Source organism: Tenrec ecaudatus, chromosome 10 (assembly GCF_050624435.1).
Source record: "Tenrec ecaudatus isolate mTenEca1 chromosome 10, mTenEca1.hap1, whole genome shotgun sequence".
NCBI classification, from domain to species: Eukaryota; Metazoa; Chordata; class Mammalia; order Afrosoricida; family Tenrecidae; genus Tenrec; species Tenrec ecaudatus.
The window spans coordinates 125,299,375-125,370,413 of NC_134539.1; the positions used below are offsets into that span (position 1 = coordinate 125,299,375).

The 71,039-nt window shown below is 52.1% G+C and overlaps 1 protein-coding gene across 2 annotated transcripts; it reads right to left on the bottom strand.

Moving 5' to 3' along the window:
• Nucleotides 1-8,149: 8,149 nt before the first annotated feature.
• Nucleotides 8,150-38,645, bottom strand: AKAP1 (A-kinase anchoring protein 1). 2 transcript variants are annotated; one of them, XM_075561557.1, is made up of 11 exons: nucleotides 38,523-38,645; nucleotides 20,293-21,843; nucleotides 17,747-17,880; nucleotides 15,627-15,753; nucleotides 15,135-15,262; nucleotides 13,290-13,467; nucleotides 12,241-12,391; nucleotides 11,897-11,964; nucleotides 10,111-10,184; nucleotides 9,953-10,015; nucleotides 8,150-9,119 (listed from the first exon to the last, which is right to left on the bottom strand). In XM_075561557.1, exons 2-11 carry the CDS (start codon nucleotides 21,818-21,820, stop codon nucleotides 9,045-9,047), a joined length of 2,526 nt encoding a protein of 841 aa, XP_075417672.1. In that variant the 5' UTR covers nucleotides 21,821-21,843; nucleotides 38,523-38,645; the 3' UTR covers nucleotides 8,150-9,044. The 2 variants fall into 2 exon arrangements, with proteins under 2 accessions (XP_075417672.1, XP_075417671.1); XM_075561556.1 differs by lacking the exon at nucleotides 38,523-38,645 and adding an exon at nucleotides 38,315-38,444.
• Nucleotides 38,646-71,039: the final 32,394 nt, after the last annotated feature.

Sequence of the window (71,039 nt, forward strand, 5' to 3'; positions counted from 1 at the left end):
CTGCCGGGTGGCTGCCGGGTGGCTGCCGGGTGGCTGCCGGGTGGCTGCCGGGTGGCTGCCGGGTGGCTGCCGGGTGGCTGCCGGGTGGCTGCCGGGTGGCTGCCGGGTGGCTGCCGGGTGGCTGCCGGGTGGCAGTGTAGAACTCCCTGGGGGGCTTTCTGGGCTGTCATTCTTACAGTAGCAGGCTGCTGGACCTTGCTTCCAAAGAGTGGCTGAATGAGTTTGAACAGCCAACCTTTTGATCAGCAGCTTAGTGCTTCACCACGACACCACCATGGCACCTTTACCTAGAGGCGTGCACATGTGGGAACGCCCTCCATCATCCATTCAAGCTCTGAGCACTTAGGCGCCGGTGAAGGTCAACCTGCCCAGGTCAACATCACAGGTGCCACTGAACTTCGCCACTGGGAGTGGCACTACCCTCAACAACGCCCCCTCAAATGGGGGAAGGGGATGAAAGCCGGGCCCAAGAGCAGGCAGCCTCTCTAGGCTCCGCATGGGCTCTGGTTCCACACTCGTGTGGCCACCTGCAGTCGAGAACTCTTGTTGGCAGCCCCAGTGCGGCCTTGCCCGAGGTCCGGAGATAGCATGCACTTCCTAAGACTCCCTGCTGATGCCTCACCTTTACATATCTTTGGAATTTTGTCCTGTGTGCTTACAATTTAAAATCTTAAACTCTAAAAAAAAAAATCAATTTAAAAAGAAAAAAATCATGAGAGACGGCACCTGTCGAAATGCTGCGAAGGTGTGCCTGCTCTCATTTCTAATCGCTTCCTGCAGGTGTCCGTGAGCCAGAACCGGGGGCCGGGCCAGGTGGAAATGACAGGCAGATTAGGGATAGAGGGGGTTGTCTCCACCGAATGCCTACCCTAAATGGAAATGAGCTGGCCGTGCCACAGTAAAGGGATTGGAGAGGAATCAGGCGCACATTGGACACCTGGGGAAGATCCAGAACCGAGCATGCGCGGACCACCACCACCGCTGCACCTCCCCTGCTAAGAAGCAGCCCCTCCTCAACCCAGAACCTGCCAACTCAAACCACACTCACTGCGACTGAGAGGAGTCGGTGCTGACTCAGAGCGACCCTATAGGACAGGGGAGGACTCGCATGAGTGTCCCAGACTCGTCTGGCTCCCTCGGAGCACCTGGTGGCTTTGAACGACGGACCTTGCAGTGGGCATCCCAACTTGTGACCACTGTGCCACGAGGGCTCCAGTCTGAGCCTGCGGCTGAACCCACAGCCCAGCAGAGCCTGCTGCAGTCTCTCCGGGCTGGAGAGGCAGGTCCCAGCAGGCGGGCACCCGGAACAAGATGGGTTGGGACGCAGAGCAAGGCGCGTGGCAATGAGATCAGGAAAATGGGTGTAGTCCTAGAGGCGGAGGCAGCCTGAGGTGCCAGTGCTGTGGTGTCAGGAGAGGCCAGGCCCCGGAGGGGGCAGCATGGAGGGCAGCGGAAGGGAGGGAGACCCTCAAGGAGATGGCTTGACCCCTAGCTGTGTCCCTGGGCTAAAACATAACCATTGTGAAGACTGTGCAGGACCGTTTTGTTCTGTTGTACCAGGGTCGCTATGCGTCAGAACCCAAGGAAAGGTGGGTGGGTAAAGGCTGAAGTGGGGGTCTCACAGCAGGCTTATTCTCGCAGCCCAGAGCCATAGGGACCGACTGCAGCGCATGACCTCTGAGCTCTCTGCATGCCATGCCCCAGGTGGATGGACCAGTCTCTGGCCAGAAGGTGGCTGGCACTAAGGCAATGAGAAGCCCTGGCTTCCTGGGGCAGTGGTGCCTGCCGGACTTCGGGGAGGGGAACAGAACTTGGGGCAAGAAGAGTGCCTGCCATAGATGGCCAGGCACTACGGCTGCGTGTCAGGTGAAAGAGACAGGGGTACCCGTATGGGCCAGTTGACTCATGGTGGTCTGAAAACAAACCAAACCACTAAAGCTCAAAGCGATGCTCCAGATGACAGAGAGTGGGGGCAAGGTGCTCTCAGGAGCAGGTGTGTTGAGCAGGATTTTGACCAGGTGACTGAAGTTGAACATCCCCGTTCAAAACAGACTCGAGACGGAGGCATATGTGTTAAGAGATCTAGAATTCTGAAGGATGCTCTGTATTACTTCCCCCAGCACAGGAGACAGAAAATGTTGTGCAGGTACACACTCACACATGTGTGCCTTTGCTGAGATTCCACTCCCCCCCCCCAAAAAAAATGAAACCCCTTGAAGTTGATTCTGATGCACAGTCTGAGGCTCTTAAATCTTTTTGGAAGCAGATAGCCTCTTCTGTCTCCTGAACAACGACTGCCGGGCTCGAACCTCTGACCTTTTGTCTAGCAGCTCATGCGTGACTCACTACACCACCAAGGTGCCTAGCTTTGCAGAAAAGGGACAGGAAGAAGACTGTGCTCGCTTTCGCCTTATTTAGAGAGAAAGGCCTTAGAAACACGAGATTCATTTTTTTTAAAAGACATGAAATTGAGAGAAACATAAATTCGAATGAATTTAAAACATCCCCTGATAACATGGAAACAAGATGTTGGATGTTAAATTTACTCTGAGGGAAAAAAATTGATCAAGCAAATAATAAAGGGGGAAAAATAACAACCAGAAAGCATAACTAATACAAAAATGAACCACAATGGCAAATAACACCGTACCAGGGACCACAATACCCAAACCTACTGCCACCAAGGGGATCCTGACTGGCAGCGACCCTATAGGGCAGAGTGGAACTGCCCCAGAGGGTTCACTGAACTAAATCTTTATGGAGACAAACAGCCTCCTGTTTCTTCTTTGGGGCGGCTGGTGGGTGTGAACTGCCAACGTTGTGGTTAGCACTCCAATGCTTAACCCACTTGTTAAATCTGACTGTTAAGATGTTTTCACTGAAAAAGAACGCTCTGCACACAAGTCAACCTTCACAAGTCAAGTGACAAAAAACAGAAACTTCAAAACAAAAAACCCTAAACAGGATACAAAGACATTTACATTGATGGAAAAATAACAGCATTCGTGACCTTGTTGAAACAAAGCAACATAACTGAACTTATTATTAAAGAGAAACTATTAAGGAAAAACATGACATACAATCATTTCATGCACTGTGGTAGTTACATAACCTGTTGTCAATTTGAGACTATTAAGAGTGAAGGGGTGGAGCTTAGTCTGTCAATCAGATAGCAGCTTGATGAGCTCATTTGGAGGCGCTAAGGAAATAAATAGCTCACTGGAGGCGGGACACACACTAACTCCCTGTGAGACATTCCTGTTCAAAAGACACATGGAGCTATGCTGATTGTAGCCAGAGCCTTGGAGCTGGAGGAACCACATGGAGACCCACGCCAGAGCTGAGATGTTTCCACCACCACTGGATCCACAAGACTTTCCACCCACTGGCCTGTGATCTTCCTCCATTTGGCATTGTTGCCTGGCTGCATGCGTTTAAGGAGGAATTTATGGACTAGTATCAACATATGGTGTAATATCAGACTTCTGGACTTGATCTGGACCAGGTTGGGCTGTTTTCTTAATGTACAATTGCTCTTTGATATAAAGTTCTCTCTTACACACGAGTGTCTATGAATTTGTTTCTCTAGTCGACCCGGACTAACACGTGCACTTTTCTTAGCAACAGACGGGCAGTGCAGATGAAACAGAGGGGGAAGAGAGGAAGGGTTGCAAGAAATAACCCCAAACTCAAGAAGAGAGCATATGACCCATAATGATGTGGGCTATTTTCCGATGTCCACTTGGCCCAGCCCCTTCCCCTAAATCCATTCTAGTGTTTACTTGGGAAAATAAATCGACAAAAGACCTTAGAACTTTTCCGAGTCACAACACCTCCCGGCTGTTAGTCCAGGTGCGACAACAATCGATGAAATTGCCAGAGCTGCACAGCCTCCTGGGACCACAGGGTCCTTTCCTCTGGCAATGTGGGCAGTGGGAATGGAAAAGCGCCGTCAGCGTCAGAGGCCAGCTTTCAATGCCTTCGTTGGAAAAGACTGTATAACGAGGCAGAGTCCCAAAGCACTGCCGCTAGCGTTCCCTTCTGAAGGGTGGCCTTAGATACACTGCCTTTTAAACTTTCCAGTCTATTCTACGGCGTGGGTGTTCCTAGGGTTACTGTTCCCATTACTGAACTAAGGACCCCTGATGGCAGCGTGGTTATGCTTTGGGCTGCTGTCTGTAAGATCCGCAGTTCAAACCCACCAAGCTGCTCCACTGGAGAAAGACGGGCCTTCTACTCCCTACGGAGTGACAGTTTGGACACTCATGGGCAACTCTGCTCTGTCCTGTAAGGTCGACATCAGCTCGATGGCAATGAGTTTGGTTTGGGATTTATGTGTGGATGAAAATTGAATCCTGGAGGGTGAATTCCATCCCAGGGGTCTCAGGGGTTACACCAGTCTCGCATCAAGCCTGGCCTCTCTTATGATTGTGAATTGTGTTCTATAATTTCCCCCCACTCTATCCAAGATAAGGCTCCCTGGTGACCTAGTGGGTTGTACATTGGGCTGCTAACCACAAGGTGAGTGGTTCAAACCCACCACCCCCTTTGGGAGGAAGAGGCAGCTTTCTGCTCCAGTCCAGGTGGACGGGCTCAGATTCCCACAGGCACAATTGTACTGGGCGCTATAGTGTCACTATGAGTAGGAATCCATCCGACAGCAATGCAGCCTTGTCCATGACCTTGTAGTGTGACCCTTTTCAGAGCAGCTGGCGGTGGCAGCTAGTTTTCCTGGTGCTACAGGCTGTGGACTGGTGGCCACATGGTTCCACTAGTCCACATGTCTTCCACGTTCATCACGCATCTTCCTCCCACCAGGGAGACCAAGATGCACCCTAGATGGCTTGCTCATGTGCTTTCCGGACCATCGTCACAAGCCTTGCGACACTAGTACTCAGGACACACCACCTGTCCTAACACCGCCCTTCGGCCCAGTGACTCCTTCCCTCAAGGTGTTTGGTAGGTGGGACGGAGTTTCAATCATTCAGGGCCCTGGGCAGCGTTGTGCTTCCAAAAGAACCTGGTGCACGGAACCCTCTAAGAGCCACTTGGAAGTTCAGCCAGGAAATTCCTGGAGACCTGGGAAGAGGCCAGAATGAGCACACGATTCGAAAGGTGCAGCCAGGGCCACTGTGCAGTAGTACTCAGTACTCGGTGCGCTGCCATCGAGTCCGCCCCCACCCACAGTGACCCTGCAGTTCAGGGCAGAAGGCGAGAACAGCCATTGTGGGCTTCCGAGACAGAAACAAACTTCATGAGTAGACAGCCTCATCTCTCTCCCACAGAGCAGCTGGGGGCTCGAACAGCTGGCCTTGTGGTTAGAAGCCCAATGGGCCATACAACACCCCGGGCTCCTGAAGTCGGTGCGCATGCTGTGCACGTTCCCGACAACGAAACCCTGGAGAGTCCCTCCCCTGCTGGGTTGTATGGAGGAGTAACAAATTGGGCTGTGTGCGGCAACATCAGGGGTTCAAAACCACCAGCTGCTCCAAGGCTCCTGGGGAGAAAGCGACTCCATGGCAAAGCATTTGAGGTTTTTCCGGACGCCTGGGTAGTGGCATAAATGAGGTGGTACCAGGTATAGCTTGAATCCCAGGTGTTGCCTGACAATGACCCTGGGCTTCCTCTCACATTGGCAGGGTCCACAAGGACACACCCACCTCCCCTGGATCTCCAAATCTCACCCACCCCACCCCCGTGCAGGCCTTCTCTTCAGATGGTTCCTGATGGCCCACAGGGAATTCAATGATGATGTCCAAGATGTAGTTGCTTGTAGGGCCAGCTTCCACAGTGACTGCCCCACCAGACCCTTCATGAAAGCAAAACACTTACTGTAAAGAGGTCCAGAGTGACTTTTTCAGCAGGCTGGCAATTCAAGGGTTTGCAACCATTTAAGTGCTTACTCAAAAGGTACTCTCCCTTCCCCAACCTCCAGCTCCTCCCTGTTCCTCCCACGTCCATTCCACAGCAGGTGCACATGAACTGCTCACACACTAAGCCGAACAGCGCCCTACTGCCTGCCTCCTCTGGAAGTCTTTGGTGGTGGTCTGCCATGTGACCTGCAGTCACCAGCTTTGGATTCATCAGCACCCCTGCCCGCTACAAAAGTCTCCAGTCTGACTTCCAACCCACTGACTGGGTACCTGCCCAGACTTGGACTTGACTGCTTCTACCAGCTTGTGAGCCATTTCCCTGAGATGCACTTCTCCCCCCACCCTCATCCCAACGGGCTCAAGTAAGCATGGCCCAGGACGGGGCGGCATTTCCTTGTTGTGCACGGTGTCATTATGGGTCCGAGGTGACTGCAGGGCACCTAGCCACCCCCCCCCCACCCCCTGTAATGCATCACTAGTTCCCCTTCTCTGTAGAATCCAGCCTGAGACATGCCCTCAAGTCCGCTCCACCTCACAGCTGCCCCCTCCTCACCAGAAAAGCAGTCCTCTGAGTCCACTGTGGCAGCAGTGTCACTCCACCGTCGAGGGTCTTCCTCGGTGAGGAATGTGGTCTACGTCCACGGAATGAACTACTACTCCGCCATGAAAAAGCTGGGTGAACCAGCCTTGACACTACTGTGCTACAGGCACAAGAGGGCGAACACAGGGGGGACCCTGTTCACAGGGAGCATTTCACGTGTCAAAGGCAGAGTGGAACAGAGGTTCCCCGGGCTGTCATTGCTCAGTAGGCACAGTCCCTTAGGGGTAATGACATCAGACATTCTGAGTAGAGAGCACAACACAACACTGTGAAGATAGTCCACACCATGAATCAGGCACGTAGAGTGGTTTTAAATGACAACTTGTGTGTTGGATGTATTTTGGCACAAAAACATTGTGAAAACCTTCAGCAACTCCCTAGAAATAAGGCCACATCCAAGCTCTCCCCCGAACAACTCGGCAAAGCTTGCCGGCCCCATGCTGTCCCAGCAACACTGAGCTAAAAATAACCAGGGGGGGGGGCAACATAAACAGCTCAGTCACCCCCCAATCCCTACCGACAGTGCTCATGGCAGCTGAGACCACACGAGCATGCGCTGTGCCAAGCTCGGCACACCCGGGACAGCTCTGGTGGTCGCTGAACCCTTCCCCTACAAGGTAGGATGATTGTCTGACCCCACAGGAGGAAACGGAAGCTGCCAACCTTTAACCACAGGGTCCCAGGGGAAGAGGCCCCCGCCTCCCCCAGAAGGAACCAGGGAGAAGCCTGCAACTTGAAGCAGAGTGGTAAGGCTCCCACAGATCAGAGGGTGCCGGGCTGGGACTGGGTGAAACCCCAGAGGGGGGACTCACAGGTCACCACGGCACCTAAGCTTCTCAAAGACACCTTGAGGCCTGGACCTAAAGCAAGGGAGATGCTGGGGGAAGGACCACCTGAGGGGGCTGGGCCAGACTTTAACAGGCCATTAACTCGAGTCTGACCGCCGGTTCTCATTTCAGTGAACAGTTACGCCCTCCGGGTCACTACAGTACAGGAGTCCTAGTAGCACGGCGGTTACACGTTGGCCTGCTAACAAGGTCTGCAGTTCAAAACTACCAGCCGCTCCTTAGGACAAAGAGAGGGGCATTCTACTCCCACCACCTGTTAGTCCTGGGAGTTCACAAGGGCAGTTCTACCCTGTGCTGTAGGGTCACTGCATCGGCATCAACTTCAAAGGGCGTCTTATGGTAAAAAGTCACACAGTTGATTAAATAGCATCGACTATGAAGGCACCAGGCCTCGGGGAGCCAGGCTGGCTGGAGACGCCGAGATCAGAGGAGCCTCCACTGCCACCTGGCGGAGAACAGGGAGAAGGGCCAAGTGGAAATGTCTGCCCAGGCTGCCTCAAACACAGCCCTGGTGCAGTTTGCTTGGGGGGCCTGTGGGTGGCGTGTCCAGTCTGCTCAACAAATGATAGCCCACCATCGGAAACGTGGACCCAGCCTCATGCAAGCCCACTGCCGTCAGGTTGAAAATGACTGCAGGGCAGAGTAGAGCGGCCCTTTGGGTTTCCGAGGCGGGCAATCTTTATAGGAGCAGACAGCCTCATCTTTCTCCCAAGGTGGTTTTGAACTGCTGATGGATGGTGTGGTCAGCAGCCCGACGCTTAATCCACTGTCCCATCAAGGCTCCTAAGACTCCACCACAGCGTATACAATCCCAGACTGATAACCAGTTTGAGCTATAAAGGGAATTAGTTTTTATTGCATAACGCTGAAGGCCAATTAAAAGAAAAAAGAACACACACACCACCACGAGGTCAATTCAATGAGTTGTGGGTTGTTTTTTTTTGTTTGTTTTTTTACAAATTTGTACAGCAGAAAACCCCTTGGCCACGGTTCCCTGTCACATGGCCGGAGTGCCAGGAGCCGGCCGGCTGCCCCTTTGCCGAGTGCTTGCAGGAAACCCGGGGTTGGCAGTCTCCGTTCCCTTTGTTCTTCCAGTGGATCGTGTACAAAATATTACATTTTCAAACATATTTACAGTTTGCACAAATAGAAAATGATTACAAATTACACCCGGCTTGGCAGGGTCACAGGCTCCACCCCACCCCCACCCCAGGCCAGAGGTGTGTGCCGACCACCACCCTTCACCCCATTAAAAAAGTGTGGGTCGGCAGAGGCCTGACGAAGCCCATAAAAATGCCTACATGCCATCGATCACGTATGTAAAGCTATGAGCAATTGACATCCCTTAGTCAGTTCCTGTCTTCCTCCCTGAAGGTAGAAGAGAGGGTCTGAAGTCAGAGACCCTTCCAACCCTGCTCTGTGCTGAAACCCCACTGGGGGGGGGGGGGGGGGCGAAGGGCGGTGGGGGGTGGGATGGCAGGGGGGCACAGGACAATCTAGTTGAGGTTGTTTCCTCTCTGTTCACAAGCCTGTGAAGTACCATCCTATGGCTTTGAAAAGAACACAGAGGCCTGCCCTTCCCTTTCATTGCAACAGGAGAGAGAAGCCGACGTTCTGGGAGGACAACGTTTTGTTATTCTGATGTCAGGTCTTTGCCCTGAGTGCCAAGCTCAATTTTAACAGCAAAAAGACTGGCGCAGCGGCTGTGTTGAGGGGTGAGGGTCAAAGGTTCGGGTAGCAGCTGTCCACCCACTGGGCAAGTCCTCGCTCCACCAGCCACCGGTTTATCAACACCACCTAGAATAGAGAGTCCCCTGAGAGCTGTCTCCAGCACCTGGGCAGAGGCTCCAGCCAACTGGAGGTTGCAACCCAACATGCCCAGGCCAGCACCCCAGGAGCATGGGAAGGGGCCAGGCTTGCTGTTCCTGGGTCCATGAGAGTTACCCCCTGCCAGCTGGTGGGTTCTGACTCACCGCGATGCTACAGGACAGAATAGAATGGTTTTCTGAGACTGTAAATCTTTACTTAGGGGAGCAGACAGCCTCCTCTTTCTCCCCCATAACAGCTGGTGGATTTGAACCCCCAACCTTGCAGGTAAAGTCCAATGCCTAACCAAGGTTCCTCTGACATGGGATGTGCTTTAAGATATGCTGAGGATATCTGGCTTCCAGTCTTGTAAAAACAGGACAGGAGACCCTTATGGTGGGAAGGGACAGAGGGGAAGGTCTGGGATCGGAGTCTCACCCCCCACCACTGACATCAGGGCTTGGTTGGGGAGCGGGCTGTCCTCCCAAATTCAGAGAGTATCTTAGCATCCCTGGCTGATGCATCCCGACAGTGCCCACCCAAAAGGTCTCTCCAACTCACTGCCATCGAGTCGATTCTGACTCGGCTACCCCGCCAGGTAGAAAAGAACCGGCCCAGGAAAGTCTGTCTTTATAGGAGCAGACAACCTCCTCTTTCTCCCTGGGGGCAACTGGGGGTTTCGAGCTGCTGACCTTGCGGTTAGAAGCCCAGCATCTGGGGCGTGTGGGGAGAGTCTAACCTGCTGGGTTAGCTGAGAGGCATTGGGAGAGCAGCTCCCTGCACCCTTGGTGGTCGAGGAGGGAGAGGGGAAGAGGAGCACTTACGTCATCGCCAACCACGCTCCACAGCTGGATCAGGGGGAGGCCGGTCTGACTGTAACTCGTCACCTACAACACACCAGCACGCATATGCCCATTGAAAGTGGGAGAGGGCAGTGTACCCACCTCCCTAGCCCCGCCCCCGGACAGACCCGGGCACCCACCTGGGCAAGCAAGGCTGCATTTCCGGTCATCTCGCTCATGGCTGCATCTGCCTCCGGGGAAAAGTGCTCATCATCTGTGGGCGAGAGGAGGAGCTGTTAGACCCTCCCCGCCTCCCCGGGACAGGGCGCTCCCATCACCCACTCTGCTCCATCGGGGGACTGGGGGTCTTCACCTGGGAGAGTCAGCCACCTGTCGGGTACACCTGTGACTCCAGATGGCTGAGCTCGGGGTCCCTGTTGCCTGCTTATAGACACTCAAAGGGGCAGAAGCCCAGCCCTCTGGGAGCGAATGCACGAGTGCCAGGAACATCACCGTCACAGCCTGGTGACGCCTCTGACAGTCAGATGCCCTCAACTTTACAGGTGAGAACACCTGAGAGCAAGGTGGACTGCCCAAGGCCAAGCAGCTCCCAGAGCAGTGACAGGAAAAGCTGAGCTCAAGCAATGAGCACCCAGCTCCATCAAGGCGGGGGCCAGGGTGCAGAGGGGCCCAGCTTGGAGGCAGCCGGGCTGAATGAGTATGCCCAAGAACCCACTCAAGGGGGGGGTGAGGTGGGCAGGTGAAGCCACAGGCTGAGGGCTGGCGGGGGGGTTCATGTGGATGGAGAAACCACAGGATGGGGTCAGGGGACAGCGTCAACAACTGGAGGGTCTGATTTGTAGTGTCAACTGTTAAATAACACAACTGATGACCTGAAATGAAACCGTCGCCACCTAATCCACTGTGCTCTGGCTCACAGGTACCTGCAGGGCAGGGGAAGGACTAACTACTGCCCCTGCGGGTTTCCAAGACAGACGGGATCTCGCTACAGAGCAGAAGGCTGGCTTTCCCTGCGGGCGGCGGTGGTTTCAAACTGCTGACCCTGTGCTTACCAGTCTAACGTGCCACCCACTACACCACCAGGGCTCCTAGGAGTCGGAATCGACTCAATGGCAGTGAGGTCTTTTGTTTGTAGCTTAATTCCCGATGTGAACGGTCTGCACCCAGATCCAAAGCAACTCTAGAGGCAGGCCTCTGCTGGGTGCTACAGATGAAGCCGGGGCGGACTCAGACTAGCCGCCCATCTTGCAGGGTCTCCCGAGCTGGGTGGGTTGTATGTAGACCTTCTGGCGCAGAGCTTGGCATATGGCAAACGCTCGGTCAGTTATGAATGGAATTGCAATGAAAGAAACACGCCCACCCGCCGCACAAGGTGGGGCACCTGAGAGAGCCTGGCATTGAAGGTGGCCAGGAAAGTCTTAGAGAGCACTTGCTTTAGCAGGGCCTGACGGACGGAAGAGTGAGGGTTGGGAGGGTGCCCACGTCTCCCATAGGCGGCGACTGCTCTGCTGCATGGGTCAGTGGCACCAACAGGACTGGGCAGGGTGGGCCTGGGACAGGGACAGTGGGACCCCAAGAATGACCGAGGGCCACACTGCCAGGCCTCTTTCCTCTCTGTCACTGCTGCCCAGTCTAGGGCCGCTGGCCACGGCGCTGGTGTGATAGCACCGCTGTCCCAAGGGAGCCATGCCCCAGCAGGCTCTGTCCACAGCTGTCCTGAGCACAGCCACTGAGACAGCGGGCTGGACTAAACTGCCAAGTGCCTCCATCAGAAGCACCTCAGGGCTGGGGACCCAGGTGGAGACAGGGCAAAACGGGGGCCGCCGGGACACCCGTCAGAAATGCCTTGACCGGCTCTCAATCAGAAACTCGGAGAGTGGGCCACCGGTGTCCGAATGGGCCCAGCGGCACTCTGAAAGAGCAAGGCCCCTCCTATGCAGCCCCTGCCAGAGCCCCACCTGTTACCTGACAGGGGCATCACGCCGTCCAGGAGGACTTCTGCTCCCTGGAATGGCAGCGTCACGAAGTCTGACCTGTGAAGGTAACAAGGAGCGACTGAAGACTGGATCCACAGCAAGCAGGACAGCCCAGCCGCTCACACCGGCACACACGCCTCACACGTGGGCCTGTGTCCGAGGCCACAGCCCAGGGGCCGGGGAGACCAGCTTGCTGCCTTGTTTAGCCTTGCTGAGGGCAGCCTTCGGCTTCCTACCAGACCCCGCTCCCCTGGGCTTGGGAACAGGGCATATGTTCCACTGCCCATTCGCCCACAGGTCTGTTCACCTGTCTGTCCGGGAGTGTCCACTCACCTGATCTGCCGGAGCGCATCCACCTTCACCCTCTTGTATCCACCATAGTCCACATAGCGAATCTCCACTTCTTCGGTCTCCTCGTAGGAGGCGACCACCTGTGCACGCCACCAGGCCCCGTCTGCACCAGGGGCAGCGCAGATGACGGCAACTGCAGGGTGGGAAGGGGGCATGTGCATACGGCTGTCCACCCACCTGCACCCCCCACTGCCCCACACCAGGAGGGGGAATGAATCCCCAGTCCAGTCTGGCCAGGCCCAGGACTCAGACATGGGGCCTGTGGCCTGGCGTGTGTCCCACCCCAAGCAACCCAGAACTAAGAGCACTTCCCTTTGCCTCTGGACAGGCAGCAAGGCCAGAGACACTGACACCACAGGTCACCCACAAAAACAGGGTGGAGGCCACCCTAGGGCAACCTTGGGGCAGTCACATCTTAGTACTCCGGTCCTGCCCTTACTGCTGGGTGGAGGTGGGCTTCGAGAATCTGTGGGAATAGAGTCCTCATGCCTCTGTGAGCAAATGTACACAAACTGTTCCACACACCAAGGGACTTCCTGATGCCCAAAGCTCTTCCAGGGGGGTCCTGGGCTAGGTAGAAGCCAAGACCCCTGATGGGGGTGGGTGGAAAGATGGTCTACCACTCAGTCCTTGCTGTCAAGGGCATCAAAGGGTGGACTCGGAGCCCGGCATCTGCACAGGTGTCACCTGGGCCAACGTTTGGTTTCAGAGACTCGGGCTTTCTCACCTGTGCCCTGGAGATGAGCCGCACAGGTAGGGCCTGAACGCCCTTTTAGGGGAAGGGGAAGGGCATGGCCACCGGCGTCCACACAGATACTTTCCCTTCCTCCCCCACCTTCCCCTCCCTGGACACTCAGCTGCTTTCTGAATGCCTGTGTCAACAAGCCAGAACCACCGCCAGTGCTGGCTCTCTGTGCCTGGCCAGCCAGGGTGGGGGGGAGCTGTGTGTGGTCCAGACCAAGGGCAGAGCAGGCACCTGCTGAGCAACCTTCCTAGCCCGGCCCCAGCGCACCACCCCCTGCAACACGTACTTTCCACAGGGGTCGGCAAGATGGGGATGTCGGGCTGCGAGTAGCAGAGGTACATCTGCTGGTCCAGGCTGCGCAGGGCGTGGAAGGTGGGGTGGGTGTGCTGCTGCACAAACAGGTGCCCGGCGTTGACCTGGCTGACCACGATCACCTCCACAGTGACGCCACTGGGCAGCAAGAGCTGTGGACAGGAAGGAGAGATGCTGCCGAGGTCACCGTGGCCCCTCCTCTTCCTGGGGGTGGGGGAAGACCTGAGGCCCAGGCACAGCTCTGAGCACCCACATGCTCAAGGGGCCATGGTGACCCCCAAACAGCATGCACCAGGTGACAAGGGCTGAAGGACACCTCCTGGAACCAGGAAGGGTAGGTGGGGGTTGACACCGCTGTGCTGCCCTTGTCCTGCAATTCCACAAGTGACCCGCTAGAGGCGCCCTCACCTCGGGGACGGGCAGGGAGGCGCCCAGCAGACTGCGAGCACTCAGGAGCCAGGGGTGGAGGTAGTGTTGAGCCTCATGCTGGCCTGGCCAGGGTCCGTCCAGAGCTGCCCCTCCCTCCCACCAATCTGGATGAGTCTGTAAGACCCAGGGTAGGGCAGACGTGTGAGTGAGCTGATTTCCGGGTGCCTGGGAACAGGGTTGGAAGAGGCTGTGGGCAGGTCCTCCTATCTGAACCAGTTCCCCTGAGTAGGACGCTGATGACTCCGGGGTCTTCAGACTCTAGAATGCCCCTCTACTCTGCCTTCATAGCAGCAGGCGGGGGCTGCCAGCAGGCCCAGGGGCAAGCTGTGATGGTCTGCATGGTATCTGCTATTTGCCCTTCTTCCTGCTGCCTCCCCTCGGCCCCTCCGGCTTACTCCTCCCCTCAGCTGCAGGCATCGCCACCTGCTCCTTCTGGGGTTTGAAGACAGGCAGGCTCGGTGGCCAGGCTCTGGGAGGATGCCAGCACTAGCCTTCCTGCTGCCAGGCCCCAGCAACCCCTAGGAGCTCCGGGCAGGGTAGAGGCCCTGGCAGAGCCTCCCTCCAGCTCTGCCTGCTGACAGGCACCTGGGTCACCTCCCCAGCCCCGTGGAGCCAAGCAGAACACAAGGGCAGGAGGCCACACGCTACTCACTTCTGAAAATAAACAAGAGGAGCATCTTCCACCCTCTGTCAGGAGGGGTAGCGGAGTGGGGTCCAGTGTCCTCCCTCCTACGTACCCCCAAGAAGCGGATGCCCCAGCCCTTCCCCAAACACAAGGGTCCATTTGGAGGGTGGGGTGAAGCCATAGAAATGAAATGATAAATGAAGCCCAGGAGAGCAGTCCTTGGGGCAGTGGCCTTGGGCCTGGAGCCCTGCACTGCATTCTCTGTGATGGGCCAGGCAGCGCCGAGGCACGCTACAGGCGCTGAAGGGCCACCACCACCAAAACACAGGCCTGGTGGCAGCTGCTCTCCTGCCAACGCCTCACCTCCTAACCAGGGCAGCCTCCAGGGCGCCTGCTCCCAAGAGGGCAAGGGGGAAGGGACTGCTTCACCAGGGCCATTCATACCCATGGTGGTGACCCTGAACCAGCAGCACCAACTTCAAGGAGCCCCCGCTGCCAGGACAGAATATCTCCCGGCAGGACTAGATTCCTTTTAGGCAAATGCCTAGAAAGCCCAAAGGGGGCACGGCAGTAGAGCTGGGGACATGGGGTCCCTTCCAGTGACCTGCGCTGCTGGCTCCCTGCCCAGCCCTGAGCCCCAGTCCACCCCGAGCTCACAGGTCAGCCTCAGGTGGCTGATGGAGGCCAGAGGTGAGTGTCTCGGGCCCCGGTCTCGGAAGGCTGTTGCTTAGGGTGATTTGGGTGGTAGATGGGGGATATGCTCACCCAGGTGGTCATGGGCAGAGAAGGCAGAGCCAGCGAGGGTAATGGGGGAGCATAGATATTGGTGAGGTTGAGCTCCTTGAACTTCTTCCCGATCAAGTTCAGCGCTTTGTCCACATGATGCTTAGAACCTACATGGGGAGTGGGGGGAGGGGTAAAAGCAGAGCTGATTGTCACTGTCGGTGAGACCAACACCACAGACCCTACGCCACAGCTCAAGAGCAGCTACCAGGGACCAATGGCTGGGTCAGCTTAGGAAAAGCCTCTTCTGAGACCCCTCCTGGAGGGCCTGTTGGGAAGGACCTGGTCCTTGCTGGGGAAGGGGTGGCGGCAAACCTGGCTCTCCCGGCCAGATCTGGTGGGGAGAGCCACACGGGTCCCTCCAGCTCTTGGACAGGGAAGGGCTGCCACCTGGAGGTGTAGCTCCCTGTGTGGGCGGCTCGGGCTTGGGCACAGGACGGGAACAGAGCCCGGTGGGCACAGAAGGCCACTGACCTTCGATGTGGCAGACCTGCACGTTCTGGGTGTAGGGCAGGGTGGAAATGTAGATCTTGGCACCAGATGTTTGCTTCAGAAAACTCACGTACCGTCCCTGCTTGCCAATGAGCCGGCCCACCAAGTGCTTCCGGAGAGAAGAGATGGGAGAGAGGAGGTCATAGCCACAGGCAAGTTCAAGCACGTTGCGAACATGACATTTCAGACCTCAGTGGGCAGAGCCTGTTCTCAGCGCCTACATTTTGTGGCCGAAAAAGACAAAGTGGTTCAATTCGGCCCTGGCTTGGGATGACCCTGTAGTGGCTTTGTTTGGGCTGCTGGCTGCAAGGTCAGCAGTTGGACACCACCAGGGGCTCCCTTGAGAAAGACGAGGCTTTCTAAGGCCATGAAGAGTTCCACCCACAGGCCCCCCACCCTGTCCTACAGGGTGCTGACTGCCCCGGCCAGGTTTCCAACAGAGGATGTCAATATGAGGTTAGGGCATGCCTTTTGTTGATGCACTTCTATTTCCTCAACGACACATGCTGACTTTTATCCATTAGCGGTGACAAATAAACATCCAATTCATTTTCTCTAAAGCCTTCTCATCTTGAAATTCTGTGTCAATTTGGCACACATATGAATTGAGTATTAATCCCAGTAAATTGGTGTCACTCATGAAAGCACTACTTCAGTAATAAATATACACGCAGTGGAGTTCTTAGAAAGGAAACATCAAATGTAAAGACAAAGCTGACCCACCTGAGACTCTATTTACTCGACAACACCTGTCAGCCTGGCACAGTGAGCACCACTCTACTGTTGGGAAGCAAGCCTGGGGAGGCTAGGTCACTTGTGCAAGGCTGCACGTGACCTGGGCTGGCAGGCTCCCACACTTGATTCTAACCTGGGCCCAGAAAGCTCCAAAGGCAGCAGGCTCCTGAACTCCCAAACCTATACCATCTGCGCAGGTCCAAACAGAAAACCTGACACCCACCCCACCCCTGCCGTGGCTTTAACTCTCACTAACAGAGACCTCCCCCCCAACCAGGGGAGGGCAGAGCTGCCCCCATAGGGTGCCCACGATGGCGACCTTGACAGCACACCATCACACCGTTCCCCCTCAGAGCAGCCGAGAGCTTTAACCTCTGTGCCACCTGGGTTCCTTGTAAAGTTAAGGGGGCTCATTTGAAGATCAAGGACCAAGACCCTCCCCCCCAGTGGGGCTCCGGCTGCCAACTAACTCCCAGGCCTGAGCAAACCCCACCAGGGAGGCAGGCAGAAATGCCAAGGACAGGGCCACAGGCCAAGGCCGTCAGAGGAAGCCAAACTTGGTTATGAAGTAAGACACGCTCTGAAACGGCCTGTGGGGCTCCCAGGAACACACCCCCTCTTCACCCGGAGCACAGAGGTGAGGAGGGCAGCAGGGGTGACCAACAGGGGTGCAGGGGAGGTGGCAGCAACCCGGGCCCTGGACCTCGGCAGAGGGCTGAGTGCCAGGGAGACGGCCGCCTGCCAATTACTCCCAAGTCCCAGAGACAAACCTCAAGATCAAACTAATAAATTGTACGCTGGAACAGCAAGGAGCCAGAAGCCACTTAAGCAATTGGAATTGGGGGCTGGTGAAGAAAACTGACATTCACACAATGAATAATGCAGTCAGTTACCCTTTTCAGAGAATAACACAGGAATATTAAATTGTTAAGTATTTAAAAGCATTAATTAAAGCGACATAAGCTCAGTTTTGTTTAAAAACTACAGGGTGCAAGACGGGCAGGAAATCAAAGTCTTAGCAGTGGCTCTCAGGGGTCAGCTCAACGCGGGGCTTCGGTTTCCTTGCACAATTGCTGTACTTTCACCACATACCCCAAGGTGAGATCTGAATGTGGCCCACAGCCCTACCTTCAGGAGAGCCCTTGGGGATCAGGGCAGGCCTGGAGGTTGGGAAGGCCACAAGGAGAAGACTCCTGGGGGGCAGCAGGCCACGTGGGAAACAGCTCTCAGATCCTCAGCCCGGTGCAGCCTGCCTGTCCCTCGAGTGACTCAGGGCTTCTTGCCCGGGCCACCTCCCCTAGAGTCTGATGGCCAGGAGCCCACTGGCGCTTGGAGTCGGCCCCTAGGCTGGCTGACGGGACCCGTACCTTTGGCACCTCGATCTCCCAGATGATGAGGTCCACCTTCTTGGGGTCGGAGACTGCGGGGGCACTCTGGAAAGCCTCGCTCTTCTGGAGGCTGCAGCAGCTGTCCGCAGAGTCCATGCTGTTCCCGTCGGAGCCTGCCGAGAGGCGCGCACAGACTCAGCGTACGGGCCAGCTCACTCTTCCGAGAACCCCCGCCCCACGCCCCCTCCTCACGGCGGGCAGGTAACTGCCAGCTCAGTTGAGAAAGCTCAGAACCACCCCAATGAAAGGGGCTGGGGGTGTAGATACACCTAATTTTAGCCAGTCACTTAAAGTCCCACTTGCTTATTGGAGCCGCGCCCAGCCACAGCTGCTGGAGCAGACAGGTGGTGACCTCCTGCCCGGGGAAGGGGAGCCCACGGAGCAGGGAGAGGGGGGACGGGCCACAACGGGCTGGCAGCAGGGCCTCCAGAGCCATTACAACTGCTTCCACAGCCTCCCAACCGCCCCAGGCACAGGCCTGGCATCTTCTAGCCAGAGCTCTGGGACTGAGCTCAGAGGAGTGGCCTACAGCCAAGCAGAGGCTGAGGGAGAGGCCTGAGGCTCACCCCCACCAGCAGTGGGCAGGGAAGGAAGGCCTCCATCCCCTCTACTTAGGCCTGGTGGGTATCAGAGGTCATCCAAAAGGGGCAGACTAGCCATCTGCCGTGACACCAGGTCCGAGCCATGGTGTTGCCATGCATGAGAGGAACTGTGCCCTTCTCCTGACAGGCAGCTCTGGGGGGTGGGGTGGGGGTGGGGGGGTGTCTCGAACCACCCAGCTTCCTTGCCACCCAAGGGGTGGGAAAGGGGAGGACAGAATCTGCATGCAACATTTTGGGACCAAGGGGGTTAGCTACTCCATTCAATGTGCATTCCAAAGGGGCAACAGAGGCTGGCCTGCACTACCTGGAGCTGCTCCCCAAGCCAAGCCAAGGGGCCGATGCAGAGACCCTGAGGCCACTCAGTCGGAAACAGATTGCCCTGAGGGCCCACTAATTGTGCCATCTGCCAAGTGTTCTCCCCAAACCTGGGCAAAACCTTTGGGTGCAGAGCAGTAGCTCTGTAAGACTGCTGCCAGCTAGAGTGACCTTCAAAGGCCACCCTTCTCCCTCCACACCAGGGGCGCAAGTCTGAGCTTCACTGCAGGGAAACCTCCCCACCAGGGGAAGTCGCCTTGCCCAACTGCTGCCAGATGCTGAAGCAGCCCAGTGGGGGCTCCAGGCCTTTGAAGGACACCAGATGGGACCCAGGTGGCCGAGAGTAGGCTGCACCTAGGGCCAGCAGCCAGCAACCTGTGGTCCACGTGCGGGCCTCCTGCACACAGCGCCTGAGCCTGGCCTCTGACACACGGGAGCGCTCTCAGATGCTGTGGCAAGGCCGCCTGCTCTGCTAAGCTTCCACTCTGGGGCCTTATACACAGACAGCAGCAGCTACTCCATAGTCGAGAGCAGGCCCAACAAGCCGGAAAACTCAGCCATCGAGTCAGTGCAGTCTCGCAGTGACCTTGTAGGGCAGATTAGAACTGCCCCTCTGTGGGTTTCCAGACTATAAATCTTTATGGGAACAGGGAGTTCATCTTTCTCCCAAGGAGCGGCTCGTGGGTTTGAACTGCTGGTCTTTTGGTGAGCGACCTAACACATAACCTTTCCACCAGCAGGCCTCACTGACAAAGCTCAGGGGCTTGTTCATTAAGTGGAGAGGAGGTAGGCAAAGAAGGGGGGGAATCACCTTTTTAAGATGCCCCCTTTGGGGTATAGTTGGGCATCCCTAAGGTGAATGTGGTGTCAGCGTCTGGTCTTTCGCTCTCACACCTCTTTCCTCCCCGGGGCACACAGGATGGCCGTGTCTCACTGGAGGTGGGGAAGTGCCTTGTGTGCCCCTACCCCCGATGCTGCTGAGGACCGGTATCTCTGCGAAAGATGCTCCACCTTTGCCAGGCTGTGCCACCAGAGAAGGCAGGGCTCTGGGGATACCTGCCTGCCCCAAGGGGCTGTCCACAAGAAGCAGCAAAGTGCCCCAGGGTGGCTGCAAAGGTAGGGTCCAGAGCTGCTGACCTGTGTGTTAGCAGACTGAACTCTCTATGTGGGCACTTGGTTAGGGAAGTGCCCGCTTCCCGGGAGTGGAGGTACTCTGTAATGGAGTGGGTGGTGGCAGCTGGCAGGGAAGCTCAGGCCTCCCACAGCTCAACAAAGTTGTGGCCATTCTCTGGGCACTTACCCTGGGGGCGGGAGGGCTCTGGAGAGCAGGTGGAAATAATAAACCACTGGACAAACCTGCCCTCTTGCCCCTCACGCGCCGGGCACTCAGGGCAGAGAGGCATGCCCGCACTGAACTGTGACCCCAGCTCTAGATGCCCCATCAGAAGGGCTGGAGGGTCTCTGGCTGCCATACCAAGGGGCAGTGCCCGTGGCTCTGAGTCACCAGACTCCTCAGCTGGACGGGACACAGAGTCGCAGAGCCTCGCTTCCATGGTGAGCGGAGGGAGACCCACCCACCCCTCTGTGTGGACCCCGAGCCCCTCCTACCTCCCGAATGGTCTGTTTCTGCGTCCAGGCTCCATCCGTCCTCAGCCCCCAGGTCTGACAACTCCCCCCTCAGCACCCCGTTGCTGAAGGCCACAGTCCTCTCTGGCAGCGGCAGGATGGCCTTGTCCCTGGGGCTCGGGCCGGTGTCTGGGCAGGAGTCTCTGAGCCCCGACATGCAGGTAGAATCCGAGCACTGGCCTGAGGAGCACATGGAGGGGGTGCCCTGGCTGCTGTCAGACACGCAGGAGGCGTAGCCGGCGTCTTCCGCCTGGACGCTTGCCTTGTCTGGGGGTGCGGCAGAGGCTGGCGAGCAGGGGACCAGAGAGACATGGTGCACAGAGTTCCTTCTTGGCTTGCTGTCCCTGCTGGGGCTGGACAGGGAGCTGCTCAGGCAGCTGATATAGGTCTTTGGTGGGGATGGGTCCTCTGCTGCGGGGTCTGTCAAAGGCAGCGTAGCAGCCACAGTGCCCGCAGCTGCTTCTGCTGTGGCTGGAGTGGGCTCTCGGGCGTCGGGTCCCGGGTCAGCTTCCTGACTGACCACAGCACAGCCCTCACCCCGTGACCCTTGGAGCTCACTGCCTGTAACCTGGTCCCCTGTGGTGGCCTGCACTTCTTCCGTGGCTCTAAGAATCACTCTGTGGATGATCTGGGAGGCAGCTTGCTCCAGCATCGCACTTCCACCTGCTACGTTCTCCTGGCTCACCTCTCCTGCCAGGTCTCCACCCTGGGGCTCGTCACCTCCAACCGTGGGTGCCGGCACCTCTGCGTCCTTCAGCAGATCGATGAAGTTACCCGAGGACAACTGCCCTCCCGCCCCACCTTCCTTCGGCACCAGCCCAGCCCCTGACGGCTGCCCGGCCTTCCCCATCTCTTCCCACGTGCCACCCAGCGGAGCCCGGCAGGACACTGTGCTGTTCTCCACCGGCGCGCCCAGCTCCTGGGCCAACACAGCTTCCTGTAGCACACGATCGCCCAGCACCCCGTCGCCCGTCCCTTCCGCCCGGACAGGCTCCCTCGTCTTCTCCCCGGGGCCGTGCTTTTCCGAGAGGGCTTCAGACTGGCCCAGCCAGGCCTTCCCTGGTGTCCTGCTCACTACAGGCTCCTGTTTACACGCCTCGACCGCTTCATGGGGGAAGGGCACGCCCTGCAGGGCTGGCAGGGGGCACTCTGGCTTTGCCTGGTCGTCTCTGTGTGCCGCTGGCCGGGTTCTGGTGTCGGTGGTGGTTGGAAGGCTGCCCGAGGACTCTGACCGCCGAGCGGCTGGCTGTGGCCGCAGCTTGCTCACGGTGGACAGTCCCTTCTCTGGCGGATGTGGGACCCTGGGGGCGGGGGGAAGGGCTCCAGGACCGGGGTCTTCCTTGAGGGTGGGATGCTCAGAATCTGTCCAAAGGTCCTCGGCAGAGGTGTCCGTCTGCTCGTCCTGGCTGCTGACACGGCCTTTCTTACGTGAGAAAAACCACCACCAGCCGAGCAGCGCCAGCGCCCCGGGCAAGGCCAGCGGGAAGAGGGCGCGGAACTGCACCGCCATCCTCAAGGCGCAGGTGGGCGGACCTGGGGACACACCAAGGGGAGACAGATGAAACCAGAGCCGCCCAGGGCCAGAGACCGGCTCGCCCCATCCCCCACCCTCGGGCACCTACGGGGGGAGGGGGGGGTGTCTTTCCGTCGAGGACCCTCCCCTTCTCCCAGTTTCTTAATGCCAAACTCTCCCTTGGTTCCCGGCGAAAGGCGTAGTCTTAGTGATCTCGGTCCTCTGAAGTCCTGGGTGAGAGGATCTGTTCAGTGACCCTGAACCTGTTTTCAACTCCCAGAGGACACACACCCCAAGGGGCCCGAGGGGAGGCAGGAGCTCCCGGAGCCCTGCGTGCGTGTTCATCAGTTCAATGGTTGCTTGCTGTGCGTTCCTCGGGTCTTTTTACCTGTGAGTCCTTTCAGGAGAGGAGAGGCCCGCTCCTATGACAGTGGTTCTCAGACTGGGCAGCACACAGCACACTGTTCAAAGCCCCAGGCCCCCGCTCCCTGCCAGCCAACGCCTCGGAGCCTCTGGGGAGGGCTCGGGCGGCGGCCCACTATATCGCAGGTGCTTCCAATGTGCAGCCAAGCAGCAGAAGCACTCCACCAGAGACCTGGTGGCGCGGTGATTAAGCAGTCCGCTGCTAACAGAAAGGTCGGCAGTTTGAGGCCTCCAGTGGCTACCCAGAAGAGGTGTGATGGTCACTTCCATAAAGATGGACGGTCTTGGAAATCCGATGGGGCAGTTCCACTCAGCCATGGGGTTGCTAGGAGTAGGGATCAACTTGACCGCAGTGTGTCTGGTCTAGGGGGCTGTTGTAACAACTAGCTAAAAACGTGGAAGATTTATGGAATCCTGGCTTTGTGTTTAATGTCTCTCCTATACCACCACCACTCCCCAAAAAAGGAGCCCACAATTTGATCAGGGAGAGACTGAAGGGGAGGGAGGCTGTCGTGACGCCTCAACAATGCCTACTTGCCTGACAGCAAGACCCCAGACCCACTGCTGTCTTGGTGATCCAAGTGACAGCAGAACTGCTCCAAGGGGTTTCCAAGGCTGTCAGTCTAGACTCCACAGCTTTCTCCCATAAAGCAACACAAGGGCTCAAACCACCCACCCCATGGTTAGCAGCCAAGTGCTTCCAACCAGAGACACAGGAGACTGTGATGATGGAGACAGGCCATCTTCCAACCAAGCAGAGAGCCAACCCCAGATCAGTAGTCACCCCACCCCAAGGCCTTGCATATTACCTGGTGTGTGAGACCCCTCGGGGCCTGGCTGGTAGTGGGTTTGCCCATCCAGTGCCAAGACCAGCCCCCTTTTCCCACCAGTCAAGGAAACAGCCCCTCCCCTCCTTACATGTGCCCCCCCTCGTTTCCCTGGTGTGTAGGTCTACAATAAGGCAATGTCAACTCCCTGACTTAGGGCAAGCCTACAAGGCAGAAGGGAACTGGGGCGCGGGTTTCCGAGGCTGTACATTTTATGGGAGCACAGAGCCTCAGCTTTCTCGCAGAGGAGGTAGTGTAGGCGGCAGCAACTTTCCCTAAATGTTCAATTAAGGATACGCGCGCGCACACGCACGCACGCACGCACGCGCACACACACACACACACACACACTCCTCTCTCAGCCTCACTAGGCTCTTTGCTGCCTTCCTTTCCAGCACCAAGTCTCTCTGCCCAATATTTGGGCTGATCTTTGGCTCGGTTCTGTTTTGAATCTCAATATGTAAGGCATATTCAGTACTGTGGGTGGAAAAGCTTTTACATGCACAAGCTAGTGAAAGGCTGCCCAGCACCCACCCAAGCCAACTACTTTAGCTGAGGCGCCGGACACGACTGCAGGCCCAAGAGGCCAGGAAATGTCTATAGGAGGCTGGAGCCCTGGCCTGCAGCTGCTGGGGAGGAGACTCGGCTGCCGAAATTAAACTGCTGCCTGCTTATTTTTAGCAGGCCCATGTGCCGGGGAATAGACAGCCGCCTGGTCGCTGGGTGGTCACACGGTGCTGAAGGCAAGCCCGTGCCCCATCCCTGCTCACTCCCGGTTCTCTAACAGACAGGCCCCGGACCTTCTCAGTTCAGCCCCTGCAGAAACAGTGAAGTGACCCTTCAACCCAGGCTCTGCATCCTGGAGGCTTGCGTGGACATAAGAGCCAGTGCCTAAACATGCTGCCAAGGGGGAACCAGGGACAGGGCTGCGCTGGCCACATTGATAAGTGTGTGTGTGTGGGGGGGGGTGCTGTGTGTCATCATATGAAGAGCGCAGGAGCCCAGCTGCACAGGCCCAACCTGGGCCTGAGAAGAGCGGCCACATCCACTGCCCATGATTGTCAACAGCAGAGCCGGCTCACCTTGAGTGTGGGGGCACATCAAATTCTGCAGAGGGGCTTTCTCTCGGATAGGCTTCTCCCAAGGGCCAGATCACTCCCCACCTGCACTCTGGGAACTGTTCAGGCAGGTCCAGGCCAGATCTGGGATCCCCTCCCTCTTCCAGTTGGCCGGAATGAAACTCCATCCCCAGGGGGAGGGCTTGGCAAGAGTAGCAGGGGTCCCTCTGGGTCCACAGACACTGCACCTTGTACGCCACGCCACTCCCTCAAGGGCACTGCTCTCTGCTGACCAAATATCCCAGCACCTGTGCTCCAGCAGCCACGCTGAGCTATATATAGTCCTGAAGCAGGCAGAATCCACGAAGGTAAAGCACGGGAAAACCCACCGCAGAAGATGACGGCGAAAATTAAGGTAAGGAGCCCTCATGGTATAGTGGTTACACACTGGGCTGCCAACCGCACAGTAAATGGTTCGAAACCACCATGCCGCCCCATGGGAGAAAGGCAAGGCTTTCTACACTGTAAAGAGTTACAGTTTCAGAGACCCGCAGGGGCAGTTCTACCCTGTCCTATAGAGTCGCTGTGAACCGGCATGGACTCCATGCCAGCAAGCTGGAGTTTGGAGCCAAACACTTTTGGGGAGTGGGAGGCCCCAGAGTAGAACTGTAACAAGGCCTGAGAACCATGAAATAGGATAGCGATTGTGACTTGATCGAAGTAGAGCAAGTCACAAGGGGACATGGTCTGGCTGGTCCCCAAGTGGTGCCTTGCTATCAAATACAGTGCCCGGTAGCCGCATGAGGCTAACAGGGGCTCGCAAGGTGGCTAGTGCAACCGAGGAGCTGGACTGTTTGTGTAAAACAAACTTACTTTAAGGGCCACATAGGGCTGGTGCCTGGGCAGAGTTCTAGAAGCAAAGGCCATCCTCCCACCCCCCTCAAGGAAACCCGAGCCTACCTTACTGAGCAGAGTTGTCCTGGTCACTGAGGGTGGGGGGATGGCAAGCCTGGACCACTCACCCTCAGCAGCATGGCTGTGGGGCCAGCGATCAGAATGATGGAGCCATGCCTCAGGGGCGCTGGTTGAAGCCCAGCCCCAGCTATTCACAGGCTTGTTACCTTCATGCTTAGGGGGCCCAAGTGACCTGTGACTCATGTTGGCACCCTAGAGATTCCAAATGAGCTCACAGTGGGGCTGTGAGGGCTTGCCCAGGATGTGCTCACACCCTTCATTGTGATGCCCCCCGCACCCCCAGAAGCAGGGATGGCCAGGCGCAGATTCTGAACCAGATCAGCCTTAACTTTGGGGAGTACCTGTCATTTCAACCGACAGCCTGCTCAGCAGAAGGGAGGCTGGGGGCTTCACCTGGGAACCTTCTGTAGAGAACCATGAGGCGTTGCCTTCTCTTGGCCAAATGAAACCTGGAGTACAGGTTCCAGGAGCTCCAAAAGCCCCAAATCCCACTTCTAGACACAGTCTCCAAAGAGGTGTGCCTCCCCAGCCCAACGAAAGGAGTTCCCAGTTTGGAAAACCTGGTAGTAAAGGTAAAGATCCAGCCTCTCACCTTTTCTAGTGACAGCACCCCGTGACAAGGCAGGTCTCATTCCACACCTGCTCTCAGCAGCCACCCTACTCTGAGTGAATCCCAGCACCACACAATGGGGGGCAGAGGCAGTGCCTCAGGAAGGACTCTTGAACAAGAATGCATGGCCAGAGAGGCCTGAGGCACAGGCATGGAGCTAGGACCTGAAAACAAGCTTGCTAAAAGAGGTCATGGAGATGGCCACACCCTCGGGGGAAAGCAAAAAGTTCCTTCACACCACCTGAAGTGGGCAGACCAATGGGGTGGTGGGACACTGATTCTCCAAATCGAGCAGTCGGTAGAACCACCAAGTCACGTGACCCCGTGAGGCCTTCAGGTCTCTGCAGCAAACACTTCTGAGTGCCGAAGGGGCACAGGGCATGGTGTGATGCAGGCGCCCACCAAAGATGCTGCCTTCAAGCCTGTCCATCATTTCCTTTGGAGCACAAGCCAACGAGCCCTTCCCAGGGGCTCACACTTCCGCTGTCCAGTCAGAAGCACAGGGCAGTTTGTTCCAGATGTCAGACTGCAGGGTGGGGTGTGGGACGAGTGAGAAACGGGTGCCAGTCCCCCAAACTAAACCAATGTCCCACGGTACCCCTCAGGGTATTCAATGGCCTCTCCTGAGAGACATCTCAGGGTGGTCTCGAAACACTCAGAGTGGGAGATGGGTGAGCACAGCCTGAATGTCAGGACTCGGAGTCAAGGGGGTGGCTGCCCCATTCAATATGCAGACTTTCTTCCCAGGCCTGGCATCGACCTCCTGATGCCTTAAACCTAGAGTCTCACACTCTACACCAGTGGTTTTCAACAGTCCTAATGCCGCGACCCTTTCATACAGTTCCTGTTGTTGTGGTGACCCCCCAACCATAAAATTATTTTCGTTGCTACTTCATCACTGTAATTTTACTACTGTTATGAACCGGGTGACCCCTGTGAAAGGGTCGTTCAACCTCCAAAGGGGTCGCGACCCACAGGTTAAGAACTACTGCTCTACACATCTCCCCTGGGACCAGCTGTTTCTGCAGGCTTTCCACCAAGCCTCTGCCAGGCCTTCCATAGCACCCAGCCTTCTGCAAGAACAAGCTTGCTAGTCAGGAGGGGACCCACCCACCCACCTTCCCAGCAGGCCGCTGCAACGTGGGCCCTACCAAGATCAGGGAGAAAACCATGAGCAGAAGGATGTCTCCCAGGATGAACAGGAAACAGAGCCAAGGTGCAGGGACCTTGCCCCAGACCACCTGAGAGGCTTAAAAGGGGGGCTTTCTGTCAGCAAGAAGAGCTGTAGAGCAATGGCCAAGAACAATCAGTCGGGGAATGAGTGGGCAATGCAGGGCCACACCAGCACACGGACCGCTCCCTCTGTCTGTGGGGGGGGAGGGGGTGGGGGGCGGGTTATGAGAGGGGCAGGGGGAGATGTATGGGAATGAGAGCCACTTCCCTCCTCATAGAAAGTAAATCCAGTCATGTGGGGTTTCTTTTTTTAGGAAAGGAACAAGGTCAACTATTTGAAACACAAAGGCAAATGGCAACAGAGAGAAGCCTGCAGTACAGACCAGGAGCCTGAAGATAAACAAGCGGCCATCTAGCTAACAAACAACAAAACTCACATGGAAGAAGCACACCAGCCTGTCCTGACTCGATCAATGAGGACAAAGCCAGTGCATAAGCAAAAGTGGTGAAGAAAGCTGATGGTGGCCGGCTGTCAAAAGATATAGCAACTGAGATCTGAAAGGCTTGACGATAAACAGGCGGCACGCCATCTAGCTAAGAAACAAAAAAAGCCCACATGGAAGAAGCACACCAGCCTACCCTGACACAATCACTGAAGACAAACCAGGCACATAAGGAAATGAGGTGAAGAAAGCTGATGGTGCCCAGCTGTCAAGATATAGAATCTGGGGTCCTAGAGGCTGGAAGATAAACAAGGGGCCATCTAACTGAGAAACAACAAAGCCCACATGGAAGAAGCACACCAGCCTGTGAGATCACAAGGCATCGAAGAGATCAGGTATCAGGCATCAAAGACAAAAAAAAAAAAAAATCATAGCATTGTGAATGAGGGGGGAGTGTGGAGTGGGGACCCAGGGCCCATCTGTGGGAAATTGGACATTCCCTTGCAGAAGGGCTGCAGGGAGGAGACGAGCCAGTCAAGGTAGTGTAGCAATGATGAAACATAAAAATTTTCCTCTAGTTCTTGAATGTTTCCTCCCCACTATCATGATCCCAATTCTACCTTACAAATCCAGATGGACCGGAGCATGTACACTGGTACAGATAGGAACTGGAAATACAGGGAATCCGGTACAGATGCACCCCTCAGGACCAGTATTGAGAGTGGAGATACTGGGAGGGTGGAGGGAAGGTGAGGGAGAAAGGGGGAACAGATTTCAAGGATCTATTTATAACCTCCTCCCTGGGGGATGGACATTGGATAAGTGGGTGAAGGGAGATGTCAGATGGTGTAAGGTATGACAAAATAATAGTAATTTATAAATTATCAAGGGTTCATGGGGAAGGGGGAAGAGGGAAGGGAAGGGAAAAAATGAGCTGATACCAAGGGCTCAAGTAGTAGCAAATGTTTTGAGAATGATGATGGCAACAGATGTACAAATGTGCTTGACACAATGGATGGATGGATGGATGGATGGATTGTGAGTGTGGGGGGAAGTCAGATGCTTACAGACATCTTCCCTGAAGGCAGTCACTGCCAGACTGCTGTCTCACCCCACCACAGGGATGGGCCTGCTCCCAGCTGCTGGAGACAATGGATTAATTCTCCCTGAAGTTTGCAACCATTAGCTTGGTTCCGGTAGAGACCCAGAGAACAGGTCAAAGTTAAGCTGCCATCCTGACTCTAGGATCCGCCCATCTTGTCACATGTGCACCCCCAATCCCTCCTCTTCCTATTGTGTGGATGTCCCTAGACCACCCCCCTCATTGCTGTGTAACCTATAGGGCAACCCCTTCCTGTGATGCATGTCTTTACCTGTAATCAGTGGGCCTGCACGCCCCCAAATACATATAGGCCTGGGTTAGCGAGAGAGCGCTCTCTCGCTGGTCTCTCCCCCACTCTCTCCTCAGCTCCCTCCCTCCCATTTCCCTTTCCCCTTGTCCTCCTCCCCTCCCCCTCTCCACATGGACCACCATGAGGGGCTGAGGTGAGCAATGCTACCATGAAATGTGTCTGACTCCATTTATTTCAATATTTCTCTTCTATCTCTCATGCTCGCTATAACTTTACACTGATCTTTACATATTATCGCTGTAAAATTGTGCCTACTAGACCCGTAACGATGTGTTAAGAGCTGGCTTCCCCTGGCATATGAGCCCCCAATAAAATGATTTTAAAAAAAAGAGAAAGAGACCGGGAGATGGGAGGCGCAAGGCCAAGGACGCTCACACCACCTTCCCAGTCCTCTTCCTACAAGTGAGCAGTGCTTTACTGAAGAAATGAATACATTTATTTGAAACCTGCAGGCAACAAGCAGCAGCTACTGTTACCACTGGGCTTTGGAGTTAACCACACTAGCAAGTATCCTTTAGCAAGTGTCAGCTCAGCAACTTCCAACCGTGATACTTTATTGCCCGATACTTTATTGCCCCGCGCTTCAGAGACTGGCCCTGCCCCTGCCCAACCTCTGAGCTGACATAGTAGTCATCAGATGCTTGTGCCACTGAGAGGCCCTGCAGAAACCAAAGCACCTGGTGCCCCATCTCAACTGCGTCCCCGCTGATGTCTAGCCACCTCAGCTGTCAGGATCCCTCAGGTCTCGTCATTTAATAAAGATTTTAATACTGGCGGCGAGCCAGGCTCCCTCAGAGACACAGCCCTGAGGAAGCAGAGGTGGATGGATGGATGTCTGGCGAGTCCAATTTCAGACAGGAGCCACAAAGGAGCTTCTCCCAGGAATGGACTAGACCTGCAGCCTTTCCCAACCTTGATCGTAGCAAATGTAACACACACACACACACACACACACACACACACACACACACACACACCACCTGCCACCTCAACAGGTACTAGTTGGAAGTGTCGTGACACCAAGCCTTGGGTCATGTAAAATCTCTCTCTCTCTCTCTCTCTCTCTCTCTCTCTCTCTCTCTCTCTCTCTCTCTCATCACCAGATAAGGAGCCCCAGGTAAGAAAGGCTGGATGGGGGGTACCTGGGAGGGGAGCATCTAGTTGAAGGGTCAGAGGCCGTGGGAGCTGGAACACAAGGTGGAGCTGCACTGGGGGGGCGGGAGATTGGGAGAGGGGGGGGAATGGACCGGCTGTAGGCCCAAGTCCCAAGGAAGGAGGAACCGGCCCGGTTGACTGCAAAGGGGCTGAGGGCTGCTCTTCCACATCCCAGCAGAAGCGCCACTCCCTGGAAACTTGGGCCTGGACTCAGAGAACCTGGAAGACTCAGGTTCCCATCCTCCAGAGAGGAGAGCCCCCCAGCCCAGCAGCTGAAGTTTAGCTAGTCCACAGAATCTACACCCAAAGCAGACACCCCTGGAGCTGGAGGGCCGGCAGGGTAAGTAGGGGCTCCCTTGGCTTGAAGTTTTCTGACCCAGGGACAGACAGAAGGGCTGGAGTAGGAGACTCTGCTAGGGAAAAACACCAAAAAACAAAAGGGAAACAAGAGCCAGAGAGCACCAGAGGGCGGTAGGGAGCACATGAACTTGTTACCAAGTGTCATTTTTACAGCTTGTTGTCAGCTTGTCTTCCCAGGGCTTCCCACAAAATCCTATTGCGGGGGGGGGGGGAGGGGGGGGGCGGGGGGGGCTGATCTACCTTTGGGTTCACGCCCCTGTGGTTTAAACCAAAGCACACTAGTTGCCTGCAGGGCCACCCTGCGCGGTGGTTTGCAACATCCACTACATGTGACGGGGTGGGGTGTGATCCCGTTTCCCCAGTCCCGACACCCCGCACCTCACCGGGTCACCCAGCCTCGGTCACATGGCTGCCTGGCCAGAAGGCAGGGCTGGGCCCCTGCCACAGACCCAGAATAGCAAAAGCAGCCCCAGAGAGACCTCAAGCAGCCACTCCCCGCCCCCAGCGGTTTCTGGAGTGGCTTCACTACCAGACCTGCCAGCACATGGCAGCCACACACACGTGGCCCTCCTGGAGGACGCCACTTGCTAAAAATACCGTCACAGCACATGCCTGGCTGGGCAGGCTCCCCAAAGTCAAAGGACAAAGCCCAGGGGCTATCCTTAGCCTGGCCTTGTCTCACTAAAGACAAAGCTCTAAGTCTGCCTGGGGCCTCCTCTCCAGGGCTCCCCCAACCCACTGCTGCCTAGGCCAGCCTCAGGTGGGACTGCTTGCATGCTTGAGTAGACCTGCCAGCTCCTCCAACCTGTTGAGGGCCAAGGACAGCCTGGTGACCTCCATGCGAGCTCCCACGGCCATGTGATGACTAGACAACTTCAAGGTTGTCTTTGCAGCCAGAAGACTGAGGGAAACAGGTGTCTGCAGACTCCCCAGATCCTTCAGGGTCCAGCGGGAGCCAATACAGGGGGGCATCCGGATCCAGGCATTGCCCAGCAGGTCAGAGGCACTTAAGTGGGTGTGCAAAGAACAAAACATGGTTTTGGAAAGGACAAGGTACAGAGCCTGCTCCGAACGGTCAGTTTCTTCAGCTGAAAACTGGGCTGGGAAGACCCCATTCGGTCGGGTTGTTCTGAGGTCCAGACGCAGTAAATCCTGCTTGCTTTCTGGATGAGAATGGACTGACATGCGGTAGTGTACACGCTGACACACACACAGGTCTTGGGGTCAGCTAATCCTCCCTTCCCTGCCACAAACCAGAGATGATTCTGCTCTGACAGTTGAGAGTTTAAATGGTTTGAAGCAGAAAAAAACAACCCGAGGTGTGAGAAACACAGTAGGTGCTCAATAAGTGTCTATTATGCACCTGCAGCTCTATTATGCACCCTGGATAACACGTGTGTCATTTTCTGTGAAGAATGCCCTGGCGATCCGTGACCATAAAACTTATGGCCCAGAAATGTGTGTGGAGCAGCCCCGCTCTGTGATGCAGGTGGCCGTGGCTTGGAGCAGATTCATGGCAATGGGAAGACCTCCTAAGATGCCTGGCTCCAAGAAGAAAAATCTCATGATTGACAGGTTCAAATAACCCAGAGCCAGGACTGGCTAAGAGGGTGCCACCCCATTCACCAGAGCTGCCCACAGCAACATTCTGGGGGCCTGTGTGGCCCAGTCGCTCCTAACATTCCCCTGGAGGGAGCAGAAAGACAGTGCTTGTGTGTCAATCGTCAGTACCCTGGTTCAGCAGAGGACCCACACTGGGATCCTCCCACTACGAGAAGGCCCAAGCAGGTCAGGTGACACCTGACATTTGGAGACCAAGGACGTGCACACGACCTTGGAGAACCAGCAAGGGCCTTTGTGATAATAAAAAGACTCATAACTCTACGTGTGTGTATGTGTGTGTCCCGGCCTTCTATGGCCACATCCATCATCCAGTTGCTTCCTAATTGATCGCTCCCTTCCAACTAGCAAACAAAAATTTTCTTCTTAATATGCTGGAGAGAAATCCAACACATAAATAATTTGTCATCAAAGCTGTTGTGTTTCAGCCCAAACGTGATGGCGTAAAAGATTTCCAAGTTGAGGCAACTAGAGGTCTTAGAGGTGAGCAGAGAGCCCTGCAGACTAATGCTGTCCAACAGACCTTTCTGCAGATGGGCCACCATAGCATGTGGGGTGCTGGGAAGGCCACTGCAAAACAGATTTAATTCTACCGTTATCATTTTGATTCACTTAATGAACCACTCCCAGCTAAGGGCTGCCTGTCTCATAAGAAACCAAACTCATTTGGCCTACCTCCCCCTTTCCAGAAAAAGTGACTCAGTGCACACCTTCCCCACCCCCACCTCCACCCCTACCCCAGCAATTAAAAAAACGCTTGTACTCCAGCCCAGGATAAAGTATAGGTATCTGTTTTTGCAGCCTCTCCGGGTCAATCCCCCAGGGAGCAGTACTGCCCACCTTGAGAAACACTCTCCCCTCAACAACCTTTCTTCAAGCCAGGAGAGGAGAGATACCTATACTCAGGTATAAGCAGACTATCAGCTGAGGCACCTAATTTTACCACAAAAACTACATTAAAAATGGGCTGAAAAACTCGGCTTATACATGAGTATATACAGTATTTCAAAAACAATGGGAAATATGAAAATAAAAATAAATTAAAATCACCAAGGGTTCATGAGGGTAAGGGGGGAGGAAAAAGGGAGTTGATACCAAGGGCTCAAGTAGAAAGAAATTGTTTTGGAAATGATGGTGACAACATATGTACAAATGCACTTGATACAATTGATGTATGGATTGTTGTAAGAGCTTAAGAGCCCCCCAATAATAAAATGATTTATTTTAAAAAAGAAAAAACAATAGGAAGTATTTAGAAAGGCAGCACCTTAAACCTAAGAGAAGTTGCTGTACACGTAAACCAGCGGGTTCAGAGTCTACCTTGTGCTGCCCACTGGCCCAAGGTCTCCAGCACAGGCCTCACACACAGCCCTGCAGGCACGCCTGCGCACTGCCCGGGCCTGGGGTCCTGCAGCGGGGCTTCCAGGCAGTCTGATTACGTCTAAAGGGAAGCAAATTTCTTTTTCCAGGCCAGGAGGTGAAGGGCTCCGTGGGGGAGCTGCCTGGACTCTCAGCCAGGTTTCAGCCCTGGTACTGGCCCCAAACCTTTACCCCTACCCCTCTCCCCACAATCCTAGGCTCTGCCCAGCTAAACCCAAAGTTCCCACCAGTGTCCTCAATCCTGAGCTGTGTGCCTGAATTTCCAGAATCCACATGGCACCATTTTGTCCACAGGTGCCTTGTGTCACCGAGCAGCCCAGCCTCACAGGACAGGACAGAGAGCTGACCATGGACTCCTGGCAAATACCCAGAGGGGAGGGAGGCCTGGGGCAGAACGAAGCCACTCCTCTCTCAGTGGGGGAAAGGACGGTCAAGGAAAAGGGCACCTGAAAGCTACTGATTCCAGGGAAGCCTCCAAGCAGGTGGACGGTAACAAGCACATTGGCTTGGCTGCCACCACCTGCTTAGCAAGCAGAAGGATGAAGGGAGAGGACGACCTGGGGGTTTAAGGCTACTCCATGGTGACACTCAGTCTCTCTCTCTCTCACTCTCTCTCTTTCTCGGAACACCACAGCCCTCTTGATGGTTCGCAGGGGCACGAGGAGACAGGATTAGGGAGCTCCGTACTTGTACCTCACGGAACACCTTAAAGCAGTGGTTTCCAACCTTCCTCATGCTGAGACCCCTTCACACAGTTCCTCATGTTGCGGTGACCCCCAACTATAAAATTTTTGTCTCTACTTCACAACTGTCATTTTGCTACTACTATGAATTATCATGGAAATTTCTCATATGCAGGATGTATTTTCTTTGTTACAAATTGAACATAAAGCATAGCGATGAATCACAAAAATATGTAAACATGACAAAACAATTTATGAATTATGAAGGATTCATGAGGGAGGGGGAGAGGGGAGAGAGGGAGAAAAACGAGGAGTCGAAATTAAGGGCTGAAGTAGAAGGCAAATGTTTTGAGAATGATGATGGCAACATATACACATGTGCTTGAAACAATGGATGGATGGATGGATTCTGAAAAGTTGTACGAGCCCCCAATAAAATGGCTAAAAAATAATATGTAATTATATTTTGTGAAATATTTGTTTCTCATAATGAAATTTTGTCTTGAAGCCTGGGTCACAGTCTACGCCGGGTGCTCGCATGTGGGCAGACCCTCCGGGAGACAGAGAGAGGAGCGGTGTCTCGGTTCCTAAGATCATTGAAAATATGTTTTCCTGTCAAAGGGTGGTTCAACTCCCCACAGGGGTTGCAACCACAGGCTGAGAAGCGCTGCTTTGAGGTCTGCCTGCTTTACTGTGTCAGGATTCCATCCTTTTAACACACTCATTCCATCTGTATGCTAAGCAATAAGCCAGCTTGCCGAGTCAGGGAGAAAGAAGACCCTCCCGGAGCCAGACACAGGAGCTTCAACAGGAGCTCGTAAGGCTGGCCCAGGCGGGCAGTGCTTTGTTCTGTTGTGTGCAGAATCACTTCAAGGCAAAACCAACTCGATGGTACCTAACAAAACATGAGATGCCACTGGCAGAGCTGTCCGATAGACTCCAGGCTTTCCAGCCCAGAAAACCAGCCTGGGAAGGGAGTGGTGATGCCCATGGGGTCTTCAGTGAACGGATATGCCTACACCCACGTACTGGTGTTTCCACACAATATAGATGCTTCTGAAGGAGCCCATTGACCTGTCAGAGAAAAACGAGGCTGGCTGCTCCCCAAGTCTATCGTTACAGCCTTGAAAACCCTCCATCGCAGTGGTGGCTCCATCTTCCTAACGCCGTGACCCTTTCATACAGTGCCTCATGTTGTGGTGACCTCCCCAACTATAAAATTATTTTTGTTGCTACTTCCTGTAATTTTGCTACTGTGAGGAATCAGGTGACCCCTGTGAAAGGGCAGTCCGACCCCCAAAATGGTCAAGACCCACAGGTTGAGAACGGCTACTGTATAGGGTCGGTATGAGAATTGACTGGATGTCAATGGGGGTAGTGACTTCCGCATACAGAGTCCTGGGGGCGGGTGGGGGTGGGAGCGTAGGTATTGGTCCATGAGCCAAAAGATAAGCAGTTCAAGCCCACCAGCCAGTCTGCAGGAGAAAGATGAGCAGCTCTGCTCCCATCAGATTTCCAATCTTGGAAACCCTGTGTAGGGATCATTATGAATCAAAATGGACTCAGGTGGCAGTCTGCCTGTGCCTGCTGCTTGTCAACATAGGGCTCTAAATCTTTAAGGAAACACCTTAAACCCTGCCCCTTCTTTCTCCTGTGGAGCAGCTTGGGGTTCAAACAGCCCACTTTCCCGTTAGAGCACTTAGCTGCTGCCCCATGGGGACTCTGTCAAAACCACGACACCGAGGAGCAACTCTCAGTCTGAGATGGCCTTGCGGGGCATGCAGACAAGGGACCCCACCACCTCCCTCTGGTGGAGGAAAACACACCTCCCAAGGCCCAACAGAAGGGACTAACCCACACCTGAAACACCTGTGGACTTCCCACAGCAAAGGCAGCCCTCTCACCCTAGCCTTGCAGGGCAGCGCAGGGCGGCCAGGTCCACCCATCCCATCCTGCAGGCCCTGAGAAGCATCCACACTCCCCAGTCTAGAGGGGGTGGGGGTGGCGCTAGCTAGCAACTTGTGGGGGAAGCCCATTTGTTCTTTTGCTTTCCAACTAAGTTTCTAGGTCAGAGACTGGGAGAGAGGGTGCTTTGACAAAATTCAAACCACTCAAGTGATTCCTGAGAAATCCAAGTTAGTCTTCAAGCCAGGTTCACTACCGGCAAGAAACCAATGTGTGGCCACTTATCACCTACCAGGCAGGGTCAGGAGGCTTCCAAAGACCTCATTTGCTAGGGCGGGGCCAAGGGAACACTGGAAAAAAAAAACAACTGAATACTCACCTGCCCACAAACTAGGGCTAGGCTCTTGTCTGGGTCCAAATTCCCAGAATAATTTGGGTTACAAGGTTGTAAGAGCAAGTGCTTCAAGATACAGATGCTTGGCAATTTTCTAGGCGCCTGAGCAGGTAACACATACCATCACTCACCTCCACTGTCCGGGGAGGGCAGCAGGGGAGTGCATCTCCCAGGAACAGGGGGAGTGATATTCCCATAGAGCCCGCCCAATCTCACTGGCTGGGATCTGGTCCCACTTCAAATTCAGGGCCTAACCAAAGGATGACAGGGGCCACTTAATCCAAAACAGGCCTGAAGCTTTACTGACTTGCATACCTGTAGGACATAAAGGTCCTCTTCTAGCCTAAGGCAGCAGGGCAACATACCTGGATGGTTACCAAAAATCCACAAAATCAGTTGGAAGTGAAGAAAAAATTTCAGCTCCCAAAGATTAACTTAACTTAACCCCAGTGCTCAGGAGAGCCAGACTCAGCAGAAGCACCCAGCGAAATGGCCAGGCTGCCCCAGCTTCTCAAAGATGGCCCATCTCTTTCACAGGGAAGTGGACCTGTTCGCGTTTACTCACATGTCCCAGATTTGCTTTCTGAACAAAGAATTTTATTTTTCCTTTTTCGAATACAGGGGGAGGCGGCGCTACTAACTTGGTAAGTATTTAACAGTAACAGAAGCAGGAAGGTGAACCATTGCTCGAACCAGCAGCCTTTTCATGAAGGGTGCTCCTCGATCAGTAATTGCGACATCGAGAGGGAGCGCAAGCCCACAGCACCAGGTTCAGCAGTCCCGATTTCGGTAAGTGCCAAGTTAGCCTGCGCTAAGGTCGAGAAGGGGAGCGGCTTTAATCTAGCTACTGAACTAATTGCCCTCTAAATGCTCTTCACTGGCACCTGAGGCGAAGCCCACCCGGTTTCGGTTAGCGGCGCCCGCCAGCCTGGGCATCTCCCCTGGGGGCGAAGCCACCCCCCCGCCCCCCAGCACGTCCTCCGCCCCTCCAGTCGGCTCCGGATCTCCCTGGCCAGGGGCAGGAAAATGGCAGGGGCCATCACCTGGGCAAAAACTCGGGGGACACAGGAAAGCCCACCCCGAGTCGTCCCCGAGTTGTCCCTAAGCCCCGAAACCAGCCTGGTCCCTCCACACCACAGGCCTGAGGCCGGGGTGGGGTGGGGCGCGACACGTGACGCGAGGCGCCCCCGGGCGTGAAGTCAGCGGGCACGCGGGGCTGGACGGCCTCCGCCTCTGGGGACACGCTTTAAGGGGGCTGCAGACGCCAACCCTCCTTGCCAGACGCCCCGCCACAGACCTGCGGCCCCTGCCCCGCGCCCGCCGCGCCTCTGCCCGAAAGGGATCGGCCCGCCACAGCCTCTCCCCGCTCACCCCCGGCCTTGGCACGTTTTGCACCCAACTCCGGGGCGCTGAGGAAACCTGCTGGGGTTCGCCCAAGTGCCCGGCCTACAGTGGGGGCAGCCCAGGGCGCACAAGGGTCCCCGAGGTTCCTGAAGTTGCCCACGCAACTCCAAACAATCCCTGGGAAGGTAGCCGGGGCGCGCCGAGGTTGGGGCGGGGGAGGCGGGGGGACACCCTCGCCCTTCCCGCACCCGGCCATGCCCACTACCCGCCCTGCGCCACCGCCCCCTCCCTCTCCAGGCGCTGCCTGGGCACACACGACCTTTGAAAAGTAAACGCGTGTCGGGCTGGGCGACCTTGGGTGGGACGCGCCCGGAGCTGGTTCACCGGAGGGCGCGAGGCGGCTCGAGGAAAGTTCGGCCGCAGAGGGGCGCCCCGAGCGGAGGCGGCCTGCCCCCACCCCGAGCACGGAGACCGGAGCGTGGCACTGTGCGGCGGCCAGCGCCGCCTCGGGCTACGCACACCGCTCCGTCCGCGCAGCCCGCGGGCAGCGACCCCGGCCAGGCGCAGGAACCGTCTGGCTGCAGACCGAGGCGCGAGGCCCCCGGCTCCCCATCCACCTACCCACCCACCCACCCGGGGCGCGCGTCGCACCCTGCACCTGCGCCCGGGGCTCCCATCACCCCGACAGAGCCGGTGTCCGAGCCGCTGTCCCCGGCCGCCGCGACTCACCAGCTCCCTGGCGATCGTCCCGGCGCTGCCGCCTCCGCCCCGGGCCCCGCGCTCCGACCCCGCCGCGCTGCGCCGGGCCGCTCCCCCACGTGCTCGCCCAGGCCCGAGGAACACAGAGACATTAAATACTGAGGACGCGCGGCGACGTGCCCGCGGCGCGACGCAGGCCCCGCCCCCGCCCGCGAGCCCCCGCGCCGCCCGCGCGCACCTGCGCGTGCGCGCCGCCCGCCGCCCGGGCCTCCGCCGCTCTCTCCCAGCTGCGCCACAGGGGCGCGGTCTGCGGCGCTCCGCGAACATCCCGCCGCCGCCGGGAGCCGCCGGGAGCGGGGCCCTGACGTGCTCTCGCGAGATGCTCTGTAATCTCGGCGGGGCGCGGACGGCGGGCCTGCGCTGGCGTTCCGAGAGCTGCGTGCGCAAAGCTGGACCTGTGCCCCGCCAGCCCAGCGCCCGCTTCCTGCCGGAGGGAACCCCCTCCGCCTCCCGCTCGGGCTTCGCACACTCTGCAGGGGTCACTTAGGTCACGGCCTAACCGGCGGACGCCGAGGGCCTTCTGGAAAAGGCCAGGTGGAGGGCAGGGCTCCCTGTGCTCCTGAGGGTGCAGCCTCCCCGTAGCCCGGACTAGCTGCTCCGCACGCACGGTGGTGATGCAAAGTCAGTTACGTGGTCGTGCAACACCCGTGATCACGGCTTCACAACCGTCCATAGCGTCTGCAGAACCACGATCTGACGGCTCAGATGCCGCCTTTGTGCCCGCTTTCAAACCCTGATGTCGCGAAGTGGAATGTCAAGGGTTTGGGATTTGGGAATGATTCCCACGAAGAGCCGTTCAGTCACCTTGGGACATTGACACTGCCCAGAACTAGGGGAGCAAACGTCCTCCCGCCCTTCCAGCCCTCCCCACCCCCAAAGGGAGACAGCGTCCTGTTCTGCTGCCTGCAGCCCTAAAAAATAGGGACGTGAAGTTAGCACTTGCTGGGATAAAATATAGGACATAGGTCATGCTGATAACTAACCGTTACTTGGGAGAATGCTGGTGATCAAATTGCAAATTAACATGGCAATGCGATAGTATTGCGTGTCAGACAAATATAGTTCCCAGTTGCAGGACGTCATGCCTGCGGGAAGCGGGGGAGACAAGCAGACGGCTCAAGGAGGCATTCACAAGAAACCTAGCGTATTAACGATTAACGTGATAGGGACTTGTGGTCCTTAGACAACCTTCAAAACCGAGAGAACCCACCCTCCCCATCACCTTACAGTCAGTCCAGAGATGGTGAAACAACACTTGTGGGAAGCATGCTTCTCGGTATCAAACATGACACCAAAAAGGTAGCATCTGCCCCCAAAACAAGACAAGAGAGAAGACCTGTGAAGGGAAATGGAAAGCACTGCAGGGAAACAGGCGGCAGATTGTTACATTCAGGGAATGCAACTGTTGCAAAGGAATGTGCCTTGGTCAACTTTCACCTGACCCACAATAAGAAAAAGAATTAAAAACAAAACACACACACAAAGAAAAACTGTTAAGGGACCTGTTTGAGGTGCTGTGGACAGAAAAGTCGTTGCTATGTAGAGTAGGTTCTGACTCTGAAACATTCTACACAACAGAACAAAATCCTGGCCCACAGTCATTACTGACCGGTATGTTTGAGCCTATTGTTGTAGCCACTGTATCAACTCATCGCAATGAAGGCTAGAAGCATGATGTCCTTTTCCAGGAACTGGTTGCTCCTGATAAGCATGCCCAGCATAAGTGAGATAGCAGGCCCCTCCTTACTTCTGAGACCGTTCTGGTTGTCCTGCCTTGGGCTGGTTTGTTTGTTCTTCCAGCAGTTCATTTTAAACTGAGACCGACTGCATGAGCAAAGGACAGTCTTGCAAATGGACTATGGGAATAAGAGTAGAGGCCTGTCCTCTACAGAGTCAGCGACATAGGCGAAAGGTCCCTGTTGCTGTAAGACAGTGAGTGCCTGGGTGCTGGGGAAGGGGACTGGAGACAAGAGTGTTGCTTCACTCTGTTTTGAGCAGGAGTGGAACAGGATCACCATATAAACTATAGTCAAGCTGGGGTTTGTTCTGCTCTGCTGGCCCCATAGTCAGGCATGCGTCTGCCCCAGGGGCCTTTGCACTTGCCTGGATTAATGGTCCATAGACTTCTGCATGACTCATTCAAGTCCTTTGCTCAAGGCCATTTACTCTTTCTTGGTTTCAGTGGTGCCCTGCCCACTTTTGGAAAAGCCTTTTATTGTGATTTAGGTAAAGGTTTACAGAGCAGACCCTGTTTTACATTCAACAATGTATACACACTGTTGTCCTCCCTGTTTAAAACTGCGAGCACAGTGCACACAAAGAGAGAGGGGAGGAGGATCATAGATGATTTCCCCCAGAGAAGAGTTCAAAGACACCTAAGGTTAAGCCAACTCAGAGGACCAAGGTTAGGTGCTCTCTTGACTCTAGAGCCCGCCCCTCTTGTTACGTGTGTACCTTCCTGTCACATGTATGTCCCTAGTACAACCCCTTCCTTTGCGTGTATATCCCTTGTGTTACCTGTATGCTTTTATTACAATCCCTTCCTGTTATGTATAGCTTGCTTACTGTGAGAGAATAAAGTACAGTCTCGTTCTGGTTCCGGTCAACATGGGAGAGGTGAGCCCTTGCATGCTTTATCTTGGCTTTAATTTGCCCCTCGGTTACACAACCACCCCTTCACCCACTGGGTTGTGGGAGGCTGGTCCCCACACTTCTCACTCCGTACATGCTGTCCATTTCCCTCCTTCACGAGGAAGGGATTATGGAGGGACTGACTCAGAGAGGCGCCCTGGTGATGTCCTGGTGACACTGATTGGGCGCTAACCTCAAGGTTATCAGTTTGAAACCACCGGCTGCTTCAAAGGAGACAGAGGAGGCTTCCTACTCCTGTAAAGAAGAACAGTCTTGGAAACCCACAGGGGAGGTTCTACTCCGTCCTATATGTTCCTGTGGGTGTTTTGTTTTCAGTTTGGCAGATAAAGAATACACCTGATTGTTTTGTTTAGTGAACGAAGAAGAAGCCATTGCTCAAAAAACAAATCCACTGCCTTAGCGACTTGTGTTGTTGCTTGGTGCCATCCAGTCAGCTCTGACCTGTAGTGACCCTGTGCACCACAGAACGAGACAGTGCAGCACTGCGCGGTCCTGCCGCATCCTCGCAATCGTGTCTGTGCCTGAGCCCCTGGATGCCGCCTCTGTGTCAATCCATCTCGTGGGGATCTTCCTCTTTTTCGCTGCCCTTGCACTTTACCAAGGAGGGTGTCCTTCTCCAGGGACTGATGTCTCCTGACAATATGTCCAAAGTAGGTAAGATGAACTTGTGGCATCCTTGCCTCTAAGAAGCCCTCTGGCCTTACTTCTTCCAACCCATACCAGTCTGTCCATGTTGTGGCAGTCCTGGTGCTTTCAGCAGTCTTCCCCAGCACCGCAGTTCAAGTGCACCCATTCTCCTACGATCGTCCTTTCTCAATGTCCAAGTTTCACATGCAACCCACAGCAAGCCCTTAGGACAGAGTAGAACTGCCCCTGTGGGCTTCTGAGGGGATGTATCTTTACAGGAGCAGAAAGCCTCATCTTTCTCCTGTAGAGCAGCTGGTGGTGGGGGGGGCGGTTGGTTTCCAACTTCCACCTTGACGTTAGCAGCCCAACACATCCCCTAAGCCACCAAAGACCCTCTATGGGGTCTCCAAGGCCACAAATCTCTAGAGGACTGATGGCCTCACCTCTGTCCCATGGACCTTTCCCAGTCCAGTGTGTCTCCAACAGCACCCCCATTAGCAAGGTTTAAATTGTCACAGATACCCTGGTGTTGTGAGTTGTAGCTGCCGTGTGGGGAACGAATGGAAAAGAGATGAGTCTAAACAACCCGCTACTCTATAGATGTCGCTCTGCCCTTTGTCTTCCTCTGAAGCAGGTGGATCGGTGCTGCCACAATCCAGGTGAGAAATGATGCTGGCCCCAGCTAGGTGTGGTGGCAGTGGGAAAGGAGGGGACTGCTTTGCCTTCTAGGAATATTCTGGAAACAGGAGCCATGAGACTTGCTAATGTTGTGGAGGGTAAGGAGAGGACAACCTGTTAGGTTTCTCTCTCCGGCCTAAATCTCAGCCTCGGTCCTTAGCTCCACGCGAGAAAGATTTCACGCCGAAGCCGGGCTCGTGATCCAAGTGAATTTAATGAAAGTTCAAAGAAGCATCAGGTTTTACGCGGCACCCATAGGATTCCTTTGTCCATGCGGCCTGGCAGAGACTGCTCCGGGACACACAAGGATCTCTCCCTTCCCACGGAGATGACCAGACCACCCAAGCAAGACAAAACCAAGAGACCAAGCGCCCAAGAGCCCAAGAGCGCCTCTCCCTTCAGGTCCCTGCCTTTTAAAGGTTCCCAGGGGAGGTGTGGTGAAAGACCCCAGGTCGATCCCATTGGCTGAATTGCAATCACCCAGCCCAGGTGGGCTGCTCCAGGTGTAACGCCCATCCAAGCCCACCGGAGGGAAAATCCAGCTTTTGTCTTTTGCTGGCTCTCCCGGGCATGCGTAATGGACTTCCCAGTTCCCTAGGCTAAGCTACCTAACAAACCCTGAGCCAGGCCTCCTCCAGCTTGTGTTCTCTCACTGCCGTCGAGTTGATTCCAGCCCACAGACCCTGAAGACAGGGTAGAACTGCCCCCATGAGTCCTGAGACTGTGATTCCTTACCCAAGTAGCAACGTTCTCCAAATTCACTCACACTCATGGCTGTCAAGAGGATTCCAAGTGGTAGCAACCTTGTAGTTAGAGGAGGACCCCTTGGAGCCATGGACCGAGATTGACTTGAGTTGTTTCGGGGTTTCAATCGACAGCAGCATCAGGTTCTGATGGCACCATTTCAACTGACCAGTGGGGCCAGGGACTTGATGAGAAGGACGCGGAACCCACTTTCTGCTTGTGACTCCTACGGGTTGTCTCTTTTGGGAGCTGTTGTTTTCTTGAGTCTCCTCCTTCTGGCTCACATGTCCGTCTTAGATGTGGCTCTGCCCTCTGTTTTATACAAGCCACTGGACTCTCCTTTTAAGGTCAAGATTAGAGAATCTGAGCAACAGCACAAAGACCACCCACAACTGTCTCTGCAGCGAAAAACATCCTCTTTCCAAAACCTCGCACAGCCTTCAGGGAGTTTTCCTTCTGCGGGGGGGAGGGGGTGGTTGGCGGGGAGGGGGGGGGGCTGAGGCCTGGGGCAGGCCTGGTCCATCTCTGTGCAGGTGCCTTTTGAGCGATGTGAACGTTTAAGGCTCACAATGGGATTGCGTGTTCCGAATGGCCAGGCTCTTAGGGTTACCTTCCATCTTCGTGTCAATTCAAAGGGTCCTTCAGCCGGCTGACTTGCTGGCTGAAGTGACCTGGTGGCCACTTCCATTGTCCCAGCCTCTGGTTTATCCGTAACTGGGGTTGCAGTTAATCCAGGTTTCTCAGTTTCCCCTCGGATTTCCCTTTTGCACTTTCCCTAGTGTTCCAGTGACTCCACGCTGAGCCCCGCCCCCAGGCCTGTTCCGCTGTGTCCCGACCTCCACACAGAAGTTTTCGTTATTCAACTGTTCCCTGAGCCTCTGTCCCCAGGGCTTAGGGGGCTGGGAATCTGTGTGGAAGTAGACAGCTAATCTTTTGCGGAGAGCTTGTAGGCTCGAACTGCCAACCTTGTGGTTAGCAGCCCAAATCCATTGCCCACTCTGCTCTTCCACCATCACTAGGGCATAGCAATTCTTGTAAATACCCCCTGTAACATGGTTTTCGTATGTGTTTATATATCTGCCTAGACAACTTCTCTGAACCCCACCCTTGTGTGTCCTACGGACACCTCAGTACCACTCCGTAAGCCCTGTTCATACCCACACTCGCAGATAGGAAATCGAGACTCGGAGCTCAGGGACACAGGGGGAGCATGGAGCTAAAGGCACGGGGAAGTCATGGGGCAGGTGACGCAAGGGGACAGTGCTCAGCTGAGTCATCTAGAGAAAGAATACTCCGTGGCACTCGTGTCTGTATAAGAAGGAAATTTGTGTCAAGAAAGACATTCTCATCTAGGAATCGGCCCAACCTGCCCATCTCACGTCTGCGAGTCAGATGGTGGCTGGCAGACTCACTCAGCTGCAGGCCTGTGAAGCTGCAAGCAGGGGGTGTCCCGGGCCGATGGGTGCACGGTCCTGTGGATCCAAGGTCGGCAGGAAGATGACAAGGAGCCACTGCCCCCAGGGTCGGCGGGCCCCATGCACAATCCAGGCAAGCAGGAAGGCAAACAGCAGCCCTGGGAGAGAGAGACACTCCGTGTCTCTCTCATAAAAAGGATACACACACACACCACCGCCAAGGAAGCAGCATCAGGCGGTGAGCTGACTGAGAGGTTGGATTCCACTCTTACCTGCACACACACACACACACACACACACACAGCTATTGAGTCAATCCTATAGGACAGAGTAGAACTGCCCCTGTGGGTTTCCGGGACTCAACCCTTACAGATACAGTAGCAAGCCTCCTCTTTCCCCCCACCTCCACACAAGTACCATGAAGTTGACATTCCATCAAAACGTTCCCTTGCCCTGACAGTCCTGAGGTGCCCTGGCTTCCCAGGCCAACCCCCCTCCAAGGGGCTGGCACGCATGTACACACAGAGGCACTGCCGCCGCTTGCTCCTGTTTCGGTGGCAGAAATACCTGCCTGTCCCTGTAGGAAACAGCCGTTCTGTTCTCACCGTAAGGGAGAGGGACTCCCTGTTCCCGGCAGAGAGAGCCTCGCCTCTTGCCTCTTCCGGCTTCCTGTCCTTGGCTTCTTGCCAATCCGCAGGAGGCAGCAAGCGCTCCCCAGGTGTGCGTCCTTCCTTTGATGCCAGGTCTGCTTCTTGAATCTCAGCGTCTGCTTGGCTTAAAGCATGCCCTGCACCAGAGGTTCTCAACCTGTGGGTCTCAACCCCTTTGGGGCCAAACAACCCTTTCCCAGGGTCACCCGATTCATAACAGGAGCAGAGAAAACCCTGTGCTCAAATAGAACTGAACCCCCAGGCAGAAAACCCCAAACCCGGGGCCTTGGCACCCATGCTCACAGCAACCTGAGAGGTCAAAGGTGAACTGCCCACAGGCCTCAAGAGGCTGCGCTCTTCGTGGGAGCAGGGGCCACATCCTTTCCCACGGGGCCACTGACACACGAGACCGGCCACGCTTTCCACTAGCAGCAAGGCCTTTCATCGCTGTGCCACACGACTCCTCTCCCCAGGTGCCTCTGAATGTCGCACTGCTTGGCAGTCAGTACTGACTCCCAGTGGCCCCGCAGGACAGGGCAGGACTGTCCCTCAGGGTCTCGGAGTGGAAAGCCTCATCTCTCTCCGCAGGAAGGTTGTGATTTAGAACTGTCGGCCGTGTTCGTGGTGGCCCAGCGTGTAACCACTGTGCCACCAGACTGACAACATGTGTTGAGAGGCCTGGTGGCTTGCAGGGAGCCTTGGTGGTGTGCTGGGCTGGGCTGGGCGTTGCACTGCCAATAGCAAGACGAGCAGTTTGAAACCACCATCTGCTCTGGGAGGACAGAGATGAGACTTTCTATTTCCGCAAAGAGTTATAGTCTCGGGAAACCACACGGGAGTTCTACCCGGCCCTATCGGGTCGCTTTGAATCGGAACTGATTCAATGGCAGTTTTGTTTGTTCGCTTGTTTGTTTTTAGTTTGATGGCACTGTGAATTAGGTGTTGGCTGCTGACTGCAAGGTCAATGGTTCAAACCCACAGGCCAGCCCTCAGGAGACATGGCTGCTTCTGGAGAGAGATGAGGCTCTCTGGGCCGGGAAAGAAACCCTAGGTAGGGCTGGTGTGAGCTAGAACTGACAGTGTGGTGAATACGACCCCTAGCAGGTCTGACATGGCCGCCACCACAGGCGTCTCGGGAGTGTTTCACCTATGGATTTCTGTCTGAAACCTGGAGGGATGGCATTCCCCAGAGCCCTGCCACCCTGCTCAACTTCTTCCAGTGGCATTTCCGTGGGACAGTGGGATGGAGAAACCTCCCTAAATGCCACCAGGCAGGGCTCCCCCTGACAGTGTAGCTTCATACAGCACGGCAACCCTCATGTCTGTAGAAAAACCAAGCCAACCCACTGCCGTCAAGTTGATGCCGACTCATAATGGAGGAATGACTGCAGCACGATCGGCTGTTTGCTGGCCTCATTTTATTCCACGGAGAGATCTCCTTTAGGGCCAATGGTGGGCTCTTCCCTGAGCCTGCCTGTCTGCACTGGGAGCCCGTGTGTGAATGGGGGACCGGGGATGGAACGGGACACCTACACTGCCGAGCGGGGGAGCAAAGCTCACCCAGCCAGACCCCTGCACATTGCTTGTGAAATTCGGGCATGCTTTGTAGCCCAACTGGGCAGTGTTTGTGGCACACTCCATCCTGCTCCCCATGCCAGCAGGGTGCTCGAGGCCGCCATGGCCCTGGAAGGAGGCTGCTGATGCAGGTGACCCAGCCCCGGCAGTGATGGGGCTCAGCACATACGATCACAGCAGCTCATCCACGACTCCCAAATGCCCACTGCCTCTCAGCCTCCGACACGCTGTTTTTGCCCATGGAATCCATTTTCTGCCCAATGCACTCTAAAAACTGTCAGATTCCTTTGGAAATCCCATCTGGCCCAGGATGAGGGGGTACCCCCCCCAAAAAAAACCAAACAGAACTGCGCTGGGCAGAGGGGGGCTTTTGTAGAGGTATGCACTTTCACCACCAGGCATCAAGCAACTCACTCTGAGTTAGTGCACCCAGTGGCATCACCTGAGAAGTTTCTCTCTGGTCACAGTGAATTTTTTTGTAAGAGCAGTTTCACTTGAACCTTGTTTTTTGTGTTGGCTGATAGAACAAAACAATGTTCGACTATGAAATTTTGTTTCCTGTTGGGGGAAAATGCTGCAGAAACTGTTGTGATGTTGAACACAGCTTACAAGGACAGCGCTAATGGGGAAAACTCAAGCGTATGAGTGCTTTTCTTGTTTTGAAAAAAGTGACATGTCAATTGATGACAAAACTTGTTCTGGACGTCCGTCAACTTCCAAACGTATGAACATGTGAACTCACAGTGCATTTGGAGTTCGTTCCACCAGGTCAGACTGTTACTCAATCTTTCCATTTAGAGGTTCTGAAAAGATTACATAATAGTGTGTGACCAAAAAAGCGCAGACTAGGGACTGCACCATGACAGTGCACCTGCTCACAACGCAGCCATCTCAGGGCACCGGTTTTTGGCCAAAAAACAGCAAGCCTCTCTTGCCCCACACACCTGACTCACCTGACCTCAGTGACGGTGACTTCTTTTTGTTTCTGTGAATGAAGAGACTCAAAAGGACAGAGATTTGATGACACAGAAACGGTGAAGAAAAAAACGAGGGAGGTGTTGTCAGATGAGTTTGAAAAATGTTTCCAAGAATAGAATCACAGCTTTGACATAGATATGAAGTGTGAGTGAGAGTACTTTGAAGGTGATGAGGTTGTTTTGTAAAAAAAAAAAAAAATTAAATTCAGAGCTTTGAAAAAAATCATTTTTTTGGTTTCTTTTCCGGGGGGGGGGGGGGTGGTCCTCCCATATTCATTTCCTAAGGCTGAGATGACGGAGTAGCACACAGTGTGCGGGTGAACACAATGGAAATTCCTTCTTCATCTTTTCACCACTTGGGAGGCCAGGTGTCTGAGATCCGCTGTCAGCCGTGTTCTTTTTATGGGGTAGGGGGCGGTAGAGGGGAAGACTTTGTGGGTCCATCAGTACCAGGACTCTCATCGCTTCTGGTAGCTGCGGGTTTCCTTGGCTTGCAACCTGTGTCACATGACAGCTATCCTAGTTAGGTAGCCCTGCTGGGACACAGATACCACCAGGGAGTGGCTTTAAGGGACAGAAGTTCTTTACCTCACAGTTCCGGAGGCAAAAAGCCCCAATCCATGGCTCAGCCGATTAGTCCCTTTTGGTCCATTGTTATTGCCGTTACACGAGGTTGTAAAAAAGCATGGCAAATGGGTCGTCGTCCAAGGCCATCCGGTCAGTTCTGACTCACAGCGCCCTCTGTCTGACAAGACAGAATGCAGCCTGGTCCTGCACCATCCTGGACAGGTTCGGGCCCCCTATCCCAGCCACTGTGTCCCTCTCATTAAGGACCTTCCTCTTTTCTCTGGCCCTCTCCTTTACCCAGCATGATGTCCTTCTCCAGGGACTGGTCTCTTCTGACAACACGTCCAACGTCTGCGAGGAGGCACGATGCCATCATTCTCCAGCTGAGACACTCTCTGGCTGCACTCCTTCCAAGACAGATTTGTTTGCTCTTCTGGTGGTCCATGTTATATTAAATATAATATTAAATATTTTTCAAGCCATCCATTCTTTAATTTTTCGCTGTCCATATTTCACATGAATGAGGCGACTAAAAACACCAAGGCTTGAGGGAGGCCCACCACAGTCCATAAAATGGCATATTTGTGTTTTGTTGTGTTTTCAAGATCATTTTATTGGGGGCTCTTACAACTCTTAGAACAATCCATACATCAATTGTATCAAGCATATTTGTACACATGTTGCCATCACTAATTTCTAAACATTTACTTTCTATTTGAGCCCTTGGTATCAGCCCCTCTTTTTTCTGTCCCTCCCCAGCTTCCCACCCTCATGACCCTTTGATAAGTTATAAGTTAATATTATTTTCATATCTTACTCCAACTGCTATCTCCTTCCCCCACGGGTCTGTTGTTCATCTCCCTGGGGTAGTGGGGTGGTGGTGGGTGGTTATGTGTCGATCATTGTGACCGGTTCCCCCTTCCTCCCCTCCTCTCCCCACCTTTTCTCCAACCTCCTGGTATCGCTACTCCCATTCTGTTCCTGAGGGGTTTATCTGACCTGGATTCCATGTGTCATGAGCTCTTTTCTGTACCTGTGTACATGCTCCGGTCTAGCCCGCAGTGAAAGGCAGGACCGGGGTCATATTTTTGTGTTTTTTAACTATCTAGAGGGGTCTTCTGCAGGAGCAGGAGGCTTGTCCAACACAATGTTCTTTGACGTGTTCCCTGGTGCCTCCGTGGGCAATGACTATGGGTTCAAGTTCAATGGAACCCTTGGCAACTTCAGGCTTTTCTCCATCGATCTTGGTGTTGCTTATTGGTCCATTGTGAGATTTTTGTTTCATTGAAGGTGAGTTGTCATCCTTACTGAAGGCTGTGTGCAGTCTTTGATCTTCAACAACAGTAAGTGTTTCAAGTCCTCTTTAGCTTTCGGGAAGCAAAGGTGTGTCAGCTCCATATTGCCGCTCGTTAATGAGTCCCCCTCCAATCCTGATGCTGCCCTCTTCTTCTACCGTACAACCTCTCAGATGATGACTCAGCATGCAGCCTGAGCAAGGATGGGGAAAGAGACAAGCCTGATGCACACCTTTCCTGATTTCACACAGTACAGGCTCCCTCTGATCCACCCAAAACAGCAGCTTGCTGGCCCATGTACAGGCTCCCCAGGGGCACAACTCAGTGCTCTGGAAACCCGTTCTTCACCATGTTATTCTGAGCCTGTCAGATCCACACAGCCAAATGGCTTGGCAGGAGCCATAAAACACAGGAAGACACCTTTCCGGTGTTCTCTGCTTTCAGCCAAGATCCATGTGACGTCATCAATGATGTCTTTTGTTCCACGTCTTCTTCTTTGGGCATTCTTTGGTGCCTTGATGGTTCGTTATTTATAGAAGATCCTGACCTGTGTTCAGGAACTCAGGTGGTTAGGTTTGGAATCCACCCTGGCCTGGTGTGGCCTCATTGATATAACAAAACAAACCTGGCTCCCTGCCATCAAGTCCTGCTGACTCTTAGTCACACAGTCCCCTCTCGGTTCCCCAGGCTGTTACTGTTGACAGGAGTAGAAAGCCCAGTCTTTCTCCAGAGGAGCTGTTGGTGGTTTCGAACTGCTGACCATTCGGATCCCAGCCCAACAGGTAACTACTACACCACCAGGGCTCCCAATGTAACAGAAGGAAACCCCAGTTTCCAAATAGGATTGCATCTACAGCTACAGGGACCCAGACTTCATACATGTTTTTGAGGAGCATCGTTCAAGCCACACCAGCATTCTGCCTCTCTCTCCTTTCCCCCTCCACAGAACACAGAGATTGGATCAGGACGCATGCTTCTCAAGGTTTGTAACAGCGTGTTCACCGAAAACTGACTCATGGCAACCCTGCATCGGGTTTCCAAGGAAATCTTTATGGAAGCAGACAGCCTCATCCTTCTCGGTCAGGGCTCCTGAAAGGTCTTGAATTGCTGATCTTCTGGTTACCAGCCCAACACCTAACCCACAGCCACACCAGGGCTCGTCTTCACAGAACTCTATTTACAAAACAAAACCAACAAACACAAAGCCCACCTCCTGGTCATTGAGTCCATTCTTACTCAAAGCTTCCTCCTTTAAGTCTGCAAAGCTGTACACCGGTTTTTCAGGAGCAGAAACCCCATTCTTCCCCCTTGGGGCAGCTGGTAGGTTTGAACCGCTGACCTTAAGGTTAACAGCTCAACAGGGGACTCACTATCCACCAGAGCCGAGGGAGACAGCCCCAAGCCAGAGCGCAGGTGTGCCGGAGTCAGACCCCTCTTGCCCTTTCACGGGATGCCCTTGTCAGGAACTGGGGGGAAAGCTGCGTATATGGATGAATCTCAAAACTATATTTACTGAGTGAGCCTGGGTTCAGGAGTGTGTAAACAGTATGATTTCTTTTAGGTAAAGATCAAAAACGCCCATATGATTTTCATGGAAAACTAGAAAGCAGGCATGGAGTTAAAAGCCCCAAATTCAGGATGGTCATTACCACAGGGCCAGGGATGAGGGCGGAAAGGCGGAAAGAGAGGCACGAAAGACAGACCTGGGAGGGGACGGAATCGATGATGTTCTATTTATTGAGAACAACTGGACGCAAGTAAGCGGTGTGGGGGACAGAGGTCTTGGCCTTGGTGCCTATTTGTTTGGCTGGGGTCGGTTGTAATAAAATGATTGTCTTTGCAAAGTCCAGCCACTGACATCAGACTGCCCGTGTTTGCAGCGGGCTGCCCACTCTCTCGCAGGGTCGCCTTGGGCAGGTGACTTGTCGTCTCCGTTTTCTCAACTGTAAAATGGAGAGAGTAATAGACCCCTTCAGGAAGTCGATTTGAAGATTAAATGAGATGACCCGTGTAAAACAACTGGCAGAGGGCTGAGCCCGATAGGTAAAAGTGATCATTCCATTTCATATGCTGTCATAGATCAATCAAGGGCAAATCACGATCCTTCAACCAATGGTCAGGAAAGGGCCATGTGGTGCCAGGCCTAGTGCAGAGAGCCGTGGCGACCACAGTGAGTCGCACCAGTTTGGTTCAGTGCTGGGGCAGAGGTCAGAGCAAGGTGGGGACATTCTTGTCAACAGTAGCCATTGGGTGAGTTCCCGCTCGCTGGTGACAGCACTGTCGGACAGAATAGAGCTACCCAGTGGGATTTCCAGGGGGAGAGAGGTGGGGCTTTCTACTCCCCACAAGAGTGACATTCTCAGAAACACAGGGGCAGGTCTACCTTGGCCTATAGCAGCGGTTCTCAACCTTCCTAATGCCGCCACCCTTTAATACAGTTCCTCATGTGGTGGTGACCCCTATGTGGGCGGACCCACCTGGAGACGGATAGAGGAGCGGTGTCTCTGTCCCTAAGACCTAAATCAGGTGACCCCTGTGAAAGGGTCGTTCAACCCCTCAAAGGGGTCGTGACTCCCAGGTTGAGAACTGCTGGCCGATAGGGTCACTGCGGGTCGACATTGAGTTGGCAGTGAGTTTGCGAGTTTGACTCTTACAGAACAGGTCACCAAGACTTTCCCCAGAAGCCTCTGGATGAGTTCAAGCCGCCCACATTTCCGTCTGCAGCAGCTCGGGTTAGCGTTAGGGCCGAGGGAAGGTATCAACCTGACGGACTCTTCCTGCCTTTAGCAATGACCAGAATAAAATATTTTGCTTTGGTTAGCTGTGTCTGTGTCACAAACTACTCCACAGCTTAGTGGCTTATGAAATCCACTGATGGTGACCCATTTGGGATGGTTTGTTTCTGCTCCACGTTGTTTCGACCAGTCAGCTTGACTGGAACTGGAAGAGCCAAGATGGCGACACTTCGGTGTCTGGCCAGACTATTTCTGTGTGTGTGTGTGTGTGCGCGCGTGCGCACGTGCATTCACACACGCTCTCCTGCAGGGAGCTCAGCCTTACACCTTAGCTCCAGGAAGCGGAGAGTGAAACTTCAGGTCCTCTTGAAGCCCTGGCCGACATGCCCAGCAGCACCCAACACTGCACTCTGTCGGTCAGAAGGCATGGCCAGTCCAGATTCGGGAGGCAGGGAAAGAGTGCCACTTCCTGATGGGAGAAGTGGTAGAGAATTTTGGGACATCTCTCAGCTACCAAAGTTACTCTATCACATGCCACTTTTCAGGCAACAGACAGTTGAGGCAGGAATCGGGTCTGGTTCACCAATCAACAGTGTGTGACACGGTGGATGAACGGGTAGTGCCCAGAGTTCAGAGCCTCGGCCCGGTACCCACTCCCTGCGTAACTCTCAGGGAAGTTGCTTCGTCTCTCCAGCCACCCTTTCCCCCGTCTGTATAAATCACAACCCCCTCTTTGCCACTGAATCAGTTCTGACTCGTGTGGATGCTCTAGGGCAGGGGAGTTCTGAGACTGTAACTCTTTATGGGAGAGGAAAGCCTCAGCTCTCTCCCTCAGAGAGGAGAGTGGTTTCGAACTGCTGACCTTGCCAAAGTCAGCAGCCCAGCATAGAGTCCCTGCACCACGAGGGCTCATTCTCATCTGTGTAGTGAGGAGCAACGAGCTCCGCTTCCCTGCATTATCCTGAGAGTTACCGAAACCCATGGAAAGTGTTGGAGCGTATCAGGTGAACTCACTGCGCTCCTGATGTCTTGTTGTTGTTGTTAGGTTTCTTCTTAAATCCTGAAATAAGGGCAGTCCTCTGGGATGCTGTCCTCATCTGTCAGGGGCCAAACCCAACAGGCCTCAGGCATTGCCGGCCCAGCCCGGGCACCTCAGCAGCCCTGCCCTGTCGCTGGGTTTGGCTTTGGGAATTCATTCAATCTTTTGGAAAACAACTTAGTAATCATTAACAAGAGTCATAAAAATAACACAACACACACCGTTCGTGCCCTTTGACCCAGATTCCTAGCCGACGATCCCGAAGCCACTGACTGGACGGAAAAGTGGCATCTGCACACACCAAGTTCCCTCTTGCCGCTCAGCAATGCAAACCCGAGCAGCCAAGGCAGCGCCGACAGACCGGAAGTGGCGCACGGACTTATGGGGCAAAGACACGCTTGCTGGAGAAGCACCCCCCTCGTCAAGCGACGGTGGTGGTCGCCACGTGGCAGTGCGGATGTCGGTTTCTTTTTCAGAACCCAGAAAGTTCTCTTATGTGAAGACCTGAGCCAGACAGGGGGCAATAGCTGCTAAGTGTTTACGAGGTGGGTTTGAAATGGATTGATTTTTTCTTTCAAAAATATTATTTAGCATTGTGTTCTATCAAAATCAGAAGGAAAAAAATAGGGGCAAAAAGAAAGGGGGAGTGGGGGGAGAAAAACCACATGAAAAATGCCAAAGAATGAACTACAGAGTTGTTGTTTTTCTATATGCAAACTCTAACTCTAAGCCTTTACCCTTTTTAAAAAATAATTATTTGATCATTTTATTGGGGGCTCGCACAACTATATCACAATCCATACATACATCCGTTGTGCAAAGCACATTTGTACATTTGTTGCCATCATCATTCTTAAAACATTTGCTTTCTACTTGAGCCCTTGGTATCAGCTCCTCATTTCCCCTCCCTCCCCATTGCCCCCTCCCTCATGAACGCTTGATAATTTATAAATTATTATAATTTTGTCATATCTTACACCGTCCGACGTCTCCCTTCACCCACTTTTCTGTTGTCCGTCCCACAGGGAGGAGGTTATATTTTGATCCTTGTAATTGGTTCCCTCTCAGAGTTGGTTTTTTAAAATAAACTTAGTTTTCCTATTGTTGTTGAAAACATACATGGAACATACACCAGTGTACAATTCCGTGACATCGGGTAACATTCTCCATTTGTACCCTCCTTTCTGGAATTGTCCCTCCCTCATTAGCATAAACTCATGGCCCTCTAAGTTTCCTATCTGACCTTAATATATATATATATATATATATATATATATATATATATATATATATATATATATATATATATATGGCTTTAGGTGAAAGTTTACTCAGCCAATTGGGTTTCCATGGAACAGTTTCTTCACAAGAGACTCTGGGTTGTTGGTTACAGTGTCCCATCCTTCTCACTCCCTCCAGCCTGATTCTCCCCTTCCCAAGATGCTCAGGTCCCCGCCCCTCACTTTGCTTTTAAGTCATTTTTGGCCATTTAGATGGTTTGTTTTAAGATGCTCATGCACCAATCTGTTAGTTAACTAAAAGATAGCCTCAAGAATCATTTCAGTGTTAGATTTTTTAAGTATCCAAATATAAGAATTATTATTTTTTTAAAGTATCTGTGAGCAAAAGTCTCAGGGAGTCCTCTAGCCTCAACCAGTCTAGAAAGTCCAGGCTTTCAAAGGATTTGAATCCTGTTCAGCTTTTTCCTCCCATTCTGGGAGACTGTCTATTGTGACCTTGTTCTTGGGAAGAGACAGTCACCATCTAGTCCCTTGAGTCTTTCAGCAGCTGAGGCTGTGTCTCCCGGGGATGACACTTCATATTTTTAGTCTTTGATTTCTGTCGTTATCTTTTACTTCAGCTGAGTAGAGACCAAGAGTTGTGTCTTAGATCTCTGCGTGCCCATTTTAAGATACTCTTCACCATGCTGGGGTGTAGATTGTACACTTGATGAACTATGCTACCGAATTAATCCAGTGGTCCCTGAACATTATAGTCCAAAGACTTCAAACTCCAAAAACCAATCTTGATTAAGTCTAAGAAGTGCGTATGCCTCTGTCCCCTAGCGGTTGGTTGTGTATAAGGATATGTGTGCACACACACATACCCATCTGTACAGATGCTTATAGATTCTACTATCCATGCATACACGTGTATCCATGTATTCATATACTTCCATGCCTAAAAATATCTTTATGTAACCACAAAGAAGTTGTTGTTGTTAGATGCCATAGAGTCGATTCCAAATCACAGGGGGACCCTCTGTGCCCCAGAACGAAACACTACCTGGTCCTGCGCCAGTCTCACAATTGTTCTGATGTTTGAGCCCATTGCCGCAGCCACTGTGTCCACCCATCTTGTCGAGGACCTTCTAGTTTTGCTGCCACTGTACTTTACCAAGCGTGATGTCCTTCTGCAGAGACAAGTCTCTCCTGACAGCATGTGCAAAGGAAGATTCTGACTGTAATACAAACACACCGATTCGTCTTCATTCATCCTATTCAGTGTCCAACTTTCACATGCACATGAGGCAGTCGGAAATACCATGGCGTGGGTCAGGCGCACCTTAGTCCCTAAAGGAACATCTTTGCTTTTCAGCCCTTTCAAGAGGTCTCATGCAGCAACGCCTGCTGTGCTTCCGTGGGCAGTGACTGTGGAGGCAAGTAAGACACAGTCCTTCTCAACCTCCACCTTTTCTCCATTTGTCTTGATGATGCCTCTTGGTCCAGGTGTGAGGATTTTGCTCTTCTTTACACTGAGTTGTGATCCATACAGAAGGCTGCATTTCTTGATCTTCATCAGCAAGTGCTTCGTCTGCTCACTTTCAGCAAGCAAGCGTGGGTCGTTTGCACAATCCCAGGTTGTTAATTAGCCTTCCTCCCATCCAGATGCTGACTTCTTCTTCTTATGTTCCAGCTTCTCCGATGATTTGCTCAGCATAAAGATTGAATAAGTATGGGGAGAGGATACAACCCCATAGCACATCTTTCCTGATTTTAAAACCTGCAGTACTTCCTTGTTCTGTTTGCACAACTGCCCCTTGATCCACGTACAGGTTCCGCATGAGCACAGTGGGGTGTTCTGGAATTCCCACTCTTCTCAAGGCCATCCACAGTTTCTTGTGATCCACACAGCTGAATGCCTTTGTACAGTCAAAAACACAAATGAACACCTGTCTGGCCTTCTCTCCTTTGAGCCAAGATCCATCTGACAGCAGCAGTGGTATCCCTTGTTCCACATCCTCTTCTGAATCTAGTCTGAATCTCTGCTGCAATAGTTGTTGGATTTTATTCAGTAGACTTTTCCTTGCGTATGATATTTATGACATTGTTCTACTGTTCTGGGCCACCTTCTTGGAAATAGGTCAAATATGGATCTCTTCCCGTCAGTTTGCCAGGTTGTCCTCTTCCAAATGTCCTGGCATAGATGAGTAAGTGTTTCTAGTGCTTTACCAGCTTATTGAAACATCTCCACTATTATCCCAACAATTCCTGAGTCTTATTTTTGGCTAATGCTTTCAGTGCTGCTTGAATGTGTGATTTTGGTTGCTATACATCGTGTTGATATTGTTATAATATTTGTCATATCCCTTACCACAGACATGATTTTCTCGTATGCACTTCTTGGCCAAGCAGTGTGCATTTTGAAAACACAAGGGCCCAAGATTGTGCCTGGACATTCCAACTTACAGGTTGAAATGTGGGGTCCAGTTATCTATATATGTATCAAAGATGCACACCAGGCTCAGACCCTAAAATCTATACATTCACGCTTACCTTTTCAAATTCACTTAATTCATTCATCTAATACACATGCTGGCTGCTCAGGAATAATAATATAAGGGAAACGTATATAATGAGAACTTTTCCCCGCTAGTAAAATATGTTCCATCCTTGTGGGCCTTTTATGTTTCCATTTACTCAGCTTGTACTCTGACATATCCCTAGCCTTTGTACATAATCCAGAACACAGACAGGACGGGTTTTGATAAACACCAGCCATTCTGTACACGGCAGAGAAGTTAGTGGCCCGAAGTCTAGCAGGAAGAGTAATTGAAGTAGAAAATATGTCACCTCCAGGTGAGTCACAAGATACTGTAGGGAACTATAAAGTGAGCCTCCCTCCCCCACCCCCACTGCAGCCAGCGAAGTCCTTTGTCTAAGGACAGACTTAGTGGGTCCTCTCATGAGACTAAGCTTTCTACAAGGGGACTGCAAGAAGTTCATGGAAGAATGGAATTAAAACGTGAAAATAAAATGTATAAATGTTCTTTCTCAACAGGAGCTACGTCAAGTTTAAGAGACCTTTGCAAATAATAACATCAACCATTTAGTCCAGTGGTGCTCCACCTTCCTCATGCTGCAACCCTTTCATACAGTTCCTCATGTGGTGGTCACCCCCCACCATAACATTCTTTTCTTCTGGTTTTTTTTTTCATAACATTATTTTCGTTGCTACAGCATCACTGTGATTTTGCTACTGTGATCAATTGGGCGACCCCTGTGAAGGGGTCAACAACCAACAGGTTGAGAGCCGCTGATTTGGTCTATCCCTACAGAAATATTCCTGGGAATTTAACCAAATCCTAGAAATTCTACAAAATTGCTCTTATTGGGTGCGGGGAAGAAGCAGGAGCTTGTCATGGTGAAGAACTCTCCGGCAATGCGTTCCTGGGCGTCTCTCTGCTGTAGCTTTGGCTCGCGTTCTCAAGGCATGCTCCTAGTAAGCAGATGCTATAGGTCTTTTGCCTCCAGAAAGCAAGCAAACTATCTTAAACACCAGCAACAAAGCATCTGCTGCCCAAACCTGGTAAAAGCGCATTCTGTCTCCTGTTGCAGTATCAGAAGAAAGGTTTCAGGCTCCGACCCCAATTATTAAAAGTTTCCGTAGAAAACATTCCTCTTGTCTACAATCGATCCAGGCCCAACAGTCGGGACACTCCAGAGAGCAGAACGCTGTTCAGTTTTCGTTTTTCAGTTGCAATTCTGTCGCAATGTAAGCTGAACAATTGAGATGCTTATGGTGTTGGCTGTCATTTCTGCTTGTCACTAGCCCTCTCCCATTAGGGCATGGACAAGACTGGTTTTTTTCTTACAGGTTGAATGGACGGTCTGTCCCCACAGGCTTCACGTTCAGCATCATCCCTTCTTCCAATGAGTTTTCCATCAGGAAACTGCTGATTCCATTGGAGGGCAACGTTCCCAGACAGTTTTCTTAAAGTAGCAATGACGTCACTGTTCTTCCTCCCAAGTCACCTAAACTTCAAGTTTTCTCTTGCTTCAATTTTAGCAGCATTCATGCTGCTCTGATAGGGAATCTTTCAAACTTAACTCTTACCATTCATACCGCTTCAAACCATAGTCCTGTTCAGATATTTTAGTGTGATTTTATTTTGGTGCAAAAAAAATCAGCCTCCTTAGCGCAGTAGGCAGCGTGTCAGTCTCATATTTTGGTGGAAAAAAATAAAATTGGTGCATTGTTTTTTCATAAAACACATTTTCCACGAACGTAGCAAAGGTTCCTCATGTTTCCCCCTGCTCTCTCTTCTTACAGTCCTGGATTTATCCACAGGGAGCTGTCCTGAAAGACCCCAGAGAACAGAGAAAGACAAGTTGGACCTTCTACCCACCTTGGCTACGATGGAATATAGTAAGAGAAATGGAGATGGTTTGAGAAAATTGATCGGTTTTAATGATGACTATGTTCCCTGGGACTATCATTTCCAAAATCGAGGGTTTGCACAAAGTAGTTTCTTAGAAGGTTGGAAGATCTTACTACAAAGGGTGATTCCTGATGCAGTGACTTTGGAATGTAGAGTTTATTTAAGTTTAAGAGTTTTCTGTGGACAAAATAATAATAATTTATAAATTATCAAGGGTTCATGATGGAGGTGGAAGCAGGGAGGGAGGGGGGAAATGAGGAGCTGATACCAAGGGCTCAAGTAGCAAGCAAGTGTTTAGAGAATGATGAGGCAACAAATGTACAAATGTGCTTGACACATTGGATGTATGTATGGATTGTGATAAGAGTTGCATGAGCCCCCAATAAAATGATTTTTAAAAAGAAAAAAAGTTGTCATTGTAGGACTTCTTATGGCCTTTGAAGAAGACAAGAGGGTACATTCCCAAAACTGTATTTTTTTCCAAAGCTATGTGTTTTAATTTTTTTATAAAACAACCTTATCACCTTCAAAGTACTCTCTATTACACTTAATATATTAGTCAAAACTGTGATTCCATTCTTGGAAACATTGTTCACACGCATCTGTTTGGATGGCTGACAGCACCTCCCTCGTTTTCTCTTCACCTCTTCTACATCAACAAACCCCTTCATGTCCCTGTTCAGTCACAGAAACCAAAAGAAGTCTCACAGAGGGAGGTCAGGTGAGTGAGGTGTGTGGGGAAAGAGGGGCATGTTGGTTTTTGCCCAAAAATGCCGCACTGTGATGGCTGCATGAGCAGGTGCATTGTCGTGGTGGCAAAACCAGTCCTCTGTCTGCCACAAACCAGGCTTTTTTTTGGTCACACACTGTTATGCAGTCTTTTCAGAACCTCTAAATAGAAAGCATGATTAACAGTCTGACCTGGTGGAACGAACTCCTAAGACACTACGAGTTCACATTTTCATCCATTCAGGGAGCTGACGAACGCCCAGAATGAGGTTTGTCATCAATCGACATTTCACCTTTTTTTAAACAAGAAAACCGCAAGTAAACTTAAATCTTTCCCAAGGCGCTGTCATTGTAAGTTGTGTTCAACATCACAACAGTTTCTGCGGCATTTTTCCCGAGGGAAATAAAATTTCACAGCTGCATGCTATTAAATTAGCCATCACAAAAAAACAAGGTTTGCGTGAAACTGCTTTTACAAAAAAATTCACTGTGACCAGAGAGGACCTTCCCAGCCAAGGCCCCTGAGTGCACTAACTCAGAGCGAGTTGTCGATGCTCATCTAGTAAGAAAAATTTGTTCCATAGAAGCTCCGCCCACGTATAGTATGAGATCTGAAAGCCTTCTCTTGATTGAAGGTATGTGCCTTGCCAACATCTCCATAGGCCCAGTTGATATCCAGTAGGAGTGAAATCCCTTAGTTGCGGAAAGGTGGGAGACTACTATTGGGTAGTATGTTGACACTGTCAGCTAAACCTTGGACTGAAAACAAAAGATTGGTGGTTCAAACCCATTAGTCACTCCAAACGTGAAAGATGAGACTACGTCTCTTCCCCCACAAAGATTACCAGTCTCAGAAACAGCACATAGTTTCACGATGAATTAGGATTGACTGGCTAGCAGTGGGTTTGGGTATAGTCCTAGCTTCACATTACTTAATTTGGATTTTTCATAAAAAAAACAAAACTAACTTTCTTGTGACAGGCTTCTTCAGACAAATCTTTAGAACTGGTGAAAAAGCTCACCATTGTTTCTGCACATATGGTCTTTGACGAAAAAGAAAACAAAACAAGCAATAAACAATGATAGCAGCACCATTTTCCTGAATGCCAAACAATCAGAAATTCTCATTAGAAATATAATAGATAATAGAACCAAATCTATAACATATTAAGGAATAAGAATAGTAAAACATGGTTAAAACCTCTAGGGAGAAACAAAAATGAACTTCGATTGAAAGACATGAAAGAATCTTGAAGCATGTAGAGATTTTTGTACCCTGTGTAATTGTGGGAGGGGCCTAGGGAAGTCAAGTGCGGGAATAAAGTTGGGGGAGGATGTGGTCAATCTGAGAAGCTTGGCCCATCTAACTATGACAGTGGGGGGCAAAGGTAAGGCTCATGGAGAGGGCAGTGGGGCTTTTCCTAAGTGACTTTGTGAATCACTGGGGTTGCTAAGAAGCAGATGTGTTAGTCTGGGTTGACTAGAGAAACAAAACGAGGGACACTCGTCGATGTTTAAGAAAGAGTTTTATTGCAGGGTAGCAACGATGAAACATACAGCTTTCCTCTAGTTCCTAAATGCTTCCTTCCCCACTATCATGATCCCAGGTCTACCTTACAAACCTAGCTACACCAGAGGGTGTTCACTGGTACAGATAGGAACTGGACACACAGGGAATCCAGTATAGATGATCCCTTCAGAACCAGTGGGGAGAGTGGCGATACCAGGAGGGTGGAGGGAGGGTGGGGAAGAAAGGAGGAACCGATTACAAGGATCTACATATAACCTCCTCCCTGGGGGATGGACAACAGAAAAGTGGGTGAAAGGAGATGTTGGGCAGTGTAAGATATGACAAAGTAATAATAATTTATAAATTATCAAGGGTTCGTGAGGGAGGGGGAGCGGGGAGGGAGGGAGAAAATGAGGAGCTGATATTAAGGACTCAAGTAGAAAGCAAATGTTTTGAGAATGATGATGGCAACAAATGTACAAATGTGCTTGGCACAATACATGTATGTATGGATTGTGATAAGAATTGTACATTCTTAAAATGATTTAAAAAAAGAAAATCATACAAAACACAAATAAACAAACAAAAACCAACCACAAAGACAAAGCAGAGCAAAATCTCAATCAAAAAGAAGTAGAAAAAATTGAAAATAGGAACTTTAAAATGAGTCAAAAGGAATATCAAAGGATAAGTTTTCACGTTTTATCCTAACTACTTCTGCCCCAATGGACCTGACAGTATTTAAGCTATCCTTACACATTGAATCTAACTTTTCAAATAAATTCTGGAATTGCTTTATTCTAAAAAAAGAAAGAGTTTTATATCTCAGAGTAATTGTACATTAAGAAAACATCGCCACCCAGTCCAGATCAAGTCCTTAAATCCTATATTAGTCCATAGTCTGATATCAGTCTATCAATTCCTCTTCGAACTACATAACACACACACAGTGACACTGAATGCAGGAAGATCATAGGCCCGTGGGTGGAAAGTCTTGTGGATCCAGTGGTGGTGGAAGCATCTCAGCGCTGGTGTGGATCTCTGCGTGGCTCCTCCAGCTCCAGGGCTCTTGCTGCCATCAGCGTGGCTCCATGTGGCTTGTCAACAGGGAGGTGAAGCAGAAAGAGTGTGGTCCTCCTCCCAGGAGAGAAAGGAAGTTCCCAGAATCCTCCTGGAGGGGATTACCTTGTCACCTGGTTGGAGAGGCTAGACTCCACCCCTACACTCTATGGATCAAGTTGACATGAAGTTAAGTAACTACCACCCCGAGAAAAGCAGGAACCCACAGAGTCTTCTGTGCCCATCACAACTTCTAATCACAACAACTTTCAGAAGTGTCAAGAACCTAAATTGCTTAGAGAAACACCAGCTATTAATGTAACATAATGTACTAGTGCATCAGGCTGGGTTGTCTAGAGACACAAAACCAGTGACACATGTGTAAGAAAGAGCTGCCTAACCAGAAGTCACCTGATATTAAGGAGGCGTCCCGGATGCAACCCGGGACCCTCTTTTGACTCATGCAGCTGCAGGCCAATGATGCAGGAAGGACAAGCAGCATGCAGGAAGCGCGCAGGCTGATGGATGGATGCAAGCTGTGTGGATCCACAGTGGGTGGAAGCATGGGCGGGCACCAACAGCGCTCACAGTGTGGCAGTGCCATGTGGAGACAGTCAGAGTCTCAGGAAGCAGGAAGGTGGAAGGTGGAGAGGCAGAGAGAGAGAGAGGGAAATTCCTATGTTCTCCCTTTTAAGAAGGTCACTTCTCCACGGAGGCAGAATCAGGCTGTGACCTGATTGCCACCCTGTACTTGCATATAAATTTAACTTCACACAACTCTAACCACAACGTTGGGGGGTTATTAGCTGGGTAGCATCACCTGAGCCGATTGGGAAGGCATTCCAGAAAGAGAAACGTGAATGCAGGCTCTGAAGGTCAGTATGACGTTTTCAGAAGACACCATCAAAACATAAGCCGCCTTCAGACTCCACCATGGACCAAAACAGAATCACCAAGGATATGCCATACACTCTAATGCACAGACGCTGGTGAAGAAATGATGCTGGAAAAATTGGATCTCCACCTGCAAAAGAATGAAACAGGGGTGGATGATACCTTCAGGACCAGGGGTGTGAGGGACGATACTGGGAGAGTAGAGGGTGAGTGGGTTGGAAAGGGAGAACTGATTACAAGGATCCACATGTGACCTCCTCCCTGGGGGACAGAAAACAGAAACGGGGGTGAAGGGAGACGCTGGATAGGGCAAGACATGACAAAATAATAATCTATAAATTATCAAGGGCTCATGAGGGAGGGGGGAGCGGGGAGGGAGGGGAAAAAAAGAGGACCTGATACAAAGGGCTTAAGTGGAGAGCAAATGCTTTGAAAATGATTAGGGCAAAGAATATACAGATGTGCTTTATACAATGATGTATATATATGTATGGATTGTGATAAGAGTTGTATGAGCCCCTAATAAAATGTTTTTTTTTTTTAAAGAATGAAACAGGACCTATTCCTCACACCAGGAACAAAAATGAACTCCAGGGACTAAAGCCTAAATGTAAAACCCTGGATCCCTAAGGCTCATCCATAAAGACCCAGGGGCAGCCTTAAGGGGCCTAACGCCAGATGTCAATACACCTCCCAACAGATTGGTCCCACCCACTCTGCAAAAGGCAAAAGATAGGACTAGGCCCTTCTAAAAAGACAACATCTATGCCCATCAAAAGTCTCCACCAGAAGAATAAAAAGAGATTGTGAAAAATGTATCTGCCAATGATCTATCAGACAAAGGAATGCATTTCCAAATCTATAGAAAGCAACACTTTAATAAGAAAAGCACCAATCACCTAATTTAAAAAATGGACACCAGACATGAATAGACAACAACTCACAGAAGGTGATACCCAGGGGCCAACAATCACAGGAAGCAATGCTCCCATTCATTTGCCATAAGAGAGATACAACTCAAACAGCGTGAATAGCCCTTCACACGTACATGCTTATCAAAATTATAAACAAACAGCAAGCAGAACACTCAGACATTGCTGGCGCATGGCAGGATTGGACCTCCACTCTGAAAAACAATGTGGCACGTCCTTAGACAAATGCACATACCAACCGCCTGTGGTCCGACCACCTCCCTTCCCAGTACATCCCCTAAAGAAACTTAAAAGAAGCAAAACAAATATATGCACACCCGTGCTTATCACAACAATTTCTATGATGGCAAAAAAATGTAAACAATCAAAAACCTTGCTTGTGGACAAACCGATAAGCAAACTGTTGCATGCAAACAACGGAGTACCATGCATCCTGCAAAAACAATGAGGAGGCTGCCCGGTGCTTCGTGCCTGGACAGCGTGTCCAGCAAAGTTACACAGTTTCATAAAGATAAGTCTATTGGGACACCATTATTAGAAAGGGGGTGGGGAACAAGGGGAAAATGGTTTTCACACACAGGAAAAGATTTTGAAGACAGTGGACAGGGGAGGGCAGTGGAGTAAGGAGGGAGGGTGGATGGGAAAAGACAAAGAGAAGAGAGAACCACATGCGTGTGTGTTCACTGCAGTCTACCCTCCTCTGTGTGTGTTATATTCCACAAATAAAAAGGGGAAAAAAAACAAAGATTTATATATATATATTTCTAAAGAAGGGCCATAGCCTCCAGATTCCAGATGCCCCAGAACTACACGCTGGTCCAAGTGGTTATCAAAGGAGAAGTCCAATGCAAGGGACTTAAATTCTTTTCTGACACAAGGGCTAGTTTCAAACAAACAAACATAAATGGTTTCCAAGTTGCTTTGAGGCAGCTTTGACCTTTGCCCCAGGCTAGGTGTTGTTGGCTGGCTTCCTGGAGCCCAAATGGCTACTTGGATGGTCTACTGAGTAGGCCTTTCAGGCCTGGCCTCCCTTTGCCCCGCCTGGTACCCCACCCAAGTCCTGCCTTTGAACCCCAGCCAGGAGCAGCCGCCCTATGGCCTGCTCACGGGCTTTCCTGATTGATGGCTGGGGACAGCAGCCTCAAGATATGTGTGAGTCACACCTTTCTGGACTGTTTGCATCTCTACCTTATTTATATGGGTGCTTCTTGTTCTCCAGAACCCATGGACCCCTCTTCAACTCTCAGGAGTTCACCTCCCCTTTGATGACTAGGGTTTATGTCCTGCCACTGAGAGTGAGAGGGGGTCTGCCCGCCCCACTGCACCGCATCCTTGAGTTTGTTCTTCTCTGAATTTCCCCACAGTTGAGAAGATTGCAATTACCGAAAGGAGGTTTCTGCAGGCTCAACAAGAGCAGAGTCCCACAAAGACATGACGGGTCAGGGGGCGGGGAGAGGGGAGAGCAGTCATTCCTTCACTTTATGTCCACATGCTCAGGGGGTTAAGAGACTTGTCCTGGCAAAACACCCAATGATTGATCACATAATGGATCTTTTTGTAGTCACTCAAAATAATTTTAATAGTGGTTATGATATTCAAGAATGCCAAAGGTGTTCATTTACTACCTGGATGGCCCCTGTCCTTCCTCCACCTTTGGTTATACTAAACAACTGCCTGTCCTTCCAGGTTCCATGTTCTGCTGAGTGGAACTGCTTCCCAGCACCCGTCCCTGCCAACTGCCTTCCCAGTGCACACCTCCCCTCTGCGGGTATGTCCAGTGTTGTCTCCAGCCTACCCCCAGCCCGGCCCGGGGGCGTTTGCTTCTTCAGGTCTCTGCACCAGGTTCTTCGTGCTGACCGCCAGTCCTCAGAACACATTGAGCACAGACAGAGTGGCCCATGGAAAGAGCTTGACCTCCTTCCAGCTGCTCTGGAGAAGTTGGTCACAAGAAAGGGAAGATCAGAGGACCTGATGCAAGGGGCTTAAGTGGAGAGCAAATGCTTTGAGAATGATTGGGGCAGGGAATGTATGGATGTGCTTTATACAATTGATGTATGTATATGTATGGATGGTGATAAGAGTTGTATGGGTCCCTAATAAAATGTAAAAAAAGAAAAGAGGAGAAAAAAATGATTGGGGCAGGGACTGTACAGATGTGCTTTATACAATTGATGTATGTATATGTATGAACTGTGATAAGAATTGTATGAGCCCCTAATAAATTGTTAAAATTAAAAAAAAAAGCTCAAAAAAAAAAAAAAAAGAAAGAAAGGGAAAATCTGTGAAATTTTGGATCATGAAACTCTCTCTTCCCAAACTCTGCTAAGTCAAGCCACATGAGTCACAGCCACATGATAGCCCTCCAATTAGGCTTCGGTTCAGATGCAAGGTCCAACAGTACCTTTTTGACTCCCATCCTGAATGTGGTTGCGTGGGAAGGCCAAAGGTTAATTCGAACTCATGCACGTGTCTTAATTAGCCACAAAAGCAACCAGTCCTCATTACTGAAGAATCAGGAAAGATGTGCAGAAGACCATTCAGTGGTCCTGAGCTGAGTACACAGCACTGGCTTAGCTGGTCCTTAAGGTTCAAAAGTTCCTGTGACTTATTCTTTTTGTTTTAAAATAAAAGCCATTTTTATGGACATTGGCGCATCCTTGTATGGCTTTTAGGTGATTACAGGTATTATAACCATTCCTCTTCCCATACACTTTTTGCCTTATCTATGATTATTGATTTATTTATCAACCTAGGATTGGTCAGAAGACAGGCTCCTACTTTAATGCTAGTCGTCCTATGAGAAGGAGCCCTGGTGGTGTCGTGTTCACACATTGGCCTGCGATCCGATCCGCATGGTCAGCAGTTCGAAACCACCAGCAACCTCGAGGGAGAAAGACTGGGCTTTCGACTTCCATAAACAGCGACAGTCTCAGAAATCCACAGGAGGTTGCTGGGGGTGGGGAGGGGAAAGGACGCAATGAAAGGTATGGCCCTCCTACCCACAATCTTTGAAGCCCCCACCAAATGATTGGGTGGAAGCCTGCAAAGAAGGTGGAGAGAAGTCTACTCTCACAAAGATCTTTCCCGTTTCAGGAACCCTATGGAGCAGTTCTGCTCTGTCTATAGAGTCACTGTGAGCCTGCAATCAACTCCATAGCAGTGGGTGGGATAATCCTTCCTGACGGAACACTGGTGGCACCACAGTTAAGCACTTGATGACTGTACAGAGCAGTTGGTGGTTCTAACTTGGTGATTTGTTCCCACAATGCCTACAAAACCTTACAGGTCAATTCTCTGTTACGTGGAACCTCCTGGGTCCAAACCCACTCCATTAGCATCATTTTGCCTAGTGGGGTGCTGTGGTTCCATAGCGCCCAGCTAGGTGAACCATGTGCAGGTACCAGCTTCCATCCACCAGTGGAGGCTCACAGGTTGTTCCGGTACCCAGTAGGGTTTCAGGAGAGCTTCTACACTGAGATAGACCAGGCAGGAAGGGTGACCAGACATCCCGCTTTTGGCAGGAGAGTCCCGATTTTTAACAATTTGTCCCACGTCCCACAGCATTTTAAAAAGTCCCGATTTTTGGAAAGAATGCATGACAAGCTAGGGTAGACGGTTTTCGGCTGCCATGTGGCTATTTCACCAGGATAAGAGTTTTATCAATGGTGTCCCGCTTTACCGATGTTAAAATCTTGTCACCTTACGGCTCCTGAATTCCTGTTCCTGAATCACGACAGTCCAATTTGCACTGTCATGGGGATGGAGTCACACCTGAGGCCTTTCATTCCATTCTGCATGAGGTCACCGTGGTCCGAGGTTGACTTGGAGCCTGCTAACAACAACAATGACATCTTACCTCAAGCTCGCCCCACCCCCAGACTTGTGAACTAGGAGACATCTTTTTATGAGCTAGGGAACATCTTTAAGAAAATACACACAAAAATTAAGCAGCGTCAGTGTTGGGGGATGGGAGGGGGGAGGAAAAAAAAAGAGCTAGTACCGAGGGCTCAATAGAAAGTAAATGTCTAGAATAGAATGAGGGCAACATACGTACAAACATGCCTGATTCGACTGATGTATGGATTATGATGAGAGTTGTACGAGCCCCGATAAAATGATTTAAAGGGGAAAAATAATTCAGCAGTGTCATGGAGAAATCTGTGCCAGTGAGAGGTCTCCGAGCTGTCACGTGCGTCCGAGTCATGGGATAGCACGGCCTCACAGAAGGTCGCAGGGTCCAATCTCCACAAGATCATAGACCTAGACTTTTTCTCACAGAGCCACCGGGAAGGTTCAAACTGGCAACCTTTGAGTTAGCAGGTAAGCATTTAAATTGACGTGTCACCCAGCTGCCTGAGCAGCATAGTAAATCTGCCCCTGTCCGCCGCCCCCCCCCCCCCCCCCCCCCGTCAGCAGTGCTCCAATCTCACCTCGAGTGACCTTTACCCCAGCCTGCCAGGGATCCTGCTTTAGTCAATTTATTAGTTCCTAAGATTAAAAAAAAAAGCCTACAGAAGACCCCACACTCATGACAAAGACTCTGGACCCATCTGTTAAGGGATACCAGGGTACATCCTCTGGGGATCTAGCGTTGTGTTAGTCTGGGGAGACTAGGGAAACAGATCCATAGAAACTCATATGCATATAAGACAGAGTTATTTATTTATTTTTTAAAACATTTTATTAGGGACTCATACAACTCTTACCACAATCCATACTTATATCAATTGTGTAAAGCACATTTGTAAGGACAGAGTTTTATATCAAGGGTAAGTGTACATTAAGAAAGTATCCCAACCCAATGCTGTCCAAGCCCACAAATCCAACATTAGTTCTGTATGTCCAACACTAATCTACACAGTCTTCCTCAATTTCACAAAACACAAGCCATGACGCCAACTGCAGGAAGAAAGCCCCATCAGTGAATGTGTAAGCATCTCAGCGCTGGCTGGGGTCTCCACACACAGCTGCTCTGGCACCCGGGACTGCATCAGGGTAGATCCATGTGGCTTCTTCTCAGGGACGTCTTGCAGGAAGTGAGCCTTGCCAGCTGAAGCAGGGAACTGGCTAAGGCAGCTGCACCCTGGTCTGACCATCAGAAATCAAGAGACCAGAGAACTAGAAAGTCAAGGTTCACCGACAGAGCCATTTATCTCTCCGTCCTTCAGTTAATCCCACATGTGTTTATTGGCTAGGTTGGCACAATCAACCTTAACTCTCTCAGGAGCTCACTATTGCCACAGCACAAGCCGTAACAACCTCACAGATCTGTTCTTGTGACAGAGCTTTTGTGCCCAAAGGGGTTGTTTCTCCAAGCTTCTGGCACTGTCCTTGAAACACAAAGGCACTGAGTCGGTCAGTGTGCCCATGAAGGTTTGCAAGTGTGCTGCTGTTGAAACAGCCGTTCTAGAGAACAGGGAGGGGGAAGCCTTTAGGAGAAGGCCCAAAAAAGACAAATGGATTAACTTGTCAACCCTTCCTCTCAGTTAGCACGGATGTTCTAGATTTCTCACATAACAATGTATCATTTTCCAGAGTTGCAGTGCTCTGGTATTTGCAAGAGACAAATATGACAGCTGAAGAATACTTTGTAATATTAAATTATTCATGTTACCCTTAGCTTTGTACATATATAGATCCAGATGCAACATTTGTGAAATGGTATATAAATTGGGACTCGATGGATGGATACAATAGCATCCAGATGTACTGTAAAAGCCAGAATTGTGAACTTGTATTAAAAGGTGAATAAGATGTTATTAAATTTTCCAAAAATGTAAATACAAATTCTAGTTTTACGTAAGTCTGTTTGAAAATTATATAAATCAAATGAACAGAAATAGAGCTCTGATATACACACACTCACATACATGCATACTCATACACTTACACACACACACTCACACACACACACAGCTGAAAGAAATTGAACTAGGAAACAGTCTGCTTCTGTTTCTAAAAACTGGAAACAATGAAAATTAGCAAGTTTCAAATGATTATGATCGCCATCAAATTTGCAGCCTCTTCGGATTTTCTTTTACTTAATAGAGATTTAAATAGTAATCCAATAAAAATGAGTAAAAATGATCAATCAACAATTGGGAAGAAGTGGATGAAACCCCTGCAGCTTCATAGTCTTTACTCACTGCAGACTTGATTATTGATCAAAATTATGAGAGCACAAGAGAATTTTTCATGGAAAATTCATGAATTAGAAAACCACACGAAGCCCTGACTCTATTCGCACAGGAGGCGATCGGTTGCCTTGATAAGAACAGCCATGGAATGGAGAAACCCACCACCTCTGGAGCTGTGGCATGTCTATTGGATTGTGATCCTGAAAGACTCCCTTCACATTCTCTTGACAGCGTAAATATGCTTCCGGCCAAAGGCAATGGGCTTCAGTAGAATGTGTACACCTTCCCATTGCATGGACATGACAGAACATTTAGTATTTAATTCACATCGAAATTATTTTTGATGGGAAAGGATTTGTAGGACTTGTTTTTATATCTTAAATACACAGGCCAAGGAGGCCTGCGGGCTCCTTGGCCCAGGGCTCAGCTGCTCAGGGGAAGCGTGGCAATCCAAACTGGCTGGGAGCTGGGTGGTTGGAGACCTGGCAGAACTCTCCCTGTACGACAGCACTTTCAGAACCCCAAGGGGCGGCTGCAATCTGCTCCACGACATTGCTAGCAGCCAAAAACTGACTAGCCACCCCACCCACCCCCGACAACAAGTAACAAACATTTTGCTATTCCTTTGACAGAGTTTCACCACCAGTCTTTATGATTCGGCCAATTAAGATCCTTGTATCTGGAAGCCCTTAGGGTCTTGATTTGTTGACTTTATTTTTTCAGTCATTTTATTGGGGGCTTTTACAGCTCTTATAACATTCCATACATCGATTGTATCAAGCACATTTGTGCATATGTTGCCAGCACCATTTTCTAAA

Excerpts from the sequence above, each read along its gene's own strand:
- AKAP1 (XM_075561557.1), bottom strand. The coding sequence starts at position 21,820 with ATGGCGGTGCAGTTCCGCGCCCTCTTCCCGCTGGCCTTGCCCGGGGCG. Across the intron at positions 15,263-15,626 it reads GCAGGTCTGCCACATCGAAG|GTTCTAAGCATCATGTGGAC; the intron begins GTCAGTGGCCTT and ends CTCCCCATGTAG. Across the intron at positions 10,185-11,896 it reads CGGCGTGATGCCCCTGTCAG|ATGATGAGCACTTTTCCCCG; the intron begins GTAACAGGTGGG and ends TCTCGCCCACAG.